At 44.9% G+C, this 55,622-nt stretch overlaps 1 protein-coding gene and 1 pseudogene across 1 annotated transcript; both read left to right on the top strand.

Moving 5' to 3' along the window:
* The first annotated feature begins 326 nt into the window (after nt 1-326).
* Nucleotides 327-14,289, top strand: LOC138078656 (retinol dehydrogenase 16-like). The gene is made up of 4 exons (XM_068971453.1): nt 327-639; nt 10,826-10,944; nt 12,181-12,238; nt 14,072-14,289. The coding sequence occupies exons 1-4, from the start codon at nt 327-329 to the stop codon at nt 14,287-14,289; spliced, it is 708 nt and encodes a 235-aa protein (XP_068827554.1).
* A 3,215-nt stretch (nt 14,290-17,504) lies between these two features.
* On the top strand, nt 17,505-40,511 carry LOC138078657 (retinol dehydrogenase 16-like; annotated as a pseudogene).
* Nucleotides 40,512-55,622: the final 15,111 nt, after the last annotated feature.

The raw sequence follows: 55,622 nt of genomic DNA on the forward strand, positions 1-55,622 counted from the left end.
AAGGGAGAGGTGGGCAGAGGGAAACAGGGAGGAGTGGGAGGACCAGGAAAGTGAGGTTGGGAAAGGTATTGTCATCCTTAAGGTTTTGTGTTGGAAATGCAATGGTATCGATGAGAAGCGGGTTAAGAGTACCAAAAAGCAAGCACTGGGATCGTCGTCAGCAGTACTCACTGAAGAAGGTGAACAGGAAAATCTTGAGAAGTCCATGCCAGAGAGTCTGGAGCCTCCATGCCAACCAGCTTGGTGCATGTTCTTAATTCCTCTTGTCTGATCACTAACCAGACCCTATTCACCACAACCTGTGTGTGTCCGTCTCCTGCCAAGCCATGTGGTTGTACCTGGCGGTCCTCGTGGTCCTGTACTACCTCCTGCGCTGGTACCAGGAGAAGCAGGTGGTGAGCCACCTCCGGGATAAGTTCGTCTTCATCATGGGCTGTGACTCGGGCTTTGGGAACCAGCTGGCCAGGCAGCTGGACCTGCGAGGCTTGAGGGTCCTGGCTGCATGTCTGATGGAGCAAGGGGCGGAGCAGCTGAGGAACCAGACATCAGACAGGCTGGAGACGGTGATCCTGGACGTCACCAAGACAGAGAGTGTCGCTGTGGCCACCGAGTGGGTGAAGGAGCGCGTGGGGGACAGAGGTACCGCCCACATTTCTTGTTTACTTCTTCTCTCTGTGTGAGAGGAGACCCATTGTCAGGACCCTGGGGAAGAGTCCAAGGTGTTTTCCTAGACGTGAAGTCCCACCTGCCTTCTTCACCTCACCCAGCTGATCAGATGAGCCTATTCCATCCCTCACCCCTACCTTCTGACCTTGAAGGTTTGCATTTAGGGGAGACATTTCCCTGATGAGACTGTGTCCTTGCAGACTTTCTGTCTGGTGTCCCCTTTTCTCTCAACAGAAAGTCTGGGTTTCTTGCTACTGAGTGAGCAGGGTGATCAGGGTGGACTTTCTAGAGGAGGGGTGGAGGTGGGGGCTCTGGCTGAAAGTCTGCAAGGGTATCTGGGGGCAGCACTTGAGCTGGGCTGTGTTCTCAGCACTTGATTGTGTTCTTACTGCTGACCCATAGACATTCCACTTGGGTATAAATGTCATTCACTTCAAATGACGATATTGAGTTCTCAGGACTTGTCTAAAGAAACTCAGTTAACTACCATGGAGTTATTTTTCTTCTCTCTTTGGTTTCTGTTTTCCTTCTATTCTCTGTGCTTAAAATATATATATATATATATATATATATATATATATATATATATATATATATATTTATTTATTTATTTTATTGAAGTATAGTTGACTTAAAATTTTTCAAATACACACAATGTGAATTCAGTTGTACACATACACATGTATTATTTATGAAATCATTTTCCATTATAGAGTATTACAAGATATTAACTATAGTTCATTGTGCTATTCAGTAAACCTTTGGTGCTTGTTGTATATCTCATTTTTTAAATTAGAAATTAGCATTCTGTTCATACTAAGTCATACAAGTGGAATCAAAATGTCACAAATTTTTTGGTTAGGCAAAATTCATGAGTTTTATGGCAGAAAGCAAAGAAGTATAGAGCCTCTTGATGAAAGTGGAAGAGGAGAGTGAAAAAGCTGGCTTAAAACTCAGCATTCAAAAAATAAAGGTCATGGCATCTGGTCCCATCACTTCATGGCAAATAGATGGGGAAATGATGGAAACAGTGAGAGACTTTATTTTTGGGGGCTCCAAAATCACTGCAGATAGTGACTGCAGCCATGAAATTAAAAGATGCTTGCTCCTTTGGAGAAAAGCTATGACCAACCTAGACAGCATATTAAAAAGCAGAGACATTTCTTTACCCACAAAGATCTGTCTAGTCAAAGCTATGATTTTTCCAGTAGTCATGTATGGACATGAGATTTGGACTATAGGAAAGCTGAGCGCTGAAGAATTGATGCTTTTGAACTATGGTGTTGGAGAAGACTCCTGAGAGTCCCTCAGACTGCAAGGAGGTCAAACCAGTCAATCCTAAAGGAAATCAGTCCTGAATATTCATTGGAAGGACTGAAGCTGAAGCTGAAACTCCAACACTTGAGGAGAAGAACTGAATCCTTGGAAAAGACCCTGATGCTGGGAAAGATTGAAGGCAGGAGGAGAAGGGGACAACAGAGGATGAGATGGCTGGATGGCAACACTGACTCAATGCACATTAGTGTGAAGAAGCTCCAGAACTGGTGATGGACAGGGAAGCCTGATGTGCTGCAGTCCATGGGGTAGCAGAGTTGGGCATGACTGAGTGACTGAACTGAACTGAACTGACTGATATACATGTACACAAAAGGTTTCTTACTACTCTTGATAAAAGCTCGGGAAAGAACATCAAAAAAAGAAAGAAGAGATGGGAAAATTGAAAAACATAAACTAAATGAGATGGGAGCACTGAATATGAAATAGAAAAAATGAAACAAACTAGATAAAAGTAAAAGATCATCATCTAATCCAGTTGGTTTTAAACAGAGCTGTTCATCAGAAATATATCTGGAGATTTGGAGGAAAAAAAAGCAATACCTGGGCATCTGTATTTTTCAAAGACCTCTAAGATAATTCTGATATGCATCTGAATTTTAAAGTGTTTATGGGTTTTTCTATTAAATGGTAGTTTTGAGGATACAGAATCTATTATTTTTCTGTTGACCAATCATGATACAACCATACTGAGTAATAGTTACACAGTCAAAATAGTAAAAGATGTTTATCATTTTTCACAATCAATAGCCAGATTAAAATAAAAGATAATTACAATTGCAAGGTATAATGGGAACATGATTAGCCTAGCAATATAAAATAATTATATACAATTTGGGGACTCAAGCAGAGTGATGTGATAAGTGGAAGTGTATACAAGCACATGTTTTCATCCACCCAGCCAGTCTATGTCTTTTGGTTGGGGCATTTAATCCATTTACATTTAAGGTAATTATTGATATGCTGTGCTGTGCTTAGTTGCTCAGCCATGTCTGACTCTTTGCGACCCCATGGACTGTAGCCCACCAGGCTCCCCTGTCCATCGGTATTCCTCAGGCAAGAATACTGGGGTGGGTTGCCATGCCCTCCTCCAGGGGATCTTCCCAACCCAGGGATCGAGCCCAGGTCTCCCACATTGCAGGCAGATTCTTTACTGTCTAAGCCACCAGGGAAGCCCAATTATTGATATCTGTGCTCCCATTTTCCTAATTCTTTGGGTTTATTTTCTGTTAGATCTTTTCCTTCTCTTATGCTTCCTGCCTAGAGATGCTCCTTTAGCATTTGTCATACAGCTGGTTTGGTGGTGCAAAGTTCTGTTAACCTTTGTTTGTCTGGAAAGCTTTTGATTTCTCCATCAAATCTGAAGGAGAGTCTTGCTGGGTAGAGTATTCTTGGTTGTAGTTTCTTCCCTTTCATCACTTCAAATATATCGTGCCATTCCTTTCTGCCTTGAAGCATTTCTGTTGAGAAATCAGCTGATAACTTGATAGGAGTTCCCCTGTATGTTATTTGTCATTTTTCCCTTATTGCTTTTAATATTTCATCTTTGTTTTTAATTCTTGTCAGTTTGATTACTCTGTATCTTGGTGTGTTCCTCTTTGGGTTTATCCTGATTCTCTGTGCTTCCTGGACTTGGTTGATATTTCTTTTCCCATATGAGGGAAGCTTTCAGCTATTATCTCTTCAAATACTTTCGCAGGTCCTTTCTTTCTCTCTTCTCCTTCCCGGACCCGTGCAATGCAAATGATGTGTTTAATGTCGTCCCGGAGGTCTCATAGGCTGTTTTCATTTATTTGTTTGTTTTTTAATATTTCGTTCTGCAGCAGTGATTTCCACTGTTTTGTCCTTCAGGTCATTTATCCATTCTCTTGCTTCAGTTATTCTGCTAGTGGATTATCTCTGTTTGTTTGCTTTTTAGCCCTTCTAGATGCTTGGCGAACATTTCTTGCATCTTCTCCATTGTTTTCCTAAGATCCTGGATCATCTTCACTATCATTATTCTGAATTCTTTTTCTGGAAGTTGCCTATCTCCACTTATTTAATTGTTTTCTTGGGGTTTTATTTTGTCATCTCATCTGGAACATAACTTTCTGCTGTTTTCTTCTAGATTACTTTCTGTAATGTGGTTTTTGCTCTACTCCCTGGGGGATTGTGGTTCTTCTTGCTTCTTTCTGTCTGCTCTCTGATGGAGGATGCTAAGAGACTTGTTGTGTAAGCTTCCTGATGGGAGAGACTGGGTCAGTTTTTCCTTGCTCAGCGAAGCTTTAATCCAATTATCTGCTGATGGGTGATGGATGGGGGTTCTGCTCCCTCCCTGTTTGTTGTTTGGCCTGAGGAGACCCAGCCCTGGGGCCTACAGGCTCTATGGCCGGGTTAATGGTGACCTCCAAGAGGGCTTATGCCAAGGAGGACTTTCCAGGACTGCTGCTGCCTGTGCCCCTATCCCTTTAGTGAGCCCCTGCCAACCCAAGCCTCCAATGGCACCCCACTCCAGTGCTCTTGCCTGGAAAATGCTATGGATGGAGGAGCTTGGTGGGGTCTCACAGAGTTGGATACGACTGAGTGACTTCACTTTCACTTTTCACTTTCATGCATTGGAGAAGGAAATGGCAACCCACTCCAACGTTCTTGCCTGGAGAATCCCAGGAACAGGGGAGCCTGGTGGGCTGCCATCTACGGGGTCGCACAGAGTCGGACACGACTGAAGCGACTCAGCAGCAGCAGCCAACCCAAGCCTCCATAGGAGACTCTCCAACATAATCAGATAGGTTTGCTTCAGTCTCCTATGGGGTCACTTCTCCTTTCCTCTGGGTCTTGGTGCACGCGAGGTTTTGTTTGTGCCCTCCACGACTGGAGTCTGTCTTTCCCCCAGTCCTGTGTAAGTCCTGTAATCAAATCCTGATGGTCTTCAAGGTCAGGTTCCCTGGGCATTCCCAGTTCCTTTGTCAGATCCCCAGGCTGGGAAGCCTGACGTGGGCTCAGAACCTTCACAACACCGCGAGAACTTCTTTGGTATTTTTTCTTCTCCCGTTTGTGGGTCATCCACCAGGCGGTTATGGGATTTAATTTTATCGTGACAGCGTCCCTCCTCTGGTGTCACTGGCTTCTTCTTTGTCTTTGGACCTGGAGTATCTTTTTTTTGGTGGGTTCCAGCATCCTCCTGTGGATGGTTGTTCAGCAACTGGTTGTGATTTTAATGTTCTCGTTGGAGGACATGAGTACACGTCCTTGTACTCTGCCATCTTGAACTGGAAGCCTCTACTAATTTTTATTTTTATTTTTTTACTACAAATCTGCTGATGTTTGGCAGGGGATAGAGAGAACTTTAGATTTTTTCTTCTAAGTATAAATGTAAAGCATAATCATTGTGGAAACTGAGAGACATGCAGGGATTAAAACCAAACACTCTAAAACCTCACACCCAGATAAGTGTTGTTAATATTTTGGGGTACATGGTCTTATATTTTGCAGATATTTATCCTTTTCTTTCTACTATATTAAAATATATAGATTTAAAACATAATAAAAATTTCTTCAAAAACCTCATAAATTACCATTGAGAAAATGCTACACATTAAAATAGCATTACTTATTAAAAAATGCTTCATGGTTTGAGACATAATATTTCCTACCTTTTAATCACCATATTGATGTAACCAATATCTCGTAAACTTCTTTCTACCCAAGTCCTTTCACTATAACCATGTATGTTTGATTGTATCTTTTTTTAAAAAAAAAGATATGTTGTTTGTTTGTTTATTTATTTATTGTTGGCTGTGATGTGTCTATCTTTACTTGTGGAAAGCAGAGGCTATTCTCTATTCGAGGTGTGTGGGCTTCTCTTGTTTCAGATCACTGCTTTTATGGTGCACGGGCTTCAGTAGCTAGAGCTTGTGGGCTCTAGAGTACAGGCTTGGTAATTGTGGCACACGGGCTTATTTGCCCAATGGCATGTGGGATCTTCCCGGAGGAGGGGTCTAACTGGTGTCCCCTGCACTGTAAGGCAGATTCTTAACCACTGAAACAGCTGGGAAGCCCTTGATCATTTCGTTATAACAAATGGTTGGACCGTATTCATCCTACAAGTCAGGCATGTTGCTGAGCAGGGGAGGGACTCAGCTTTCTGTGTGGAACTTCTGGTTCCCTTACCCCAGCAACCCTGCATGAATGCCTGTTGCCACTGCCCTGAGTCCTAGGGTTGCTAACTGTAGCGTGTAGTCACTCAGTCGTGTCCGACTCTGCGACCCTGTGGACTATAACCCACCAGGCTCCTCTGTCCATGGGATTTTCCAGGCAAGAATACTGGAGTGGATTGCCATTTCCTTCTCCAGGGGATCTGCCCAACCCAGGGATCAAACCTGGGTGTCCCACATCACGGGCAGATGCTTTACCCTCTGAGCCTAAAGGTTTACTTTAAAACCGTGGGATTGTGTCTTGGATTCTTACAGAGGTTTCCTTTAAGCTAGGTGAATTTGCACCAAGGAGATGAAGCCAGTGTGAGTGGGAGGAGAAAGTGGAGTTTTCTGGGGTAAGGGATGGACTATCTGCCATGGGTGTCAAGGGCATCCTTGTCCCATCCCCCCAAAAATACCCCTTGAAATTCTCCAGATTGCTGCAGACACATTGTTTAGTATTGAAGTGCTAGGGTTTCAAGCCCAAGCCCATGCCTGAACTACCAAGTCTGTCCCAAACCTGGGATTTCAGGTCTGTTTCACACAATCTGCACCCAGATATAGTCATCTTTATATTTTGTCTTTAATCTACTGATTCCTTTTCTCCTCTCTTCCCCTCCCTTTCTCATTGTCTTTTTATATTTCTCATTCTTCTCCTCATGCTAGCTGTTGAGCACTCAGTCCTAAAGGTATCAGAAAATCTGAAAATGTAGGCGAATATTTATCATGTCTGCAAAGACAACATGAACTGTGAAAACCCAAAACTTTACCCTCCAATGTCCAGATTATGGACCTACTTGATTTCTTTGTCTTCATTCCTCACTTCCACCCTATTTGGGGTTCTTGCCCTTTGTCAGCAGGCAGTGGGCTGGGCCATAAAGACAGAGTCAGGAGGGAGGCACGCCTCCTGTCCTCCCACTGCACACAGGGTCCGCTCTCCCCAAATCCTCAGGAGAATGGAGGTCTCTGCTCCAGCCGCTCCCCCTACAGCTTCTCTCCTAAAGTTCTCCCCGTATTGGAAGGTGACCTGGCACCATGGCTGAGTCCTCACTCCTGGGCAGCACAGTGTTGCCCTCTACCCCCGATGCTTCCCAAGACTCTGAAGTCTGCTGAATAACACTGACATCTCCATGCCCATCTCAACAACTGAGTGGCTGATACTTCATGAAGATACTGGACGAGACCTGTTGGGCGTGATGGAGGTGACCCTGAGTCTACTGCCCCTGGTGCAGAAGGTGAGGGGCCATGCAGTTAGTCTCCAGCATCATGGGTTGAGTGTCCTTTGGAAGCTGCTGCATGTTCAAGTATGGCATGGAGACCTTTTCAGCCTCCATCAGGTTACAGCCTGAATGGATGGGTCCTCTCTCTTTCCCTGCTTCTGTGCTTGTAGGGCAGTGTTTTTCAGGGGTTTCCTCTCTCTGGAGTTTTAGAGACCATTCCTTCCAAGTCCCTCTCTCTTGCTCTGTGTAGGTCTTTCACTGGGAAGAATATTTTTATCTATTTGGTGTCCAGTTGGGTCTGAGGACTAAGGGGTTTGACTGAACATATTACTGCCTGCATGAGGGCCCACAGACACACAGTTTTGGAGGCAGAATTGGAACTGAAATGATTTGACTGTGCAGTCATTCCATGTGCTTAACTGCTACGTATATAGGTTTCAGGAGCCCTGTGGGGAGGGTACCCATGAAGTAAGTAATCAAGGGAGCTACTGTACCTCAATTGTGGGTGAGACCCAGGGTCTGCAGGGAGAGGGTGCTTCTAAATGTGTGGGAGTTGTGTCCACAGTCAGGGGCATATTCCTAGAGGAGAGTTGGCCATAGCATTACTAGGGGAGGGGAGCAAAGAGAGGATAAGGTTGAAATGTCACTGCAACTCCAACCTGTTTTGAATGCTTGGTGTCAGACAGGGGACTGCTGTGGAGTCAGCATGACCAGGAGGATCCTCAAGAGTCTTTGAGTCCTTCAAGGCTGTAGTGTCAGGCCCTCAGGTCACTCCATGCCCCCTACTCAGATGCAGACCTAGAATTTAATGCTTGATCTGAAAACTCCAGATTTTCATATTCATATTTACATATACACACACACCGAGTCAGACATACCAAACTAACTGAAATCAAATAAAGCATCATTGATTCACTTTCTGCCTCAGTGGTATGTGTTCAGGACCACCTTGGGACTCACCCTTAGGAATCTTCTTCAGATGGTAGAGAACTTGTGCTGTTAAGCCCCATGACCCTCCTTGCTGATCCTACGCTGGGGCTGGGGTGGGTGGTGAAGGCTGCACTGAGATGGCTGTCACGGCAGACAGTGTGCACCATGACACAAGGGCCCCAGTTCAGACAGTGCAGAACAACAGACGCTTTAGTAGAAAGTGCAGTGAACACCAACGCACGCTCTCAGCCTGGACCCTCCACTGAGCTCCTTTCCTCTTCCTTCCAGGCTGCCTTCCTTGGGGAAGGAATCAGGTCTGGTCTGAAGGACTGGTGCAGGGGCAGGAACCCATGCTATGAAGATCCACGGTCGGGCCACAAGGAAGCTGTTGTATCTCTTACCCTAGGCTGTCCTCAGGTATGACCTAAATCAAATCCCTTATGATTATACAGTGGAAAAGACAAATCAGTTCAAGGGATTAGATCTGATAGACAGAGCGCCTGAAGAACTATGGACAGAGGTTCATGATGTTGTATAAGAGGTGGTGATCAAAACCATCCCCAAGAAAAAGAAATTCCAAAAGGCTAAATGGTTGTCTGAAGACACCTTACAAATACCTGAGTAAAGAAGAGAAGTAAAAGGCAAAGGAGAAAAGGAAAGATATACCCATCTGAATGCAGAGTTCCAGAGCAGAGCAAGGAGAGAGAGATAAGAAAGACTTCTTAAGTGAGCAGTGCAAAGAAATGGAGGGAAACAATAGAAAGGGAAAGACTGGAGATCTTTTCAAGGAAATCAGCGATACCAAGGGAATATTTCATCCAAAGATAGGCACACTAACGGACAGAAAGACCTAACAGAAGCAGAAGATATTAAGAAGAGGTGGCAAGAATACAGAGAAGAACTATACAAAAAAGATCTTAATGACCTGGATAACCGTGATGGTGTGATCACTCACCTAGAACCAGACATCTTGGAGTGTGAAATCAAGTGGGTCTTAGGAAGCATCACTACAAACAAAGCTAGTGGAGGTGATGGAATTCCAGTTGAGTTCTTTCAAATCCTAAAAGATGATGCTGTGAAAGTGCTGCATTCAGTCTGCTAGAAAATTTGGAAAATTCATCAGTGGCCACAGGACTAGAAAAGGTTAGTTTTCATTCCATCCCCAAAAAAGGCAATGTCAAAAAATGTTCAATCTACTGCACAGTTGCACTCATTTCACATACTATCATAAAAATGCTCAAAATCCTTCAAGCTAGGCTTCAACAGTATACGAACTGAGAACTTCCAGATGTACAAGCTGGATTTAGAAAAGGCAAAGGAACCAGAGATAAAATTGCCAACATTGGCTGGAACATAGAAAAAGCCTGAGAATTCCAGAAAATTATCTACTTCTGCTTCATTGGCTCTGCTTAAGCCTTTGACTGTTTAGATCAGAACAAACTGTGGAAAATTCTTAAAGAGATGGGAATACCAGACCACCATACCTGTCTCCTGCAAAACCTGTATGTAGTTCAAGAAGTAACAGTTAGAACTGGACATGGAACAACAGACTGGTTCCAAATTGAGAAAGGAGTACATCAAGGCTGTATATTGTCACCTTGCTTATTTAACTTCTATGCAGAGTGCATCATGTGAAATGCCGGGCTGGATGAAGCACAAGCTGGAATAAAGATGGCTGGGAGAAATATCAGTAACTTCAGACACTCAGATGACACAGCCCTTATAGAAGAATGCAAAGGCTTCCTGATGAAGGTGAAAGAGGAGAGGAAAAAAGCTGACTTAAAACTCAACATTCAAAAAACTAAGATCATGGCATCCAGTCCCATCACATCATGCCAAATAGGTGGGGAAACAAAGGAAACAGTGACAGAAACTTTATTTTCTTGGGCTCCAAAATCACTGTGGATGGTGACTGCAGCCATGAAATTAAAAGATGCTTGCTCTTTGGAAGAAAAGCTATGATATAGACAGTGTATTGAAAGCAGACACATTACTTTGCTAACAAAGGTCCGTCTGGTGAGAGCTATGGTTTTACAGTAGTCATGTACAGATGTGAGAACTGGACAATAAAAAAGCTAAGCACCGAAGAACTGATGCCTTCAAACTGTGGTGCTGGGGAAGACTCTTGAGAGTCCCTTGGACAGAAAGGAGATCAAACCAGTCAATCCTAAAGGAACTCAGTCCTGAATACACACTGGTAGGACTGATGCTGAAGCTGAAGCACCAGTATTTTGGCCACCTGATGGGAAGAACTGACTCCTTGGAAAAGACCCCGATGCTGGGAAAGATTGAAGGCAGGAGGAGAAGAGGACAACGGAGGATGAGATGGTTAGATGGCATCAACGACTCAATGGACATGAATTTGAGCAAGCTCCGGGAAATGGTGCAGGACAAGGAAGCCTGGTGTGCTGCAGTCCATGGGCTCGCAAAGAGTTGGACATGACTGAGCCACTAAACAGCAACTCCTTCCACTCAGTGCCCGTCGTTTTCCTGACTTGGCAGTTGGAGCTGTGATAAACGTGGATGGTGAGGAGATGCTCAGGGCGCTGACCCTGGCTCCCTCTGCCCCTGCCCCTCTCACCAGCTCCACACCCCTCGTGGTCCAGCCCCGTTACTGGATGGTATCCTCCGCCTCCCCGTGAACCCCTCCTTGCACAGCTGTTCTGTGGTCCAGTCTTGGGTCATTTCCTCATTCTCCTGAGGGCTCAGCTCCCTCCTCCTCTCCACCATCACCTTCTTACAAACTGAACTAATTCCTTTCCGTCATTGTGGTTTACATCTCCTTGCTTATGGGTGGTCTGCACACCCCATTCCATGGTCCCTGTTCAAGTCAGTATTTTCCATCAGTCTCTTCTCAGTGTCTGAGCAGTCTGGATTCTGGGTGTGGTGCTGGGCGGGGCAGGGTGTGAACACAGGAAGAGCAGAGGGCAATGAACCCAAACACCGCGGACTGTGAGCAGGGCATCTTCACGGAATAAAAGGAGAACAACCGTTGGAGCAGCTTTGTGTGAGTCCTGCCAATACCCGTCCCAGCACCTGGGAGAAGTCTCACCATTACCTGTGTCCCCTCATTGCTTTCGTGTCCCCTCTCTTTGCCTCAAACACCCCCCACTGCTCTTCTGAACCCCTTTTGGGTCCAGAGAACTGTTTTATCAGGAGAGAACTTAGTCCCTTTTGCCTTCTCCTGATCCTAGAGAGGCTGAGGGGCTTAGATTTTCAGGAGGGAATTCTGGAGCTGAGCCAGAGGAGGGAACCAGCTCAGAGGCTAAGCCAGCTGCCCAGGGTCACACAGCTTGTTGGCAGCAGAACTGGGTTTGAAGCCATGGTGTCTGTTGATTCTAAGTGTATTCCCTTGTAAGAATCTCCCATAGGTTAAGAAAACACAGGCCCCAGAGTTGAATTGTCAAAAGGGAAGAAGGTAGTTGTGAACCATGAAACCAGGAATGTAAGTGTTCTGATGTGCAGGGTGTGAGGGCGGGGGTTGAAATTTGGGCAGAGGGAAACAGGGAGGAGTGGGAGGATCAGACAGAGGTGGTTGGGAAAACTATTGTCATCCTTAAGAGGCTGTGTTGTAAATGCAATGACATCTGTTAGAAATGGGTTAAGTGTACCAAGAGCATGTATCAGGGTCAGAGTCAGTCACAGTCACTGAAGAGGGTGAACAGGAAAATCTAAATCACTATGGGAACTCCATCCAGAGAAACGGAGAGCCTGGAGGCTGACCAGCCAACTATCATTGTGCATGTTCTTAATTTCTCCTGCCTGACCACTAGCCAGCCTCTGCTTCACACCAACCCCTGTGCGCCTGTCCCCTGGGAGCCATGTGGCTGTACCTGGCCGTCCTTGTGGGCCTATAGCAACTCCTGCGCTGGTACCAGGAGAGGCAGTGGGTGAAGGAGTGTGTGGGGGACAGAGGTACCACCCACATTTCTTTTGTGTTTCTTTATTTCTTCTCTCTCTGTACAGGTTGAGACCCCTTTTCAACTGACTGGGAATTCCCAAGGTGTTTCCCAGGACTTGAAGTCCCACCCGCCTTCTTCACCTCACCCAGCTGACAGAGGAGCCTCCTTCATCCCCCACCCCCACCTCCGGACCTTGAAGCTCTGCAGGGGCGGCCAGGGGGTGCAGACTCGCTGTCGGGTGGCCCCTCTGCTCTCGCAAAAATACCTGGTTTCTTGCTGCTGAGTGAGCAGGGTGATCAGGTCTCAGTTTCTGGAGATGGAGTGGAAATAGCGACTTTGGCTGGAAGTCTGCTCAGTTGCCTGGGTTGTGGGCAGCCGTGGAGCTGGGCTGTGTTGTCAGCACTTGATCACGTTCTTGCTGCTGAAACATATTAGTCTGACTTGGATTTAAATGTTACCTATTTTGGAGGATGACACTGTGCTCTGAGGACTTGTCAAAGGAAGTCAGAAAACTACTATAGGCTCACTTCCTCTCTCTCTTTTTTCTGTTTTTCTTCTTCTGCTTTTTCTTTTTATTACTACAATTGTTCCGAGTTTTGCAAAGGAAGGAAAGAACTTTAATTTCTCTGATCTTACTAGAAATCTAAAACATGGTCATTGTGGAAACTCACAAATGTGAAGGGATTAAGAACAAACATGAATATCTCACCTTCTGAGGTAATATTAACATTTTGACATACATGGTTTTCTGTTGTCACATGTTAGTATCCTTTTCTTTACACTAAATGAATATCTGTAGATTTAGAACATTTCAAAAATTTCTTCAAAAGCATCATAGATTATGCTTGAGAAGATACTATACTTTTAAATAGCATTATTTACTAAAAAGTATTTTATGGTATGATACATAATTATTTCCTACCTTTAATTCACCATATTCAACACAAATGATATCTCAGTAAGGTTGAGATGTTTTTACCCAAGTCCCTACACTATAACTGTATGTGCTGACTGTAAATGGTTGGAGAATATTCTTCCTACAAGGCAGGCGTGCTTCTGAGCAGAGGAGGAACTCAGCTCTCTGTGTGGATATTTCTGGCACTCCTGCCCCAGCAACCCTGAATGCCTGCTCCTGCTGCCCTGAGGCCTGTGGTTACTAAGTGTTTCCTTTCAGACCTTAAGATTCTCTCAGTTCCTCCCACCCTCTCCTTCCCCACTGTGTCTGTTCACTCTGTCCATGTCTCCATTGCTACCCTGCAAGAAGGTTCATCAGTATCAGTATAAATTACCATATGTCAGATGGGTAGCTAAGGAAATTTGCTGTATGACCCAAGGAGCTCAAATCAGGTGCTCTGTGACCCAGAGAGGTGGGATAGAGTGACAGGTAGGAGGGAGGTTCAAGAGGGGTGGGACACATGTACACCCATGGTTGATTCATGCTGATATATGACAGAAACCAGCTCAATAAGCTCCAGGCTTGGTAGATATGGGGACCACTGTCTTCATGAACCCCTTATTATTATTGGAAGGAAACTGAAGCCAGAGAGGGAAGACCCTGTGTAGTCATGGCAAGCTGGCCTTGGGACAGCTGGTTTTCATGTTGTGACATTTATTGTTCGTAGACACCTGCAGTTTCTGTAGTCTAGATATTCTCAGCATGGAGTTAGATGTGCCTTCGTGTGGAACCATTGCTCTTGATGTAAGAGTTGGGGGACTCATTTGACAATGTAGGTTGATTCAAGTTAGGTGGTCTAGGGATTCTTAAGAACATTGCTACATAAGTTGATCCCTAAGTCAGAATGGTTGGAGGTAGAAATATATCTGGATTCTGTCTCCTTCTGGACAGTCATGAAATCAGTCGACTTGTTGGAGACAACCTGCTGCCAGGATCTGTCCTTGGTGACAGAGTGCATGAAGCATGCCCTGACTGCCTGCCACCCCCGTACCCAATACTCACCTGGCTGGGATGCCAAGTTCATCTACCTCCCCATGAGCTACCTGCCCAGCTTCCTGGTGGATCTCATGGTGTACTGGAGAAACCCCCAGCCTGCTAAGGCCCTGTAACCCAAGACTGGAGTGCATTGCAGGGGGGAGTTGCGTATAGAGTGGGGAGAGGATGCTTTGGGGGAGGGGAATAGAGTGGAGAGCGGAGTGGGGAGTTCTCATGTCACCAGGATGCTCATCTCACCTCACTCCCACTTCCTTCCCAGACCTCTGTTGGGACATCACTTAGGACTCGGGGATAGTAGGAAGATGTTTTGTAGTGAGAAACTGAGATCAATAGCTCTCATCTGCGTTCTGTTCCTTGATCAGCCTCTCAAGGCTCTGAAACTTATGGCCCTCCTGCCACCCTGAGGAATCTGCATTGTCTGGAGGGTGTGAACAGCTGAGAGGGTCCCGGCCTCCCCATCTTCTGGCCCTGTCCACCTCTTCCAGGTGTGCCTTGGCCCTGGCCAGTCTCCCCCTTCCACTGGATGGAAATGGACATGGGAGGTAAAAACCCTTCTTCCCTAAAGATACTTGTAACCAGGAGTGTGTGTGTGGGCTGACCACCAGTCTGACACTCCAGCCCAGATGCCAACTCAGCCAACTTTGGCTGGAAAGCAGTATCTTCAGTGGAGATCCAGACAGAACACAGAAACCAATTCTTGTGTTTTTCTTGAAATCATGAATTTCCATTGATTATATCCCTTAAAATAAAAATTGAGATGTTTACCCAGGCCCGGTGACTGTGACCACGGCCTTGGGCAGTGGTGGGTGTGTGTCTGTGAGACGAAGTCAGGTGACCTCGCGGACGTGTAGGGGTGCGTGGGGCGACCTGAGGAGGGTCTGAAGAAGGCAGTGAGGTCATCCCTTTGTCTGCAGAAGCGAGGGGCTAATGTGTCTTTCTGGGGCTTACCGTGTGAACTAGGGTCCCAGGATTAAGGCAAGAACGGACAAACAAGGAGAGGTCTGTAAGGGAGAGGCAGGGCCCGAACCCTTCCCTGGGGACATGTAGCCTCTCTCTCACCAAAAGCCTCCCTGCGGTCCTCCTGCCATCCCCTCCTGTAGAATCACTACCCTCCATCCTTTGCCACCTGCCAGGTCCCCCAGCCCAGATCCCCTTCCCCCACCCTCCAGTGGAGGAGTGTGAGAGTCACTTCTGGAGCCCAGTCTTATGTTTTCTGCTAATGCTTACTGAGCACCTACTGTGTGCAGGGCAGGAATTCCCCTGATGTCCCAGTGCTTCCAGAGACCCTTGTTCTCTGTGTGTCATCTGCTGTCATGATGGTCTGAGTATGGACTCAGTGGAGAAGGTATTTGTACAGTCATACAGATACCTGGGCTGAGGGCAAATTGGAGTGGGAGGGACTTCTCCAAGAGTCAACTAAAAAACTGAAACTTTATCTCTTTTTGTTCAAAACTGAGATTATGGCATGTTTACAGGAACCTTATGTTATGGAACAATATCACCATTTTTGAGTAAACACAGAGCGAGGTCAGATGCTATAGGACCAGTGAACTCAAACCTGTTTTAAAGGCTTGGTGTCAGAGAGGGGACTGCTGAAGAGATGAACGTGACCGGGAGGATCCTCAAGGATCTCTGAATCCTTCAGGCTGTGGTGTGTCAGCCCCTCAAGGTCGATCCACGTTCTCCTCTTCAATGCAAATCTAGGGCTTCTTGCTTGATCTGAAGACCCTATATTTTCATATTTTTATTTACACACACACACCACCAGACCTACCAAACCAACTGAAATCAAGTAAATCATCACTGATACACGTTATGCCTTGGGAGTATGTGTTCAGGAGCTCTGGACTCATCTCCAGCAATCCTCTACAGAATGTCAGAGGACTTGTGAGGTTACAAACCCTGACTCTCCTTGCTGGTCCTACAAGGGGATGGGGAACTCAGGGTTGCACTGAAATAAGTTCCATGGCCAACTCTGGGGACTGTGACTCACCGCCCCCAACTCAGACAAGGCAGAAGAACAAACGCACTGGAAAAAAGGTGCAGGGTACACCAGCTCACATTCTCAGCCTGGACCCTCAGCAGAGCCCCATTCCTCCTTTTTCCAGGCCACCTTCCTTGAGCGGGGAGCTAGGTCTGCTCTGATGGATGTATGCAGGAGCAGGAACCCATGCTATGAAGATCCGCAGGAGTGCCAAAGGGAAGGTGCTGTCACTCTTTCCCTGGGCTGGCCTGGCCTTTGTGAGTTGCATGGGGTAGTGACTCCCCAAACCCTCCAATCACCTTAACACGCTGACCTATCTCCACTTTTTAGAGTCTCCACTTCAGACAGTGGAGCTGGAAACAAGCTTGCACAGTTTGCCCTCACTCCCTACCCCTTCCTGCTCCCCCATTACCTAACCTCCACCTGTTCAGAAGGCGTGTCCTGGGTGTAGAACAGGCAGTGGGTGGGGGGTGGCCTCATGCTTCACAGTGCTCCCCGCTGAGATGCTCTGGGGCTACACCAAGGGGTATGTGCGTCAGCTCTGGGTCACATGTGGGTCAGAGGTTCTGCCCTGGAATCTGGCCAAACTACCCCTCCAAGGACATAAGATGCAGAGATTCTTGTCAGTGAGTCTCCCTGACAGTATCTCCTCTGAAAGTTTTCTTGCTCTGGTCCCTGCAGATCCCAGGTGAGTGTCACCCTAGCCCCTGCCTCTTACTTCTCTCTCCAGACCTGCCTTTTATTGTACCCACCTGGAACAGGAGTTTGAAGCTCCTTGAGACCCTGCAAGTCATCATATGACTTTCAAGACTCACAAAAGGGAAGCTGATGGTGTGAGGAGTGGGATGGGGCTACTGCATGGACACGTGGGAATTTACAGTGAAGGAATTCTTGGTCAGAGAAAAAAAATCTCCTGTTTCTTCCAAGTAAAAAAACCACAACCTTCTCCCTTAACAGAGTTAGTGTTTGTATAAGACTTGCATTTTCCCCTGACAGTTTCCAAGGCACCATCCTCCATCCTGGCCTTCTTTTTCCTCACCCTTTGGGAAACCCCTGTGGAAGCGTCCTGCTGGTCACCCAGGAAGCAGGTAGAGGCTGCTTTCTTCAGGACCATCCTTTCCATTACTGCTGCAGATTGCCACCTGAGGGTCAACTCCTTTCAGGAGGCAGTCATCACCCTGCAGGTGGCAGTGACCACAAGGGGCTGAATCTGTCCTCCTTTCTGTGTTTCCTGGCTGCTGGGTGGGCTCCAGGGGCATCTGCACCTCTGTGTCATTGGAGAATCCTCTCCTTCCACCCAGTGCCCATCGTCTTTCCTGATCTGGAGTCAAAGCTGTGATAAACATGGATGGTGAGGAGATGTCCAGGGCACTGACCCCGGCTCCTTCTGCCCCTGCCTCGCTCACCAGCTCAGTGCCCCTGGTGGTCCAGCCCCATTACTGAATAGTATCCTCCCCATCTCTGTGTACCCCCTGCATGCACAGCTGCTCTGGATCCAGTCTCCGGTCCTTTCCTCAGTCTCCTGAGCAGGCAGCTCGCTACTCCTCTCCATCATCAGTTCAGTTCAGTTCAGTCGCTCAGTCGTGTCCAACTCTTTGTGACCCCATGAATCACAGCACACCAGTCCTCCCTGTCCATCACCAACTCCCAGAGTTCACTCAGACTCGCATCCATTGAGTCAGTGATGCCATTCAGCCATCTCTTCCTCTGTCGTCCCCTTCTCCTCCTGCCCCCAATCCCTCCCAGCATCAACCCTCATACAAATTGAACTAATTCATTTCCAATTATTTAACTCCCTGCTTGGGGGAGTCAGCATTCCAATTAATGATAAGGTATCAAGGTTCAAATCAGTCTTTTCTCCACGTCTGTTTGGTCTGGATTCTGTGTGTGGTGCTGGGCAGGGCAGGGTCTGAGCACAGAAGGGGAGAGGGCAATGGAACCCAGCGCTCAGGTATGTGGACAGAATTTCTTGCAGATAAAGGGGAACACCTGTTAGAGCAGCTTCGTGTGAGTCCTTCCAACACCCATCCCAGCACCTGGGAGAAGTCTCCCCATTGCCTGTGTCCCTTCATTCCCTTCATGTCCCCTCTCCTTGTCTCAGACACCCCCACTGCTCTTCTGAACATCTTTTTAATCCAGAGAGCCACTGAATCAGGAGACACCTTATTCCCTTTTGCCTCCTCCTTCTAATCCTAGAGAGGCTGAGGGGACATAGTCTTTTAGGAGCGAATTCTGTGAGCTGAGGGAGAGGAGGGAACCAGATCAGAGGCTAAGCCAGCTGCCCAGGGTCACACAGCTAGTTGGCAGAAAAGTTGGGTTTTGAAGTCACATGTGTCTTGATTCCGAGTGTATCCCCTTATAAGAATGTTCCTAGTCTAAGAGACCCAAGACATAGCCTTCAATAAGAAAAAGGGAACAATTTGGTTGTGAAACATGAAACCTGGGATCCAAAATTTCTAACGTTTTTTTGGCTGTGTGAGGACTGAGAAGGCAGAGGGGGGCAGAGGGAAACAGGCAGGAGTGTAAGGACCAGGAAACTGAGGTGGGAAAAGTACTGTCCTCCTTAAGGGTGTGTGTTGGAAATGCAATAGTATCAATGAGAAGTGCATTAATTGTGCCAAAAAGCCAAAAGCAAGTACTGGGATCAGAGTCAGTCATAATCACTGAAGAAGGTAAATAGGAAATCTTCAGAACTCCATTCCAGAAATTCTGGAGGCTGACTGGCCAATTACTTTCATGCATGTTCTTAATTTCTTCTGTCTGATCACTAACCAGACACTATTCACCCCAACCTGTGTGTGCCTGTCCCCTACAAACCCACGTGGCTGTACCTGGTGGTCCTCGTGGGCTTGTACTACCTCCTGCACTGTTACTAGGAAGACAAGTTTGTCTTCATCACGGGCTGTGGCTCGAGCTTTGGGTGCCTGCTGGCCAGGCAGCTGGACCTGCGAGGCTTGAGGGTCCTGGCTGCGTGTCTGACAGAGCAGGGAGCCGAGCAACTGAGGAAGCAGACAGCAACAGGTTGCAGACGGCGATCCTGGATGTCACCAAGACAGAGTGTCACTGCGGCCACCAAGTGGGTGAAGGAGTGTGTGGGAGACAGAGGTACCACCCACATTTTTTGTTTGTGTACTTCTCTCTGTGTGAGGGGAGACCCGTTGTCAGCTCCTTGGGGAATAATCCAAGGTGTTTTCCTGGATGTGAAGTCCCACTTGCCTTCTTCACCTCACCCAGCTGACTAGACGAGCCTCTTCCATCAGTCACACCCACCTCCTGACCTTGAGTGTTTGCAGTTTTTGGGAGAGAGATTTCCCTGATGAGACAGTGTCCTTGTAGAATATCTGTCTGGTATCCCCTCCTGTCTTAGCAGAAAGTCTGGGTTTCTTGGTGCTGAGTGAGCAGGGTGATGAGGGTGGACTTTCTGGAGGAGGGGTGGAGGTGGGGGCTCTGGTTGAAAGGCTGCAAGGGTGTCGGAGGGGAGCACTGGAGCTGGGCTGTGTTCTCAGCACTTGATCATGTTCTTGTTGGTGACCCATAGGCATCCCACTTGGCTTTTAATGTCACTTACTTTCAAATAATGATACTGAGTTCTCAGGGCTTGTCTAGGGGAAGTCAAGTAACTACTATGGAGTCACTTTCTCTCTCTGCTTTCTGCTTTTCTTCTTTTCTCTACTGTTTTTTTTTTTTTTAATTCTTAGAATCTGCCTATGTTTTGCAGTGGAAGGAGAGAACTTCAGTTTCTCTCTTCTAAGTGATGAAAGAATGATCATTGTGGAAACTGAGAGATATGCCAAACACTGAAAATCTCACCACCAAGACATAAGGGCTATTAGTATTTTGATATACATGGTCTTATATTTGCATGTATTTATCCTTTTCTTTCTACTATATGTAAATACATAGATTTAGAACATGATAAAAATTTCTTCAAAAACATAAATTGTGACTGAGAAAATACTACACATTAAAATAACATCACTTACTAAAAAGTACTTCATGGTATGATACATAATTATTTCCTACATTTATTCACCATATTCCACATAAATGATATCTCTACACTATAACCGTGTACGTTGATTGTGTCTTTGATAACAGATGGTTGGACTGTATTCATCCTACAAGTTAGGAATGTTGCCGAGCAGGGCAGGGACTCAGCTTTCTGTGTGGAACTTCTGGTTCCCTTACCCCAGCAACCTCAAATGCCTGCTGCTGCTGCCATGAGGCCTATGGTTGCTAAAGGTTTACTTTAAAACCTTTTGGACTCAGAGAGAGAGGGAGAGGGCGGGATGATTTGGGAGAATGGCATTCTATCATGTATACTATCATGTAAGAATTGAATCGCCAGTCTATGTCTGACGCAGGATACAGCATGCTTGGGGCTGGTGCATGGGGATCACCCACAGAGATGTTATGGGGAGGGAGGTGGGAGGGGGTTTCATGTTTGGGAACACATGTAAGAATTAAAGATTTTAAAATTTAATAAAAAAAATAAAAAAATAAAAAAAAAAAAAAAAAAAAAAAAAAAACCTTGGGATTGTGTCTTGGATTCTTGCAAGTGGTTTCCTTTAAGCTGGGTGAATTTGCATCAAGAAGATGAAGCCAGGGTGGCCTCCTGTGTGAGTGGGAGGAGAAGGTGGAGTTTTCTGGGGTAGGGGGTGAACTCTGTGCTCTGGGTGTTAAGAGTAAGGAGAGGCATCCCTGCCCTCCCCCAAAATAGCCCTTGGAATTCTCCAGATTCCTGAGACACATTGCTCAGTATTGAAGTGCAGGTGTTTCAAGCCCAGGTCCTAGAGGTCAATACCAGGTCTGCCACTAAGTTCCCACAATCCTGAGATTTCAGGTCTGTTTCACCCAACCAATCTGCACTCAGTTACGGTCATCGTTTTTTGTTTTTGTCTTCATCTCTTGATTCCTTTTTTCCTCACTTCCCCACCCATCCTCATTGTCTATGTTTCCTCTCTTTTCCTCATACTAACTGTTGAGCACTCAGTCCTGAAGCTGTCAGAAAATCTTGAAAGCTGGGGAATATTCATTAGTGTTCAAAGACACCATTGATAGCTCAGCTGGTAAAGAATCTGCCTGTAATGTGGGAGACCTGGGTTCGATCCCTGGGTTGGGAAGATCCCTGGAGAAGGGAAAGGCTGCCCACTCAGTATTCTGGATTGGAGAATTCCATGGACTCTATAGTCCCTGGGGTCACTAAGAGTTGTACACAACTCGCTGACTTTCCCTTTCAAAGACACCATGGACTGTGAAAACCCAAAACTTCACTCGAGTTCCAGACTATAGACCTACTAGATTTCCTCAAGCTCAATACCTGCCTTCATCAACACTGGGATACTTCTTCCTTGTCACCAGGCCGTGGGCAGGGTGTGAAGACCAAGTCGGGAGGAAGGTGCACCTCTTATTGACTCTTCCTTCTAGGTCCCTCTCACTGTGTAGGTCTCTTTGATGAGAAGCATGTTCATATGTTTTCCATCCCCAGTTGGTCCCAAACCCATAGGGTTTCATTCAACTTATTCCTGCCTTGCAGGAGGGCCCATGGTTGGAAATTATTGGAGGCACAATAACGGATATGTTTTGGCTGTGCAGGCCTTTCACGTGCTCAACTGCTATGGTATTTATGTTCTGGAAGCCCTGGGGGGATGTGTACCCCTTGAAGCAATTGGTCAGGAGAGTTACCCTGTCAAATAAGTGGTAGAGACCACTGGCTCTGATGTATGGGAGCTCTGTCCACAGACTGGTGGATGCTTCTTAGAGGACAGGGGTTCCTGGGGTGGAAGAGGGGAGACGAGGGATGTGGTATATGGAAAGACACAATGTGCAAACATGGTGATTGATTGGAGTGAGAGTAATAGGAGGTGACAACATTTAAGCGATGCTCTGCAGCACAGTTGGTAGGATGTAGAGCTGATAGGCACGGGGTGTAAAATAATTGGGAAAATGGTCAAACTCTATAAAGAAGCAGTAACATCACCATGAGCTTCTCTCCCTGGCTTCTGTATCTCCAACTTCTGAGAGCTCCCAGCCCATCTCACCCAGGCCTGTACTGGTGTCTGACTGTTCTTTCATGTTCTTCTTGCACGACATCTCTAGCCTTTGCCCCTCATCCTGTCTACATTCCAGGAGGGAGCTCTCCTACTTTGGAGTGAAACTGGCTATGGTTGAGCCCAGTTACTTACTGACCAATATGATCCAAGGTGAGGTGTTTAATGGAACTGTCCAGGCATCATGGGATCATGCCAGCCCAGAGATCCAGGAACTCTATGATGACAACTTTCTTGCTGACTGTGAGTTAGCTGTAGGCTTTGGGAAAATATTCAGAAATGCATCATTAGTGCCTTCTCCAGTCTCAGTTCCATCCTCCAGGCTCTCATTTACCCCCACAGTGGGGATATGAGCTCATCCTCAAGATCTCTGATTGGTCAACTGGTGACAGAAGGGAAGGATCGAGCCTTCGTAGTTCTAGAGAACAGTTTCTCTTCAGAAACACTTTTTATTTGGAAAGGAGACTGATGCCACAAGGGATACACCCCTGGAATCATGGCAAGGTAGTGTTGTGAAAGTAAGTCACTCAGTCGTGTCCAACTCTTTGTGACCCAATGGACTATAGAGTCTATGGAATTCTCCAGGCCAGAATACTGGAGTGGGTAGTCTTTACCTTCTTCAGGGGAACTTCCCAACCCAGGGATCGATCCCAGGTCTCCCGCATTGCAGGCGAATTCTTTATCAGCTGAGTCACACTGGTGTTAGCACCACCTTTTCTCAGGTGCCTCTATTTCTAGTGTGGGTAGAGACCTCCAGTGTGTAGTATATGTATTCCCTGGAAAGGTACTAGAGGGCACTAACTTAGTGTCCAAGTGTATTTTTAGCTATGTGCTAGGATACATTGCAGTGATATCTATTGATTTGATATGGACCATGATTTTGGAAGAGAACAGAATTTTGGGGAAGTCAAGTTGATCTGGAAGTGGGAGGGCTGGAAAATGGGAATAACTAGGATGGAGTCTCCTTCTGTACAATCATGAAGACATCGGATTTTCTGAAGCCACTGTGGGCTGTAAATCTGTCCTTGGTGACCGACTGCATGGAGGATGCTCTGACCACCTGCCACCCCCACACCAGATACTCAGCTGGCTGGGACGCCAAGTTCTTCTATCTCCCCATGAGCTACCTGCCCGGCTTCCTGGTGGATCTCATGATGTATTGGGGTTACTCTGGGCCTGCTAAGGCCCTGTAATGCAAGAGTGGGGTTCATGGTAGTGGGAAGTTCGGTCCTGGGTGGGGAAAGAACACATGGAGGAAGGGAAATAGAGTGGAGAGGGGGATTCTCAGGGGACCAGAACACACATTCCACTTCACACCCCACCCACTCCCCAGGCTTTGCTTGCGTCATTGCTTAGGACTTGGGGAAATTAGAAAGAGACATATTGTGCTTGAGGAACTGGGGTCGATGCTCACGTCTTCATTCTGTCCCTTGTGCGTTATGACCCACATCAGCTGTGAAAAGCCGTACTGTGGGGAGGACATGAGACACTGGGGCTTTCAGTCCCCTGTGCTTTGGCTCTGTCCACCTCTTCAGATGAATCTTTCCAATGTTCTGTCTCCCTCTTCCCCAGTATAGATATGATGAGCAAGCGGATAAAAGCCCCTTTCCCTGAAGGTGTCTGTTGATTGTGAAGAGTGACTATCAGACTGACCCAATAGTCTGGGTGCCAATTCAGTGGCCTTGGCAAGTTTGGATACAGAAACCAGGTTTTGATCCATCTTGGAAACAAGAATTTCCATGGATTATTTTTCCCCTAAAACTTCATTTGAAAAGTTCACCTACTAGAATGCATGCTAGGGCTTCATGGTTAAACTGAAGGCACTTGATTTTCAAATTATTATTTATGACACATACAAATAGTACTAGTCTCAGCAAACCAAATGAAATCAAATAAAGCATCACTGATTCACTTTATGTCTTATCTATGTGTGTTCAGGAGGTTTAGAATCACTCCCATGAATCCTCTCCAGAATGTCAGAGGGCTTGTGAGGTTATAAAGCCCTGACCCTCGTTGCTGGTCCCACAAGGGGTTGGGGGATGCGGGGCTGCACTGAGATGGGTTCCACGGCCACCCATTTGATCTGTGACACAAGGGCTCTAACTCAGACAAGGCTGAACAACAAATGCATTGAAAAAGAAGTGCAGTGCACACCAGCTGAGTCTTCAGGCTGGGCCCTCAGCAGATTCCCAGTTCTCCTCCTTCCAGGCTGCCTTCCTTGGGGGAGGAGCCAGGTCTGGTCTGCTGGATGTGAGCAGAGGCTGGAACCCATGCCAGAGTCCACGAAGCAGCCACAAACCAGTCTCCCTCTCCTCCCCTTGGCTGTCCTGGTGGTTTTGATGAACAGGTTCAGTGACTCCCCAACCCTAATACCATCTCCTCCCGGAATCAGATACTTAGGACGGGAGGGGAGGGTTTGTCTGTCCATTTTGGAAGCTCACTCAAGTAGGTGGACAGCAGACAGATAGGGCTGGAAGCAAGGGCGCACAATTAGCCCTCACTCTTGGCCTCTTCCAATCCCCTGTCTTCTAAGCCTCTCTCTCTCTTCAAAGGACTCTTCCTGGGAGATGAGGGGATGGATGTGGAATGACCTGTGTCTTGACTGTGGTCCTCCTGAGACTGGGAGATTGCCACCAATCTGTTGCATGGCCCTGCGGGAATTTGCAGTTGATGATTTCATGGTCACTGAGAAAAAAAATCTCCAAGTAAGAAACCACAACCTTCTCCCTTAGCAGGGTTAGTGTTTGTATAAAACTTGCATGTCCCCCCAGCTTCCTGACAGTTTCCAGGGCAGCATCTTCCATCCTGGCCTTCTTCAGCCTCACCCTTTGGGGAGCCCTGTAGGAGGGTTCCTGCTGGTCACCTAGGAAGCAGGCAATGGCTGGTTTCTGTAGGACCGTCCTTTTCATTATTGCTGCCATCTGTCATCTGAAGGGCAACCCCTTTTAGGATGACAGTCAGCTCCCTGCAGGAGACAATGACCGCTAAAGGCTGAATCTGTCTTCCTCTGTGCTTGTTGGCGGCTGGAGTGAGTTCCAGGGGCATCTGAGCCTTTGTGTCCTTGGGGAAGCCTTTCCTTTCACCCAGGAACTATAGCCTTTCCTGACTCGGAGTTGGAACTGTGATAAACGTGGACAGTGAAGAGATGCCCAGGGCACTGACCCCAGCTCCTTCTGTTCCTGTCCCTCTCATCAGCTCCGCACCCCTCATCATTCACACCCACACCTGGATGGTATTCTCTCCCTCCCAGTGAACCCCTCCATGTGCAGCTGTTCTGGGTTCCAATCTTGGGACCTTCCTTCAGTCTCCTGAGTGGTCAGCTCCCTCATCCTCTCCATCCTCATCCTCATACAAACCGAACTAATTTCTTTCCCTCATTGTGGTTTACAGATCTCACTGCTTGGAAGAGGTAGCATTCCAGTTAATGTTTTTCAGGTTTCCAATCTGCTTTTTCTCAGTGTCTGATGGGTTAGGATTCTGGGTGTGGTGCTAGGCTGGGTAGGGTCTGAGCACAGAAGGGGAGAGGGCATTGGGTCCAGGCATCCATGTCTGTGAGCAGGACATATTCACAGGTTAAAAGGGGAACAATTTGAAAGTTTGTTGCTGAACCACGAAAGATGCCAGGATTCTTGGCTTCCGGAGGTGAAGAATTCAATCCCGGGCCAGAGACAAGGCTTGATTGCTCAGAGTTTTGGGTAATAAAGTCTTATTAAAGAATAAAAGAGATACAGAAAGCTTCTGACAAGATATCAGAAGGCGGCAGAAAGGGTGCCCCGCTACTAGTCTTTAGCTGGATGTTATATAGCTACTTCAGTTCAGTTCAGTTCAGTCGCTCAGTCGTGTCCAACTCTTTGCAACCCCATGAATCGCAGCACGCCAGGCCTCCCTATCCATCACCAACTCCCAGAGTTCACACAAACTCACATCCATCGAGTCGGTGATGCCATCCAGCCATCTCATCCTCTGTCGACCCTTCTCTTCCTGCCCCCAATCCCTCCCAGCATCAGAGTCTTTTCCAATGAGTCAACTCTTCACATGAGGTGGCCAAAGTACTGGAGTTTCAGCTTTAGCATCATTCCTTCCAAAGAACACCCAGGACTGATCTCTTTTAGAATGGACTTGTTGGATCTCCTTGCAGTCCAAGAGACTCTCAAGAGTCTTCTCCAACACCACAGTTCAAAAGCATCAATTCTTAGGCGCTCAGCCTTCTTCACAGTCCAACTCTCACATCCATACATGACCAAAGGAAAAACCATAGCCTTGACTAGACGAAACTTTGTTGGCAAACTAACATCTCTGCTTTTGAATATGCTATCTAGGTTGGTCATAACTTTCCTTCCAAGGAATAAGCATTTTTAAATTTCATGTCTGCAATCACCATCTGCCATGATTTTGGAGCCCCCCAAAATAAAATCTGACACTGTTTCCACTGTTTCCCCATCTATTTGATGTGAAGTGATGGGACCAGATGCCATGATCTTTGTTTTCTGAATGTTGAGCTTTAAGTCAACTTTTTCACTCTCCTCTTTCACTTTCATCAAGAGGCTTTATAGTTCCTCTTCGCTTTCTGCCATAAGGGTGGTGTCATCTGCATATCTGAGCTTATTGATATTTCTCCCGGCAATCTTGATTCCAGCTTGTGTTTCTTCCAGTCCAGCGTTTCTCATGATGTACTCTGCATAGAAGTTAAATAAGCAGGGTGACAATACACAGCCTTGACGTACTCCTTTTCCTATTTGGAACCAGTCTGTTGTTCCATGCCCAGTTCTTACTGTTGCTTCCTGACCTGCATATAGGTTTCTCAAGAGGCAGGTCAGGTGGTCTGGGATTCCGATCTCTTTCCGAATTTTCCACAGTTTATTGTGATCCACACAGTCAAAGGCTTTGGCATAGTCAATAAAGCAGTAATAGATGTTTTTCTGGAACTCTCTTCCTTTTTCCATGATCCAGCAGATGTTGGCAATTTGATCTCTGGTTCCTCTGCCTTTTCTAAAACCAGCATGAACATTAGGAAGTTCACGGTTCATGTATTGCTGAAGCCTGGCTTGGAGAATTTTGAGCATTACTTTACTAGCGTGTGAGATGAGTGCAATTGTGTGGTAGCTTGAGCATCCGTTGACATTGCCTTTCTTTGGGATTGGAATGAAAACTGACCTTTTCCAGTCCTGTGGCCACTGCTGAGTTTTCCACATTTGCTGGCATATTGAGTGCAGCACTTTCACAGCATCATCTTTCAGGATTTGAAACAGCTCAACTGGAATTCCATCACCTCCACTAGCTTTGCTCATAGTGATGCCTTCTAAGGCCCACTTGACTTCACATTCCAGGATGTCTGGCTCTAGGTGAGTGATCACACCATCGTGATTATCCGGGTCGTGAAGATCTTTTTTGTACTGTTCTTCTGTGTATTCTTGCCACCTCTTCTTAATAGCTTCTGCTTCTGTTAGGTCTATATCATTTCTGTCCTTTATCGAGCCCATCTTTGCATGAAATGTTCCCTTGGTATCTCTAATTTTCTTTTAAAGGATCTCTAGTCTTTCCCATTCTGTTCTTTTCCTCTATTTCTTTGCATTGATCGCTGAGGAAGGCTTTCTTATCTCTCCTTGCTATTCTTTGGAACTCTGCATTCAGATGCTTATATCGTTCCTTTTCTCCTTTGCTTTTTGCTTCTCTTCTTTTTACAGCTATTTGTAAGGCCTCCCCAGACAGCCATTTTCCTTTTTTGCATTTCTTTTCCATGGGGATGGTCTTGATTCCTGTCTCCTGTACAATGTCACGAACCTCCGTCCATAGTTCATCAGGCACTCTATCTATCAGATCTAGTCCCTTAAATCTATTTCTCACTTCCACTGTATAATCATAAGGGATTTGATTTAGGTCATACCTGAATGGTCTAGTGGTTTTCCATACTTTTTTCAATTTGAGTCTGAATTTGGTAATAAGGAGTTCATGATCTGAGCCACAGTCAGCTCCTGGTCTTGTTTTTGTTGACTGTATAGAGCTTCTCCATCTTTGGCTGCAAAGAATATAATCAATCTGATTTCGGTGTTGACCATCTGGTGATGTCCATGTGTAGAGTCTTCTCTCGTGTTGTTGGAAGAGGGTGTTTGCTATGACCAGTGTGTTCCCTTGGAAAAACTCTATTAGTCTTTGCCCTGCTTCATTCTGCATTCCAAGGCCAAATTTGCCTGTTACTCCAGGTGTTTCTTGACTTCCTACTTTTGCATTCCAGTCCCCTATAATGAAAAGGACATCTTTTTTGGGTGTTAGTTCTAAAAGGTCTTCTAGGTCTTCATAGAACCATTCAACTTCAGCTTCTATAGCATTAGTGGTTGGGGCATAGACTTGGATTACTGTGATATTTAATGGTTTGCCTTAGAAACAAACAGAGATCATTCTGTCATTTTTGAGATTGCATCCAAGTAGTGCATTTCGGATTCTTTTGTTGACCATGATGGCTACTCCATTTCTTCTGAGGGATTCCTGCCCATAGTAGTAGATATAATGGTCATCTGAGTTAAATTTACCCATTCCAGTCCATTTTAGTTCTCTGATTCCTAGAATGTCAACATTCACTCTTGTCATTTCCTGTTTGACCACTTCTGATTTGCCTTGATTCATGGACCTAACATTCCAGGTTCCTATGCAATATTGCTCTTTACAGCATCGGACCTTGCTTCTATCACCAGTCACATCCACAACTGGGTATTGTTTTTGCTTTGGCTCCATCCCTTCATTCTTTCTGAAGTTATTTCTCCACTGATCTACAGAAGCATATTGGGCACCTACTGACCCGGGGAGTACCTCTTTCAGTATCCTATCATTTTGCCTTTTCATACTGTTCATTGGTCTACTAGCAGTCTGCTAATTAAAGAAAGGATGTGTCTCAAAACTCAGAGAATGGCACTAGATGAGTCATCCAGGGGCAAAAAATGATTGAGATGAATCTTGAAGAAAGGCAGATTTCCATATAAATATATAGTTTTATTAACATATTTTAGGAGAACAATGTATGAGTATTGTCAATGTACAGTTTGTCAAGTCGGTTCAGAGCCTTTAGGGGGAACCGACTTGGAGACAGAGTTGAGGGTATACATAGTACATTAACATAGCTTAAAACAAACATTTCCATAAGAAAAATGCATTGGTTAGCTCAGGGTTTGAGATAAGTTATGTTCAGGTGGAACCAGGTGTCATTATGGCAACACAGAATTTTAAGAGAAACCTGTGTTTAAATTTGTATAGAGAAGGGGAAAAAATATAACACTAGTTTGTTTCTTCCTGCCATTGAAGAGATAGATAAAAAATGTCTGACACTTGCAGCCTATTTCCTCCGTTTGGAGACCCCTGGCCTTCCAGCCTGTTACCCTCTCAAACTGTTGGAGCGGCTTTCTGTGAGTCCTGCAAACACCCATCCCAGCATCTGGGAGAAGTCTCACCACTGTGTCCCCTTACTCCCGTTGTGTCCCCTCTTTTTGCTTCAGACACCCCCACTGCTCTTCTGAACACCTTTCTGGTCCAGAGAACCACTGTTAACAGGAGAGACCTTATTCTCTTTTGCCTTCTCCTTCCAATCCTAGAGAGACTGAGGGGACTTAGACCTTCAGGAGGGAATTCTTTTTTTTTTTTTTTTTTAATGTTTCTTTTTTTTTTTAATTTTTATTTTTTAATTTTAAAATCTTTAATTCTTACATGTGTTCCCAAACATGAACCCCCATTCCCACCTCCCTCCCCATAACATCTCTGTGGGTCATCCCCATGCACCAGCCCCAAGCATGCTGTATCCTGCATCAGACATAGACTGGCGATTCAATTCTTACATAATAGTATACATGATTGAATGCCATTCTCCCAAATCATCCCACCCTCTCCCTCTCCCTCTGAGTCCAAAAGTCCGTTATACACAGCTGTGTCTTTTTTCTTCAGGAGGGAATTCTGTGAGCTGAGTCAGAGGAGGAAAACAGGCACAGCTAGTTGACAGCAGAGCTGGGTTTGAAGTCAGGTGACTTGATTTCACTGTGTTCCTTTTATAAGAACGAGGAGATCCAGGTCCCAGAGGTAAATAAAATAAACGTAAAAAGATGGTTGTGAGCCATGAAACATGGGATGTAAGGGTTCTATATGTGTGGGTATAGGGGTGGGGAGGGGAGTTGTGGCTGGAACAAAATAAAGAGGAGTAGGAAAACCACGAAAATGAGATTGGTAAACTACTATCAGCCTTAAAGTTTGTTTTGCAAGTGCAAAGTCATCTGGTAGAAATGGGTCAAGTGTATTTAAAAAAGAAAAAATATGTGTTGGGGCCAGAATTTATATTAACAGTAGTCACCAAAGAGAATGAACAGGATAAGCCTGAGGACTCCATGCCAGATGGCCTGGAGCCTGACTGGCCAACCAACATCATATGTGTTCTTAATGCCTCCTGTCTGAACACTAGCCAGATTCTAGTTTCACCCCAGTCTCTGGGTGTCTGACCCCTGCAAAGCCATGTGGCTGAACCTGGTGGTGTTGATGGCCTGTGATACCTGCCCTGGTACCAGGAGAGGCAGATGGTGAGCCAACTCCACAACAGGTTCGTCTTCATCCCGGGCTGTGGCTCAGGCTTTGGGAACCTGCTGGCCAGGCATTGGACCTGCAAGGCTTGAGGGTCCAGGCTGCGTGTCTGATGCAGTCTGGGGTCGAGCAGCTGTGGAACCAGACATCAAACAGGCCAGAGAAGGGGATTCACCACATCACAAAGACAGAGAGCAATGCTGCAGCAGCCCCGTGGGTGAAGGAGTGTGTGGGGGACAGATAGTTCCTGTCTCTGTGAAGGGGAGACCCCTTGACAGCTCCCGGGAGAAGATTCCAAGGTGTTTCTCAGGATGTGAAGTCCTACCTGCCTTCTTCACCTCACTCAGCTGATCAGATGAGCCTCTTCCATCCCTGACCCCCACCTCCTGACCTGGAGGCTCTGTAGTTTGGGGGACAGTTTTCCCTGATGGGAATGTGCCTTGCAGACTTCCTGTCTGATGTCCGCTCCTCTCAGCAGAAGGTCTGAGTTTCTTGAAGCTGAGTGAGCAAGGTGATCAGGGCAGAATTCCTGGAGGAGATTCTGGTTGGATGGTGGCTGGAGGCAGGGCTGGAGCTGGGCTATATTCTCAGCACTTGATCATGATCTTGCTGGTGACCCATAGTCATCCTACTTGGGGCTCAGTGTCACCCAATTTCAGTGATGACACTGAGCTCTCAATCCTTCATTAAAACAGGGCAGAAAACTACTATGGGGTCACTTTCTCTCTCTTTTTTGTTTTTCTGTTTGTGTGTGTATGTTTGCGTTTTACCACAGTGTTTACGTATCAAAAGAGAGTAAGAAAGAACTATAATTTCTTTCCTTCTAGAATACATATAAAACATGATTATTGTGTAAAATGGGCAGGGTACACAGATTAAAAATGACAGTCACACCAATCATACCACCCAGAGATGAACTGACAACGTTTTTCACATCCATGTTACATTTTGCCTATAATGCGTAGTCTAATTTTCCACTGAGAAGGTAAACAACTTTACACATAACAAAAATTCCTTCAAAACCAAATAAATGATGATTAAGAATGTTATATACTTTAGAATAGCATTGCTTATTCAGAAGTACATCATGGCATGAATGTAATTGGTTCCCACATGTTATTTACTGTATTCAACATAAATGATGTCTTGGTAAACTTCTTTCCAACCACTTACCTACACTCTAATCACATGTATTAATTTGATCATTGGTCAAATATAGTGGGAGGATATACATTCCTCCAAGTGCAGTGTTGGAACTGAGCAGCAGATGAACTAATCTGTATGTTAATAATTCCAACAGCTTGTACCCAACTCCCATGACTCTGCTCTTGGCTCTGAATTCTGTTAGTTCAGTTCAGTTCATTTCAGTCGCTCAGTCGTGTCCGATTCTTTGCAACCCCATGAATCGCAGCACGCCAGGCCTCCCTGTCCATCACCATCTCCCGGAGTTCACTCAGACTCACGTCTATTGAGTCCGTGATGCCATCCAGCCATCTCATCCTCGGTTGTCCCCTTCTCCTCATGCCCCCAATCCCTCCCAGCATCAGAGTCTTTTCCAATGAGTCAACTCTTCGCATGAGGTGGCCAAAGTACTGGAGCTTCAGCTTTAGCATCATTCCTTCCAAAGAGCACCCAGGGCTGTCTCCTTCAGAATGGACTGGTTGGATCTCCTTGCAGTCCAAGGGACTCTCAAGAGTCTTCTCCAACACCACAGTTCAAAAGCATCAATTCTTAGGTGCTCAGCCTTCTTCACAGTCGAACTCTCACATCCATACATGACCAAAGGAAAAACCATAGCCTGACTAGACGGACCTTAGTCGGCAAAGTAATGTCTCTGCTTTTGAATATACTATCTAGATTGGTCATAGCTTTTCTTCCAAGGAGTAAGCATCTTTTAATTTCATGGCTGCAGTCACCATCTGCAGTGATTTTGGAGCCCCCAAAAATAAAGTCTGACACTGTTTCCACTGTTTCCCCATCTATTTGACGTGAAGTGATGGGACCAGATGCCATGATCTTTGTTTTCTGAATGTTGAGCTTTAAGCCAACTTTTTCACTCTCCTCTTTCATTTTCATCAAGAGGCTTTTTAGTTCCTCTTCACTTTCTGCCATAAGGGAGGTGTCATCTGCATATCTGAACTTATTGATATTTCTCCTGGCAATCTTGATTCCAGCTTGTGTTTCTTCCAGTCTAGCGTTTCTCATGATGTACTCTGCATAGAAGTTAAATAAGCAGGGTGACAATACACAGCCTTGACGTACTCCTTTTCCTATTTGGAACCAGTCTGTTGTTTCATGTCCAGTTCTAACTGTTGCTTCCTGACCTGCATACAGATTTCTTAAGAGGCAGGTCAGGTGGTCTGGTATTCCCATCTCTTTCCGAATTTTCCACAGTTTATTGTGATCCACACAGTCAAAGGCTTTGGCATAGTCAATAAAGCAGAAATAGATCTTTTTCTGGAACTCTCTTGCTTTTTCCATGATCCAGTGGATGTTGGCAATTTGATCTCTGGTTCCTCTGCCTTTTCTAAAACCAGCTTGAACATCAGGAAGTTCACGGTTCACGTATTGCTGAAGCCTGGCTTGGAGAATTTTGAGCATTACTTTACTAGCATGTGAGATGACTGCAATTGTGCAGTAGTTTGAGCATTCTTTGGCATTGGCTTTCTTTGGGATTGGAATGAAAACTGACCTTTTCCAGTCCTGTGGCCACTGCTGAGTTTTCCACATTTGCTGGCATATTGAGTGCAGCACTTTCACAGCATCATCTTTCAGGATTTGAAACAGCTCAACTGGAATTTCATCACCCCCACTAGCTTTGTTCGTAGTGATGCTTTCTAAGGCCCACTTGACTTCACATTCCAAGATGTCTGGCTCTAGATTAGTGATCACATCATCATGATTATCCGGGTTGTGAAGATCTTTTTTGTACAGTTCTTCTGTGTATTCTTGCCACCTCTTCTTGATATCTTCTGCTTCTGTTAGGTAGCTGTGAAGAGAAGAGAGGCAAAAAGCAAAGGAGAAACGGAAAGATATAAGCATCTGAATGCAGAGTTCCAAAGAATAGCAAGAAGAGATAAGAAAGCCTTCTTCAGCGATCAATGCAAAGAAATAGAGGAAAACAACAGAACGAGAAAGACTAGAGATCTCTTCAAGAAAATTAGAGATACCAAGGGAACATTTCAAGCGTGTGGTAGTGAGAAGGAAAAAAGAGGAATGAGTTTTTCTCTTTTCCATTCCTGAGAACAAGGCCTCAACATTCCTAGCTTTCTTTTCTTTTCTTTTTTCTAAGACTTGTGTCTGTAACTAAGTTTGCTTTTCTGCCCTAACACATTAGAAGCTACAATTCACATTTTGTTCTTTGACTCTATGCTAAATATATCCCCTATCAGGTGTTTACCCTTATAACATCCTTCCCCTTGTAGTTCCATGGCAGGAAGAAGACCACAGAGCCACCGAATTGCCACACTCAAATACTGGGTTACTGACACTGGTGGTGGTGGTTTAGTTGCTAAGTCGTGTCCGACTCTTGTGACCCAATGGACTGTAGCCTGCCAGTCTCCTCTGTCCATGGGATTTTCCAGGCAAGAGTACTGGAGTGGATTGCCATTTCCTTCTCCAGGGGATCTTCCTGACCCAGGAATCGAACCTGGGTCTCTTGCATTGCAGGCAGACTCTTACCGACTGAGCTATGAGGGAAGCCCGTTACTGACACTAGTTTATGACTGTCTTTGAAATAATGCAAGAGGAAGAGACCAAGATCCTATCACCTTTGTTCCTCATCACTGACTCCTGACTGTGAGCCCTTGCCTTATGTAAGCCCCCACACTCCTCATGGAATGGGGGTGGGAAGGGCACAGTTCTTGAGACATGAGCCTACTGTGTTCCCCTCTCCACTGGCTGAGAGTAAAAGCCACCTTTCTATTTCCTCCAAACTCTGTCCATATTTTTCACTGGGCTTCTGTGGACAGAGAAGGCCAAGATTTTGGCTGGCCACAAGAGGATGCTTTGGGGTTAGAGTCAGTAATACTCACTGAAGAGGGTGAACAGGAAAATCTTGAAAACTCCTTGCCAGAGAGCCTGGAAGCTGGTTGGCCAAACATAATCATGAGTGTTCTTAATTCCTCTTGTCTGATCACTAGTCAGTCAATTTCACTGCAGCCTGTGTGTGTCTGTCCCCTGGAAAGCCTTGTGGCTAGACCCAGTGGTCCTCGTGGGCCTGTACTACCTCCTCCTGGCACCAGGAGGTGGTGACCACCTCCAGGACAAGTTAGGCTTCATCATGGGCTGTGACTCAGGCTTCGAGAAACTGCTGGGTGGGCAGCTTTATATATTACAGAAACCAGCACAATATTATCCTTCAATTAAAACTTTAAAAGAAAAAAAATAGGGCAAAAGAAAAACCCTTAGGATTTGATTCCTGCAGGGTAGTTTCCTTCAAGCTGGTGAACCTTTTCCGAGGAGATGGGCTAAAGTGATCTCTTATATGAGTGGGAGGACAGTTGGGGTTTTCTGGGGTAGAGGGTGAACTCTGTGTTCTGTGGGTGATGGGTAAAGAGAGGGAGCCCAACCTCCCCTCCAAATACCACATGTAATTCCCCAGATTCCTGCAGGGATATGACTCAGTATTGATGGGGTGTTTCAAGCCCAGGCTCTAGAGGTCAATATCGGGCCTGTTCACAATTTCCCCCCAAACGAGGATTTCAAGTTGTATTTATCCACACAATCTGCATCCATACTATAGTCGTATTTGTTTTTGTCTTTTATCCAATGTCTCTTTTTTGTCTCTCTTGCCCTCATTCTCTCACTGTCTCTCTCTTTCCCTCTCTTTCCCTTATATTAGCTGTTAACCACTCAGTCCTGAAGGTGTCAGAAAATCTGAGCAGCTAGGGCATATTTATCATGTCTGCAAAGACAACAGGGACTGTGAAAGACACAACTTCACCCTCTGAGTTAGAGACTATAGACACACAAGTTGTCCTCAAGCTCTATACTTCCCTTCATCAGCTCTGGGGTGCTAGCTCCTTGTCACCAGGCAGTAGGCGTGGTGTGAAGACTTGAGTCAAGAGGGAGCACACCTTCTGTCCTCCCACTGCTCACAGGGTCTGGACTCCGCAAACCCCCAGGAGCGTGTTGGTCTCTGCTCCAGCCCCTCCCCTGCAGCCTCTCTCCTAAAGTCCTTCCGGGTTGGAGGGTGAATGGCACCATGGCTCAGTCCTCTCTCCTGGGCCCAGCTCAGTGTTGCCCTCTCATCCTCACTCTTCCCAGGACTCTGGGGTCTGGGGAATAATGCCGGCATTTGCATTGGCACCCAGTGAGTGGCTGACCAAACAGGACTTTGTGAAGGTTCTGGATGTGAACCTGCTGGGGGTAATTGATGTGACCCTGAGTCTGCTGCCCCTGGTGCAGAAGGCGAGGGGCCATGTGGTCAACGTCTCCAGTGTCTTGGGCCAGGTGTCCCTCCATGCTGGAAGCTACTGCATATCCAAGTATGGCGTGGAGGCCTTCTCAGACTCCCTCAGGTAATGCCCTGTGGTGGATGCCCTTCTCTTCTGCTTCTGTGCTCTGAGCCTGGGGGTAGAGGGTTGAGGTCGGGGAGTGGGGTGGAGGTTCTGCAGATTTTCATCACAGACCTAATGGCTCTTCCTTCCAGGTCCCTCTCCCTTACTCTGTGTATGTCTTTTACTGGGAAGCTGGGAAGCACCTTCCTATGTTTCACATACCCAGTTGTTCCTAGACCTGTAGAGTTTGATTCAACTTATTCCTGCCTTACAGGAGGGCCCACGGTCAGAAATTATTGGAGGCACAATAATGGATAGATCTGACTGTGCAGGCCTTCCATGTACTCATCCCTAAGAGACTGTGTTGTAAATGCATTGACATCTATTAGAAATGGGTTAAGTGCACCAAAAAGCACACATTGGGGTTAGAGTCAGTCATTCTCACTGAAGAGGGTGAACAGGACAATCTTGAGAACTCCATGCCAGAGGGCCTGGATCCTGGTTTGCAAACTGTTATCCTGTGTGTGCTTGATTTGTCCTGTTTGATCACGAATCACTTTATTTCATGCCAGTCTGTGTGTGTCTGTCCCGTAAAAGGCCATGTGGCTGTACGTGGCAGTCCTCTTGGGCCTGTACTACCTCCTGCACTGATACCAGGAGAGGCAGGTGGTAAGCCACCTTCAGGACAAGTTCGTCTTCATCATGGGCTATGACTTGGGCTTCGGGAACCTGCTGGCCAGGCAGCTGGACCTGGGAGGCTTGAGGATCCTGGCTGTGTGTCTGACAGAGCAGGGGCCCGAGCAGCTGAGGAACCAGATGTCAGACAGGCTGCAGACAGTGATCCTGGATGTCACCAAGACTTCCAGAGAGCATCACTGGAGCCACCAAGTGGGTGAAGGGAGGATGTGGGGGACAGAGGTACCACCCAGATTTCTTGTTTATTTCTTCTCTCTTTGTGAGAGGACACTGGTTGTCAGCTCCTTGGGGAGCATTCTAAGGTTTTTCCATGACTTAAAGTCGCACCTGCCTTCTTCACCTAACCCAGGTGACCAGCCAAAGCTCTTCCACCCCCCCCCCCACCGACCTCCTGACCTTGAGGCGCTGTAGTTTGGGGGAGAGATTTCCCTGATAAGACTGCATCCTTGCAAATTACCTGTCTGGTATCCCCTCCTATCTCAGCAGAAAGTCTGGGTTTCTTGCTGTTGTGTGAGCAGGGTAATTGGAGTGGAATTTCTGGAGGAGGGGTGGAGAGGGGGCCTCTGGCTGGAAGGCTGCATGGGTGGCTGGGGACAGGGCTGCAGCTGGGCTGTGTTTTCAGTATCTGAACATGGTCTTGTTGGTAACCTATAGCCAGACTACTTGAGGTTAAATATCACCCATTTTTGGTGCTGACGCTGAACTCTCAGGAGTTGTCTAAGGAAGGCCTGAAAACTACTCTGGGGTCACATTCTCTTTTTTTTTTTTATTTTTTATTTTTTCTCTATGTGTGATGTGTCTCTTTGTGGTACTATAGTTGTGCCTGTGTTTTATGGGAGAAGGAAAGAACTCTAATTTATCTAAATATAGATTTAAAACATGATACTGTGGACAGTGGGAAAAGTATTTGGATGAAAACCAAATCCCCCCAAATCCTACCACCCACAGATAAGTGCTGACAACATTTTGACATACATGATATTACAATTTGGACATAGTCTGTATGCTAATTTTCCAGTGAAAGAAGGTGAACAATTTTATAGGTAACAAAAATGTGTTCAAAAACATAATAAATAATGATTGAGAATATTGTATTCTTAGAATAGCTCTACTTCATAAAAAGTACCTCATCATATGAATGTAATTGGTTCCCATCTTTTATTCATTGCATTGAACATAAACGATGTCTAGGTAAACTTCTTTCTACCCAATTCCCTAGGCTCTAATCACGTATATCAATTTGATCATTGGTCAAATAATGAGGAATATACATTTCTACAAGGGCAGGCTTGGTGCTAAGCAGTGGAGGGACTAATTCTGTGTGTTCATTCTGACACCCTGTTCCCAACTGCCCTGACTCCACTTTTCTGCCCTGAGTTCTGTTAGTTGATAAGGCTTAAAGTTCTTGATGTGTCTTTGTGTCTCACAGACAGGTTTCCATGAAGCTGGGTGACCTGTGACCCAAGGGGACTGGGGCCAGAGTGGCCTCTCTTGTGAAGGAGAGGGTAGATTTTTCTAGGAAGAGGTGAAATTCCTATTGGGGGAATCATGGCTTCTCTTGAAAGCCTACCCACTGAATTTCCAAATTTTTGTGGAAATATAGCTCAATATTGATGCAGGAGCTTCAAGGCCAGGCCCTACAGGTCAATACCATGCCTCTCAACCAGTTCCCCCAAGCCTGAAATCTCAGATCTCTTTTACTCAACCAATTTGCCCCTAACCTTCACTCTGCTTTCCCTCATATCTCAGTTGGTAAAGAATCTGCCTGCAATGCAGGACACCCCAGTTTGATACCTGGGTTTGGAAGATCCGCTGGAGAAGGGGTCATAACCTCCTTATTGCCAAATTCAGACTTAAATTGAAGGAAGTAAGGAAAACCACTAGACCATTCAGGTATGACCTAGATCAAGTCCCTTATGATTATACAGTAGAAGTGAGAAATAGATTTAAGGGATTAGATCTGATAGACAGAGTGTCTGATGAACTATGGAGAGTGGTTCATGACAATGTACAGGAGACAGGGATCAAGATCATGCCCAAGCAAAAGAAATGGAAAAAAGCAAAATGGCTGTCTGAGGAGGCCTTACAAATAGCTGTGAAAAGAAGAGAAGCAAAAAGGAAAGATATACCCATTTGAAAGCAGAGTTCCAAAGAATAGCAAGGAGAGATAAGAAAGCCTTCCTCAGCAATCAGTGCAAAGAAATAGGAAAACAATAGAATGGGAAAGAATAGAGATCTCTTCAAGAAAATTAGAGATACCAAGGGAAAATTTCATGCAAAAATGGGCTCAATAAAGGACAGAAATGATATGGACCTAAGAGAAGCAGAAGATATTAAGAAGAGGTGGCAAGAATACACAGAGGAACTATAGAAAAGGGACCCTATGACCCAGATGATCACAATGGTGTAATCACTCACCTAGAGGCAGACATCCTGGAATGTGAAGTCAAGTGGGTCTTAGGAAGCACCACTACGAACAAAGCAGGTGGAGGTGATGGAATTCCAGTTGAGTATTTCAAATCCTAAAAGAGGATGCTGTGAAAGTGCTGCACTCAATATGCCAGCAAATGTGGAAAATTCAGCAGTGGCCACAGGACTGGAAAATGTCAGTTTTCATTCTAATCCCAAAAAAAGGCAATGCCAAAGAATGCTCCAGCTACCACACAATTGCACTCATCTCACACGCTAGTAATGTTCAAAATTCTCTGAGCCAGGCTTCAGCAATACATGAACCGTGAACTTCCTGATGTTCAAGCTGGTTTTAGAAAAGGCAGAGGAACCAGAGATCAAATTGTCAACATCCACTGGATCATGGAAAAAGCAAGAGAGTTCCAGAAAAAAAACTATTTCTGCTTTATTGACTATGTCAAAGCCTCTGACTGTGTGGACCACAAAAAACTGTGGAAAATTCGGAAAGAGATGGGAATACCAGACCACCTGACCTGCCTCTTGAGAAATCTGTATGCAGGTCAAGAAACAAATTAGAACTGGACACGGAACAACCAAATTGGGAAAGGAGTTCATTAAGGCTGTATATTCTCACCCTGCTTATTTAACTTATATGCATAGTACATCATGAGAAATGCTCGGCTGGAGGAAGCACAAGCTGGAAATCAAGATTGCCGGGAGAAATATCAATAACTTCAGATATACAGATGACACCACCCTTATGGCATAAAGTGAAGAACTAAAGAGCCTCTTGAAAGTGAAAGAAGAGAGTGAAAAAGTTGGCTTAAAGCTCCACATTATTCTTAAAAACATTGCTCCATAAGTTGATCCCTAAGTCAGAATGGACAGAGGTCGAAATTTATCTGGATTCTTTCTCCTTCTGGACAGTTATGAAGTCAGTCGACTTGTTGGAGACAACCTGCTGCCAGGATCTGTCCTTGGTGACAGAGTGCATGGAGCACGCCCTGACCGCCTGCCACCCCCGTACCTGATACTCACCTGGCTGGGATGCCAAGTTCATCTACTTCCCCATGAGCTACCTGCCCAGCTTCCTGGTGGATCTCGTGATGTACTGGAGTAACCCCCAGCCTGCTAAGACCCTGTAACCCAAGACTGGGGTGCATTGTAGGGGGGAGTTGCATACAGAGTGGGGAGAGGATGAGTCGGGGGAGAGAAATAAGAGTGGAGAGCGGAGTTCTCATGTCACCAGGATGCCCATTATGCCCCACACCCACCTCCTCCCCAAGCTTCTCTTAGGAGATTACTGAGGACTCAGGGGTAGTAGGAAGTAACATGTTTTGTAGTGAGATCAATAGCTCTCATCTGTTTCTGTTCCTTCATCAGCCTCTCAAGGCTCTGAGCCTTATGGCCCTCCTGCCACCCTGAGGAATCTGTATTGTCTAGAGGATGTGCAGAGCTGGGAGGGTCCCGGCCTCCCCATCTTCTGGCCCTGTCCATCTCTTCCATGTGTGCCTTGGCCCTGGCCAGTCTCCCTGTCCCACTGAATGGAAATGGACATGGGAGATAAAGGCCTCTCTCCCCTAAAGATACTTTTAGTCAGGAGCTGAGGTGCACATCTAGCCAACTTTGGCTGGAAAGTGGTGTCTTCAGTGGAGGTCCTGACAGAGAACACAGAAATTAATTCTTGTTTTTTCTTGAAATCATGAATTTCCATTATTTTTCCTTAAAATAAAAATTGAGACGTTTACTCAGTCCCAATGATTGTGACCACAGCCTTGGACATCAGTGGGTGTGTGTCTATGAGATGAAGACTCAGGTGACCTCACGGACATGTAGTGGTGAGTGGGGTGACCTGAGGAGGATTTGAAGAAGGAAGTGAGGTCATCCCTTCATCCACAGAAGAGAGGGGCTTATGTGTCTTTCTGGGGCTTATTGTATGAACAGGGGTTCCAGAGTTAACATAAGGATGGACAAATAAGAAGAGGTCTGTAAGGGAGAGGCAGGGCCCAAACCCTTCCCGGGGGACATGTAGCCTCTCTCTCACCAGAAGCCTCCCTGCGGTCCTCCTTCCATCCCCTCCTATAGAATCACTACCCTCCATCTTTTGCCACCTGCCAGGTCCCCCAGCCCAGATCCCCTTCCCCCACCCTCCAGTGGAGGAGCGTGGGAGTCACTTCTGCAGCCTGGTCTTATGTCTTCTGCTAACACTTACTGAGGCGATACTGTGATCAGGGCAGGAATTCCCCTGATGTCCCAGTGCTTCCAGAGACTCTGACTCTCTGTGTGTCCTCTCTTCCTATGATGGTCTGAGTATGGACTCAGTGGAGAAGGCATTTGTACAGTCGTACAGATTTCTGGGCTGAGGGCAAATTGGAGTGGGAGGGACTTCTCCAAGAGTCAACTAAAACACTGAGTTTTTATCTCTTTTTATTTAAAATTGAGATTATGGAGTGCTTACAGGAATCTTATGTTATAGAACTGTTGTAGCCAAACGTTCCAGGAAACAAACTCACTCAGAAGGACAATGAAGATAGTGGAGTGCAGTCTATTACACCAGCGGGCTCAAGGCAGAGTCTCCTCTTAGCCAAGGACCCCGACCAGTTTTTGTGAAAACCTTATATACCCTAAGTGTATATGAACAAACCCACCTCCCCAAATTCCCTGACAATCAAAGATAACCTGTGATTCATATGCCTGAAGCCTAGGTAGTTAACAGTGGACAATTATCAATAGGCCTGTGGTCATACCCAGTAAGCATAATAGAATGTATGATTCTATTCGGTTACCCAGATAATTAAGGTATTCTTTTAGGTGATGGAGGGCTCTGGGACTCTTTCTTCTGGGGGCCTGGTTTTCCAGTTGGTATGTCGTTTCTATACTGGGCATATAGCTCAAAGTCCACAGTCCGGCCCAAGAGGGAGTCCTGCTTTCAAGATAGAGCCTGTTCTGTTTCCTCCTTCATTCCCCCCTGTTGATGCTCCCTGGCTCTCCGACCACCAATTTGGGAGAATGACACCAAACTTTGGATTACAAAGTTCATAATACATTGTAAAGTACAGGGTCCACAAAGCAGAACTATCAAAGCAACTATAGCAATGTTCTACCAATCACCCTTCACCCAAGATAGGACTGAAGTCCAGAAAGGAATGTTTCCATTTAACATTGCTTTTGGCTGGTTTTTCATGTCATCTAAAGCAGCTGATACACTGCCAGATAAATCAGGAATATATACACAACATTCACCCTTAATTATAGCACAGGTCCCTCCTTGAGCAGCTGTGAGCATGTCCAAAACCATTCTATTTTGAATTATCGCTTTTGTTACTTCTATAAAACTGGTGTTAACATAATACGTAACCCCATGACCCAAGTCTATTGACTGTAGGTCTGGCTTACACCAAGAGAGCAGGGAGAGATTATGATTGACAAGAGAAAGGAAACGTCTCTTTTTGTTGTCCCAGAAAAGAGCAGAGTGGTTTAAAATCCCCTTGGCTGAGCAGTGACACCTGCCGGGAAAGTCCATCCATCACAGACAGAGAGAGGCACGGCCCCACGTATCCACCAGTTGGAGGTGTTGTGGAAGTCGGAGTAGGAATGTGCATGTTGATGAGGTAAAGCAGCAGGAGTTGATTATGTGGCTTCATTCCAAAGGGGCTCGTCTGGGATCTTCTTTTCCTTCTTCTTCTTAAGGATGATCTTAGTCTCTCGAGGGTCAATGGGGTCCTTCTGTGAAGTCCACTCAGCATTTCCTGGGTCTGTGTGGTATGCTCTCTTCACCCTCGTATGATGGCTCCAAGGGGCAATACCTGCAACTTTAACTGCAGTAGGGGTAGTTAGAAGAACAGTATAAGGGCCCTTCCACAGAGGGGCTAGTAAATCATGTTTCCAATCTTTGACCCATACTTGGTCACCAATCGTAAACTCATGAATTTGTTCCCCAAGGGGGAACTGCACCTTTTCTTGTACAAATTTAGTTACCTTAGTTACTTAGTTCAGTTCAGTCGCTCAGTCGTGTCTGACTCTTTGTGACCCCATGAATTGCAGCACACCAGGACTCCCTGTCCATCACCAACTCCCGGAGTTCACTCAGACTCAAGTCCATCGAGTCGGTGATGCCATCCAGCAATCTCATCCTCTGTCGGCCCCTTCTCCTCCTGCCCCCAATCCCTCCCAGCATCAGGGTCTTTTCCAAGGAGTCAACTCTTCACATAAGGTGGCCAAAGTCCTGGAGCTTCAGCTTTAGCATCAGTCCCTCCAGTGAACACTCAGGACTGATCTCCTTTAGAATGGACTGGTTGGATCCCCATGCAGTCCAAGGGACTCTTAAGAGTCTTCTCCAACACCACAGTTCAGAAGCATCAATTCTTCGACCCTCAGCTTTCTTCACAGTCCAACTCTCACGTCCATACATGACCACTGGAAAAACCATAGCCTTGACTAGACGGACCTTAGTCGGCAAAGTAATGTCTCTGCTTTTGAATATGCTATCTAGGTTGGTCATGACTTTCCTTCCAAGAAGTAAGCGTCTTTTAATTTCATGGCTTCAGTCACCATCTGCAGTGATTTTGAAGCCCCCCAGAATAAAGTCTGACACTGTTTCCACTGTTTCCTCATCTATTTCCCATGAAGTGATGGGACCAGATGCCATGATCTTAGTTTTCTGAATGTTGAGCTTCATTTTATTGTTTTTAATTTTTATATTTACTTTATTTTGCTTTACAATACTGTATTGGTTTTGCCATACATTGACATGAATCAGCCACGGGTGTACATGAGTTCCCAATCCTGAACCCCCCTCCCACCTCCCACCCCATATCATCTCTCTGGATCATCCCCGTGCACCAGCCCCAAGCATCCTGTATCCTGTATCAAACATAGACTGGTGATTCATATCTTACCTGATAGTATACATGTTTCAATGCCATTCTCCCAAATCATCCCACCCTCTCCCTCTCCCACAGAGTCTAAAAGTCCATTCTATACATCAGTGTCTCTTTTGCTGTCTTGCATAGAGGGTTATAATTACCATCTTTCTAAATTCCATATATATGTGTTAGTATACTGTATTGGTGTTTTTCTTTCTGGCTTACTTCACTCTGTATAATAGGCTCCAGTGTCATCCACCTCATTAGAACTGATTCAAATGTATTATTTTTAATGGCTGAGTAATACTCCATTGTGTATATGTACCACAGCTTTCTTATCCATTCATCTGCTGATGGACATCTAGGTTGCTTCCATGTCCTTGCTGTTATAAGCAGTGCTGCGATGAACATTGGGGTACACATGTCTCTTTCAATTCTGGTTTCCTCTCTGTGTATGCCCAGCAGTGGGATTGCTGGGTCATAAGGCAGTTCTATTTGCAATTTTTTAAGGAATCTCCACAACTGTTCTCCATAGTAGCTATACTAGTTTGCATTCCCACCAACAGTGTAAGAGGCTTCCCTTTTCTCCACACCTTCTCCAGCATTTATTGCTTGTAGACTTTTGGATCGCTGCCATTCTGACTGGTGTGAAATGGTACCTCATTGTGGTTTTGATTTGCATTTCTCTGATAATGAGTGATGCTGAGCATCTTTTCATGTGTTTGTTAGCCATCCGTATGTTGTCTTTGGAGAAATGTCTATTTAGTTCTTTGGCCCATTTTTTGATTGGGTCATTTATTTTTCTGGACTTGAGCTGCATAAGTTGCTTGTATATTTTTGAGATTAGTTGTTTGTCAGTTGCTTCATTTGCTATTATTTTTTCCCATTCAGAAGGCTGTATTTTCACCTTGCTTATAGTTTCCTTTGTTGTGCAGAAGCTTTTAATTTTAATTAGATCCCATTTGTTTATTTTTGCTTTTATTTCCAATATTCTGGGAGGTGGGTCATAGAGGATCCTGCTGTGATTTATGTCGGAGAGTGTTTTGCCTATGTTTTCCTCTAGGAGTTTTATAGTTTCTGGCCTTATGTTTAGATCTTTAATCCATTTTGAGTTTATTTTTGTGTATGGTGTCAGAAAGTGATCTAGTTTCATTCTTTTACAAGTGGTTGACCAGTTTTCCCAGCACCACTTGTTAAAGAGATTGCCTTTAATCCATTGTATATTCTTGCCTCATTTGTTGAAGATAAGGTGTCCATAGGTGTGGCGATCTATCTCTGGGCTTTCTATTTTGTTCCATTGATCTATATTTCTGTCTTTGTGCCAATACCATACTGTCTTGATGACTGTGGCTTTGTAGTAGAGCCTGAAGTCAGGCAGGTTGATTCCTCCAGTTCCATTCTTCTTTCTCAAGATTGCTTTGGCTATTCGAGGTTTTTTGTATTTCCATACAAATTGTGAAATTATTTGTCCCAACTCTGTGAAAAATACCGCTGGTAGCTTGATAGGGATTGCATTGAATCTGTAGATTGCTTTGGGTAGTATACTCATTTTCACTATATTGATTCTTCCGATCCATGAACATGGTATATTTCTCCATCTATTAGTGTCCTCTTTGATTTCTTTCATCAGTGTTTTATAATTTTCTATATATAGGTCTTTAGTTTCTTTAGGTAGGTATATTCCTAAGTATTTTATTTTTTTCATTGCAATGGTGAATGGAATTGTTTCCTTAATTTCTTTTTCTACTTTCTCATTATTAGTGTACAGGAATGCAAGGGATTTCTGTGTGTTGATTTTATATCCTGTAACTTTACTATATTCATTGATTAGCTCTAGTAATTTTCTGGTGGAGTCTTTAGGGTTTTCTATGTAGAGGATCATGTCATCTGCAAACAGTGAGAGTTTTACTTCTTCTTTTCCAATGTGGATTGCTTTTATTTCTTTTTCTGCTCTGATTGCTGTGGCCAAAACTTCCAGAACTATGTTGAATAGTAGCAGTGAAAGTGGGCACCCTTGTCTTGTTCCTGACTTTAGGGGAAATGCTTTCAATTTTTCACCATTGAGGATAATGTTTGCTGTGGGTTTGTCATATATAGCTTTTATTATGTTGAGGTATGTTCCTTCTATTCCTGCCTTCTGGAGAGTTTTTATCAGAAATGGATGTTGAATTTTGTCAAAGGCCTTCTCTGCATCTATTGAGATAATCATATGGCTTTTATTTTTCAATTTGTTAATGTGGTGAATTACATTGATTGATTTGTGGATATTGAAGAATCCTTGCATCTCTGGAATAAAGCCCACTTGGTCATGGTGTATGATCTTTTTAATGTGTTGTTGGATTCTGATTGCTAGAATTTTGTTAAGGATTTTTGCATCTATGTTCATCAGTGATATTGGCCTGTAGTTTTCTTTTTTTGTGTATGTGGCATCTTTGTCAGGTTTTGGTATTAGGGTGATGGTGGCCTCATAGAATGAGTTTGGAAGTTTACCTTCCTCTGCAATTTTCTGGAAGAGTTTGAGTAGGATAGGTGTTAGCTCTTCTCGAAATTTTTGGTAGAGTTCAGCTGCGAAGCCGTCTGGACCTGGGCTTTTGTTTGCTGGAAGATTTCTGATTACAGTTTCAATTTCCGTGCTTGTGATGGGTCTGTTAAGATTTTCTATTTCTTCTTGGTTCAGTTTTGGAAAGTTGTACTTTTCTAAGAATTTGTCCATTTCTTCCATGTTGTCCATTTTATTGGCATATAATTACTGATAGTAGTCTCTTATGATCCTTTGTATTTCTGTGTTGTCTGTTGTGATCTCTCCATTTTCATTTCTAATTTTATTGATTTGATTGTTCTCCCTTTGTTTCTTGATGAGTCTGGCTAATGGTTTGTCAATTTTATTTATCCTTTCAAAGAACCAGCTTTTGGCCTTGTTGATTTTTGCTATGGTCTCTTTTGTTTCTTTTGAATTTATTTCTGCCCTAATTTTTAAGATTTCTTTCCTTCTACTAACTCTGGGGTTCTCCATTTCTTCCTTTTCTAGTTGCTTTAGGTGTAGAGTTAGGTTATTTATTTGACTTTTTTCTTGTTTCTTGAGGTATGCCTGTATTGCTATGGACTTTCCCCTTAGCACTGCTTTTATAGTGTCCCACAGGTTTTGGGTTGTTGTGTTTTCATTTTCATTCATTTCTATGCATATTTTAATTTCTTTTTTGATTTCTTCTGTGATTTGTTGGTTATTCAGAAGCGTGTTGTTCAGCCTCCATATGTTGGAATTTTTAATAGTTTTTCTCCTGTAATTGAGATCTAATCTTAATGCATTATGGTCAGAAAAGATGCTTGGAATGATTTCAATGTTTTTGAATTTATCAAGGTTAGATTTATGGCCCAGGATGTGATCTATCCTGGAGAAGATTCCATGAGCACTTGAGAAAAAGGTGAAATTCATTGTTTTGGGGTGAAATGTCCTATAGATATCAACTAGGTCTAACTGGTCTATTGTATCATTTAAAGTTTGTGTTTCTTTGTTAATTTTCTGTTTAGTTGATCTGTCCATAGGTGTGAGTGGGGTATTAAAGTCCCCCACTATTATTGTGTTATTGTTAATTTCCCCTTTCATGCTTGTTAGCATTTGTCTTACATATTGTGGTACTCCTATGTTGGGTGCATATATATTTATAATTGTTATATCTTCTTCTTGGATTGATCCTTTGATCATTATGTAGTGGCCTTCTTTGTCTCTTTTCACAGCCTTTGTTTTAAAGTCTATTTTATCAGATATGAGTATTGCTATTCCTGCTTTCTTTTGATCTCTATTTGTGTGGAATATCTTATTCCAGCCCTTCACTTTCAGTCTGTATGTGTCCCTTGTTTTGAGGTGGGTCTCTTGTAGGCAGCATATATAGGGGTCTTGTTTTTGTATCCATTCAGTCAGTCTTTGCCTTTTGGTTGGGGCACTCAACCCATTTACGTTTAAGGTAATTATTGATAAGTATGATTCCATTGCCATTTACTTTATTGTTTTCGGTTCGGGTTTATATGCCCTTTTTGTGTTTCCTGTCTAGAGAATATCCTTTAGCATTTGTTGGAGAGCTGGTTTGGTGGTGCTGAATTCTCTCAGATTTTGCTTGTCTGTAAAGCTTTTGATTTCTCCTTCATATTTGAATGAGATCCTTGCTGGGTGCAGTAATCTGGGCTGTAGTTTATTTTCTTTCATCACTTTAAATATGTCTTGCCATTCCCTCCTGGCCTGAAGCGTTTCTATTGAAAGATCTGCAGTTATCCTTATGGGAATCACCTTGTGTGTGATTTGTTGCTTTTCCCTTGCTGCTTTTAATATTTGTTCTTTGCGTTTGATCTTTGTTAATTTGATTAATATGTGTCTTGGGGTGTTTTGCCTTGGGTTTATCCTGTTTGGAACTCTCTGGGTTTCTTGGACTTGGGTGATTATTTCCTTCCCCATTTTAGGGAAGTTTCCAACTATTATCTCCTTAAGTATTTTCTCATGGTCTTTCTTTTTTTCTTCTTCTTCTGGGACTCCTATAATTCGAATGTTGGAGTATTTCATAATGTCCTGGAGGTCTCTGAGATTGTCCTCATTTCTTTTAATTCATTTTTCTTTTTTCCTCTCTGATTCATTTATTTCTTTTTTTTTTCCAAGTTATGTCAAGATCCTTTATTCCTTTTTGTTAAAACTGGTCACAACACTAAGCTTCTGGCCCACCCTGCTGATACACAAGCCACAAACCCTTGCTCAGCAGTTGAAGCCTTTAGTAGCATGTTTGAAAAGTGAATAAAAATCCATATAAAACAAATATTCAAATAGTTTCCATAGGAACACAGATAAGTGTGACCCCATCTCCCAGTCTTCCACATTGGTGCACCTGTGCCAACCCTACTCACATAGACATCTCAGAACTAGCAGTAATTAAGTTAAATGGTCCCCCCCAAACCCTTAAATCAAGCTAAACTGATTCATTTATTTCTACCATTCTATCTTCTATTTCACTAATCCTATCTTCTGCTTCCGATATTCTACTATTTGTTGCCTCCAGAGTGTTTCTGATCTCATTTATTGCATTATTCATTTTATATTGACTCTTTCTTATTTCTTCTAGGTCTTTGTTAAACCTTTCTTGCATCTTCTCAATCCTTGTCTCCAGGCTATTTATCTGTGATTCCATTTTGATTTCAAGATTTTGGATCATTTTCACTATCATTATTTGGAATTCTTTCTCAGGTAGATTCCCTATCTCTTCCTCTTTTGTTTGGTTTGGTGGGCTTTTCTCCTGTTCCTTTACCTGCTGGGTATTCCTCTGTCTCTTCATCTTGGTTATATTGCTGCGTTTGGGGTGGCCTTTCTGTATTCTGGGAATTTGTGGAGTTCTCTTTATTATGGAGTTTCCTCACTGTGGGTGGGGTTGTATCAGTGGCTTGCAAAGGTTTCTTGGTTAGGGAAGCTTGTGTTGGAGTTCTGGTGGGTATAGCTGGAATTCTTCTCTCTGGAGTGCAATGAAGTGTCCAGTAATGAGTTATGAGACGTCTATGGCTTTGGAGTAACTTGAGCTGCCTTATATTGAAGCTCAGGGATGTGTTCCTGTGTTGCTGGAGAATTTGCATGGTATGTCTTGCTCTGGAACTTGTTGGCCCTTGGGTGGTGCTTGGTTTCAGTGTAGGTATGGAGGCATTTGATGAGCTCCTATCGATTAATGTTCCCTGGATTCAGTTCTCTGATGTTCTCAGGATTTGGACTTAAGCCTCCTGCTTCTGGTTTTCAGTTTTATTTTCACAGTAGCCTCAAGACTTCTCCATCTATACAGCACCAATGATAAAACGTCTAGGTTAAAGATGAAAAGTTTCTCCACATTGAAGGACACCCATAGAAGTTCACTGAGTTACATGGAGAAGAGAAGAGGGAGAGGGTAGTTAGAGGTGACTGGAATGAGATGAGGTGGGATCAAAAGAGGAGAGAGCAAGCTAGCCAGTAATCACTTCCTTATGTGTGCTCCTCAGTCTGGACCGCTCAGAGATGTTCACGGAGTTATACAGGGAAGAGGAGAGGGAGGAAGTAGACAGAGGTGGCCAGGAGGATAAAAGAGGGAAATGAAAAGGAAAGAGACAGATCCAGCCAGTAACCAGTTCCCTAAGTGTTCTCCATCGTCTGGAACACACAGAGATTCACAGAGTTGGGTAGAGAAGAGAAGGGGGAGGGAGGAGACAGAGACAACCTGGTGGAGAAAAAAGAGTGTGCTAAGGAGGAGAGAGTGGTCAAGCCAGTAATCTCGCTCTCAGGTAAACTTGGGTACTGAAGATTGGGTTTTTAAATGTACAAAATTGACAACAAATACCAAAAAGCAAAGATTAAAAATCTAGAGTAGAGGTTGGATTCTCAAAAATACAATATTAAAGAAAAGAAGAAGAACAAGAAGAAAAAAAAAGTCATGAGAATTATTAAAAAACAACAACAACAACTCCCCCCCAAAATATATATATATATACAGCATTTGCTTTAAAAATAGGGTCTTTTTTTTTTGAAAAGTGATAATAGGTTATAAAAATTAAAATCAAAGGAGAAATAGAGGACTTAAAATTTTTTAAAAGTTTAAAAAAAAAGGAGAAGAAAAAGAAAAGAAGAAAAAACAATCAAACAATATCAACAACAACAACAACAGAAAAAGACAATGGTCATAAATATAGTGAAGATATTTCTGGGAATTTCTCTGGTGTTGTGGGCAGCGTGGGGTCACTTCCAAGGCGGTTCCCTCTGTTTAGCTTCTTTTGTTTGCTGGTCTCTTCAGTGTCTGATTTCCATCCTGACACAAGGGGGGCGGTGGTGGACACTTTTTTTTTTTAGGCTCACTTGTTCAGTCACGCTGTGGGGAGGGAGGGATGCTGCAAACAAATAACACTGGCATGTGCTTACAGTGTCTCAGCCACGCTGGGCATGCCTCTGCACATGGCACACACCACTCAGGCTCTACGTTGCTCCGCCGGGAACTGTCTGAGGCCGGCCCTAGGCTGCATGCACCTCCCCGGTCTAAGCCACTCAAGCTCAGCTCTCAGGTAGCCCTCAGAGGCACAGATTCGGATGGGCCTGCGTTTTGTGCCCTTCCCAGGACCGAGTAGCTCAGGTGTTTGGCGAGCATGGTCGCTGCGACTTATCGCCTTTCCCTGCTGCTCAGTTTTCTGGGTGTACCGCTGGCGCTCCTTGTCAGGCAGATGGTGACTGTCCAGAACCCCAAGAAGTCTTAGTTAGCAAACAAGCCTGCTAGCAGTTTGGTAGGTAAAGTCTCTCTGGGGCTGCGATTGCCCCCTTCCAGCCCTTATGGCTCTGGGTGCCTGTCACCGGCGGGGGATGGTCTGCAACTGGCTATTTCTGTTCCATCCTTTGTTCTGTGTGCAGTCCTGGCAGTGTCTTATGTTAGAGCTTTTCGCGTGGTAGCTATCCCACAGTCTGGTATGCTAGCCCAAGTTAGTTCACTCTGGTTACATTCGGGGCATTCTGGCCCAATTCTTAAAAAGCACTGCAGCCCGCACCTCCCTGCCCAGCCCCCACTTGCTAGTGGCGGATGCAGGCGTCTGCACTGCTTCTCCGCTGGGGGAGTTACCGTTGGGCTCGTAATCTGTTGGTTTTAATTATTTATTTATTTTTCTTCCCGTTATGTTGCCCTCTGTGCTTCCAGGCTCGCCACAGACTCGGCAGTGAGAGTGTTTCCTGGTGTTTGGAAACTTCTCTCTTTTTAAGACTTCTTCCCGGGACGGGACTCCCTTCACGGGATGGAGCTCCCTCCCTACCTCCTTTGTCTCTTTTTTCATCTTTTATATTTTTTCTACCTGTTTTTGAAGACAATGATCTACTTTTCTGGGTGCCTGATGTCCTCTGCCAGCATTCAGAAGTTGTTTTGTAGAATTTACTCAGCGTTGAAATGTTCTTTTGATGAATCTGTGGGGGAGAAAGTGGTCTCCCCATCCTATTCCTCCTCCATCTTCTGAATTCCCCAAATGTTGAGCTTTAAGCCAACTTTTTCACTCTCCTCTTTCACTTTCTTCAAGAGGCTCCTCAGTTTTATTCACTTTCTGCCATAAGGGTGGTGTCACCTGCATATCTGAGGTTATTGATATTTCTCCCAGCAATCTTGATTCCAGCTTGTGCTTCCTCCAGCCCAGTGTTTCTCATGATGTACTCTGTGTATAAGTTAAATAAGCATGGTGACAATATACAGCCTTGATGTACTCATTTTCCTATTTGGAACCAGTCTGCTGTTTCATGTCCAGTTCTAACTGTTGCTTCCTGACCACTTATAGGATTCTCAAAGTTAGGACTTTTCGTGGGATAGCTATCCCACAGTCTGGGTTGCTATCTCAAGTTAGATCCCTCAGATTGCCCTCGAGGCATCCAGGCCCAGTCCTTGCCCTAAGCAATGCAGCCTGTGCCTCCCTGTCCAGTCCCCCCTTGATAGTGGGGGATGCGAGTGTCTGGGCTGCTGCTCCACTGGAAGTTGCTGTTAGGCATGTAATTTGTGGGTTTTAATTATTTATTTATTTTTTCTCCTGGTTATTTTGCCCTGTGAGATTCCAACGCTCACCACAGACTTGCTGGAGAGAGTGTTTCTTGGTGTTTGGAAACTTCTTTCTTTTTTAAGACTCCCTTCCTGGGACAGATCTCCATCCCTACCTCTTTGTCTCTCTTATATCTTTTGTCCTACCTCCTTTTGAAGACAATGGGCTGCCTTTCTGGGTGCCTGATGTCCTCTACCAGCATTCAGAGGTTGTTTTGTGGAATTTTCTTGGCATTCAAATGTTCTTTTGATGAATTTGTGGGAGAGAAAGTGGTCTCTCCATCCTGTTCCTCTGCCATCTTAGGACCACCCCCTCTCTTCTTTATTTTTAATATCCTTTCTGTTGGCTGTCAGAAGACCTCTCTCTTTCTATAAAGTCCCATGTACATGTAAAGCAGCAAAAGCATACCTGGAGTCTGTGTAAATGTTTCTCTTCTTACCTTTTGACAGCTGGAGGGCCCAGATTAGAGCATATAGTTTGACCCATTGAGCAGACCAGTGTGATGACAGAGAGCTAGCCTCAACGATGGTTTCTGTCATGACTACTGTATATCCTGACAGTTGTTGTCCTTGTTTCACCAGGCTGGTGCCATTGGTGTACAGGACCCAATCTGTGTCCAGTATTGGCTGGTCTCTCAAGTCAGGTCTGCTGGCTTAAACTTCTAGGAATTCCTTGTAATCATGTGAGGGCCCACCTTCTCCCAAGAAGGATTGTGGCCAGATTCAGGGTATGACAAGGCTCAATAGTACCATAGAGGTTCTCACATAACAGTCCCTGGTATTGAGTAATCTGGGATGTTGACAGCCATTTATGGGGGTCCCCTCGCTGAAGAGTGTTGACCTCATGCAGGACTTTTACAATCAATCTTGACCCAAAGTCAGCTTGGTTGCCTCTCGGACCAGTAAGGCAACTACAGAAACTGCCTGTAAGCATCTCAGCCGCCCAGTGGCAACACTGTTCACCCATTTTGGGAGATAATTCACGGGTCTGTCCCATGTCCCCATAGTCTGGGACAACACACTCATAGCCACCTTGTCCTTTTCAGTCACATAAAGAGTAAACAGCTTAACAAGGTCTGGCAGGCCCAAGGCGGGTGCTGACATAATTGTACCGGGTTTGAGTTTTATTACCACTGGGACTTGTTTTGCAAGCCTGGGAGTGTTGTCTGCTGCCCAGACCTCAGGGAATATGTTGAGCCCATCCGGTTTTCCTTCCAGGAGATTGTGTAACCTCTATTCATCTTGAGTGGTTACCAAGAGGAAGAGTAAATAGGTGGTTGAGCCCACTTGAAGAGTGGGTCTTTCCTTGGGGGAAAAGGTCACTTGTGCCCCCAATTTAGAAAAATGCATTGGTTAGCTCAAGACTTAAGAAAAGTTAAGTTCAGGTGGAACCAGGTGTCATTATGGCAACAGAATTTTAAGAGAAACTTCTTTTTAAATTTCTATAGAGAAGGGGAAAAAATATAACACTAGTTTGTCTCCTCCTGCCATTGAAGAGAGAGATAAAAAAGTCTGACACTTGCAGCCTATTTCCTCCATTTGGAGACCCCTTGCCCTCTAGCCTGTTTCTCTCTCAAACTGTTGGAGCAGTTATGTGTGAGTCCTGCCAATACCCATCCCAGCATCTGAGAAATGACAAGGCTTGATCTCTCAGAGCTATTGTGTAATAAAGATTTATTAAAGTATAAAAGAGATAGAGAAAGCTTCTGACATAGACATCAGAAGGGGGTAGAAAGAGTGCCCCACTGCTAGTCTTTAGCTAGATGTTACATAGATACTACTGCTGCTGCTGCTGCTAAGTCACTTCAGTCATGTCCGACTCTATGTGACCCCATAGATGGCAGCCCACCAGACTCAACCGTCCCTGGGATTCTCCAGGCAAGAACACTAGAGTGGGTTGTCATTTCCTTCTCCAATGCATGAAAGTGAAAAGTGAAAGTGAAGTTGCTCAGTCGTGTCCGACTCTTAGCGACCCCATGAACTGCAGCCTACCAGGCTCTTCCATCCATGGGATTTTCCAGGCTGGAGTACTGGAGTGGCGTGCCAGTGCCTTCTCCATATATAGATACTAGCAATCTGCTAATTAAAGAAAGGAAATGTCTCAAAACTCAAAGAATGGCACCAGGTGAGTCATCCAGGGGCAAAAAATGGTTGACAATATTTTTGAAGAAAGGTAGGTTTCCATATAAATATATAGTTTCATTAACATAGATTAGGAGAACAAGGTATCAGTATAACATACGGGCTTGTCAAGTCAGTTCTGAGCCTTTTGGGTTAACCGACTTGAAGACAGAGTTGAGGGTAAATACATAGTATGTTAACATGGCTTAAGACAAACATTTCCATAAGAAAAATGCATTGGTTAGCTCAAGACAAGAAAAGTTAAGTTCAGGTGGAACCAGGTGTCATTATGGCAACAGAATTTTAAGAGAAACTTCTTTTTAAATTTCTATAGAGAAGGGGAAAAAATATAACACTAGTTTGTCTCCTCCTGCCATTGAAGAGATAGATTAAAAATGTCTGACACTTGCAGCCTATTTCCTCCATTTGGAGACCCCTTGCCCTCTAGCCTGTTACCCTCTCAAACTGTTGGAGTGGCTTTCTGTGAGTCCTGCAAACACCCATCCCAGCATCTGAGAAATCTCACCATTGCCTGTGTCCCCTCATTCTCTTCAAGTCCCCCTCTTTGCCTCAGACACTCCAACTGCTCTTCTGAACATCTTTCTGGTTCAAAGAACCACTGTTATCAGGAGAGACCTTATTCTCTTTTGCCTTCTCCTTCTATTCCTAGAGAGGCTGAGGGGACTTAGACTTTCAGGAGGGAATTCTGTGATCTGAGCCAGAGGAG

The sequence above is a fragment of the Capricornis sumatraensis genome, chromosome 4 (genome assembly GCF_032405125.1).
Source record: "Capricornis sumatraensis isolate serow.1 chromosome 4, serow.2, whole genome shotgun sequence".
Lineage (NCBI taxonomy): Eukaryota > Metazoa > Chordata > Mammalia > Artiodactyla > Bovidae > Capricornis > Capricornis sumatraensis.

Bases quoted from the DNA above. Each gene is read 5' to 3' on its own strand.
- LOC138078656 (XM_068971453.1), top strand. From the start codon at position 327: ATGTGGTTGTACCTGGCGGTCCTCGTGGTCCTGTACTACCTCCTGCGC. The intron at 640-10,825 runs GTACCGCCCACA...CTGACTTGGCAG, and splicing joins GGAGCGCGTGGGGGACAGAG to TTGGAGCTGTGATAAACGTG. The intron at 10,945-12,180 runs GTATCCTCCGCC...GTGGGCCTATAG, and splicing joins TCCAGCCCCGTTACTGGATG to CAACTCCTGCGCTGGTACCA.